The sequence below is a fragment of the Budorcas taxicolor genome, chromosome 5, assembly GCF_023091745.1.
Source record: "Budorcas taxicolor isolate Tak-1 chromosome 5, Takin1.1, whole genome shotgun sequence".
In the NCBI taxonomy this organism is placed as follows: Eukaryota; Metazoa; Chordata; class Mammalia; order Artiodactyla; family Bovidae; genus Budorcas; species Budorcas taxicolor.
This window is the reverse complement of record NC_068914.1, coordinates 88603853-88675941: the sequence shown is the minus strand read 5'-3', so window position 1 is coordinate 88675941 and position 72089 is coordinate 88603853. Positions and strand designations below refer to the sequence as shown.

At 39.5% G+C, this 72089-nt stretch overlaps 1 long non-coding RNA gene and 1 pseudogene across 1 annotated transcript; both read right to left on the bottom strand.

Moving 5' to 3' along the window:
* Nucleotides 1–22095: 22095 nt before the first annotated feature.
* On the bottom strand, nt 22096–29335 carry LOC128049043 (uncharacterized). The gene is made up of 3 exons (XR_008199424.1): nt 29236–29335; nt 26610–26666; nt 22096–22241 (listed from the first exon to the last, which is right to left on the bottom strand). It is a non-coding gene; the product is annotated as an uncharacterized LOC128049043 (long non-coding RNA).
* Nucleotides 29336–29357: 22 nt separating this feature from the next.
* LOC128048131 (E3 ubiquitin-protein ligase MARCHF6-like) lies at nt 29358–67275 on the bottom strand (annotated as a pseudogene).
* Nucleotides 67276–72089: the final 4814 nt, after the last annotated feature.

Sequence of the window (72089 nt, the reverse complement as noted above, 5' to 3'; positions counted from 1 at the left end):
CTTCCATCCTCCTGTTCTGATCTCTGACAGGCTGCTTTCTAGGCCTGTTGCTCAGCTGGCCACCTGGGACTTCTGGTAAATTCCTTCTCCTTTCCCCTGTGTACCATCTTCCTTTTCCTGCCTTCCACCTATCCCTGTTTACTGGTTTCTATCATTTGTTTTGGTGGAATACTTTCTCCAATAGCTTGCTGAAAAAGGGTTCCTGGAGGTAAATTTTCTGAGGTCTTATATATCTGAAATGTTTTTATTCTACCTTTATATACACTTGGCAGTCTGTGAAGAATTCTAGACTGGAAATTTACTTTGCTGACAATTTTGAAGTCACTCATTCATTATGTTCCAACTTCCAATATTGCTGTGAGAAGTCTAATGCCATTCTGTTTCTCCCTCCTGCACAATCTATTTTATTTCTCTACAGTATTTTAGGATTCCATATCAATTAATAGGTTAATGCAAAAGTAATTGTGGTTTTACATTCTTGAGATTTGCTGTTTGATATTGGGATACTTTCTTAAATGCAGTTTTGTTATACATCATTTTAATATACATTTCTTGCTTTATGTTTTTTGCTAATGACATTATTTGCTGTTATTTTATATTTATTTTAGACTAGGGAAGTGATGTTAGACAAAAAGCAAATTTGAGTGATTTTCTTATTTGAGTTCAAAACGGGTTGGAAAGCAGTGGAGACAACTTGCAACATCAATGACACATTTGGCCAGGAGCTGCTAAGGAACATACAGTGCAGCGGTAGTTGAAGAAGTTTTGCAGAGAAGATAAGAGCTTTGAAGATGAGAAGAAAAGTGGCTGGCCATCACAAGATGACAGTGACCAACTGAGAGGATCACTGAAGCTAATCCTCTTACAACTACATGAGAAGTTGCTGAACTCAGCGTTGACCATCCTAAGGTTGTTAGGCTGTTTGTAAGCCTCGGTCCTTGCTAGCTTTTGGCCAGAGACATCAGTTCCTTGTCATGTGGACTTCTCAGTAGTGATGCTCATGACCTCACAGCTAAAGATCCAAGAGAAAGTATGAGTGAGCCCCCAGGACAGAAACCACAGTCTTGGAGGTGCCAGCCCATCACTTCTATATTCTCTATTCATTAGAAATGAGTCACTACACAGTGTTATAATGATATAAGTAACTTAAGACCATGCTAAAATGAGCTTTGGTTGAAATCATCTATTTCAACTGTCCCTGTAACTCTCAAGGCAAAAAATGACAGAAGCGCAGCTCTATTTGGACAAATTTTGTTCAACTATTTTTTAATGTTCAGTTCCCTGGTAGCTCAGATGGTAAAGCTTCTACCCGCAATGCAGGAGACCCGGGTTTGATCCCTGGGTTGGGAAGATCCTCTGAAGAAGGAAATGGCAACCCACTCCTGGAAAATTCCATGGACAGAGGAGCCTGGTAGGCTACAGTCCATGGGGTCATGAAGAGTTGGACACGACTGAGTGACTTCACTTCACTTCAGCTGCTCAGTCATGTCCAACTCTTTGTGACCCCATGAACCGCAGCATGCCAGGCCTCCCTGTCCATCACCAACTCCCTGAGTTTACCCAAACTCATGTCCATTGAGTGCATGATGCCATCCAGCCATCTCATCCTCTGTCGGCCCCTTCTCTTCCTGCCCCCAACCCCTCCCAGCATCAGAGTCTTTTCCAATGGGTCAGCTTTTCACATCAGGTGGCCAAAGTACTGGAGTTTCAGCTTCAACATCAATCCTTCCAATGAACACCCAGGACTGATCTCCTTTAGGATGGACTAGTTGGATCTCCTTGCAGTCCAAGGGACTCTCAAGAGTCTTCTCCAACACCACAGTTCAAAAGCATCAATTCTTCTGTGCTCAGCTTTCTTTATAGTCCAACTCTTTCATCCATACATGACCATTGGAAAAACCATAGCCTTGACTAGATGGACCTTTGTTGACAAAGTAACGTCTCTGCTTTTTAATATGCTATCTAGGTTGGTTATAACTTTCCTTCCAAGGAGTGAGTGTCTTAATTTCATGGCTGCAATCACCATCTGCAGTGATTTTGGAGCCCCCCAAAAATAAAGTTAGCCACTGTCTCCAATGTTTCCCCATCTATCTCCCATGAAGTGATGGGACCAGATGCCATGATCTTAGTTTTCTGAATGTTGAACTTTAAGCCAACTTTTTCACTCTCCCTTTTCACTTTCATCAAGAGGCTTTTTAGTTCTTCCTCACTTTCTGCCATAAGGGTGGTGTCATCTTCATGTCTGAGTTTATTTATATTTCTCCTGGCAATCTTGATTCCAGCTTGTGCTTCATCCAGCCCAGCGTTTCTCATCAGTGTTTCTACATTTTTTAATGTAATGAGAAATAATCTAAACTATATGATATGCAAACAATAAAGGTTATCTTTGAAAGGAAAAAAAGAAACAGAAATGAGTCACTAAATCCAGCCCATACTCAACAGGACGATATTACACAGGACATGATTACCTGGAAGCAGAGATAATTGGGAGGCCACCTTAGAGTTGCCTACCATATCCATGCATCAGTACTTTCCTCTGGTTGGAAAATCACTTTTTTCAGTGTTTGCTTTTGACCTTTCTGAAGTAATACTCGTTTGTGGTACCACCCTAGATCGGATATACACTGTCTCTTCCTTGGAGATGGATAGAATCTAATTGGCAGTATTATAATAGAGACCATGTAGGAGAGAGTTAAAGTACAGTATTTGGAGTAAAAGAGACCTGAATCTGAGGAATGACATACCATCTGCCTACGGAATGACTCTATCATCTCTCTGCTGTGTGAATGAGTGGTATAACGCCTCTGAACTTCAGTTTTCTGTCCTAAAAAAATTAGGATCATAAGATGCTCTCATAGAGTTATTGTAAGGATTAAATGAAATGATGCATAGGAAGTATGGGGTTTTTTTGTTTTTGCTTTTTTTGGCTGCGCTGTGCAGCTTGCAGGATCTTAGTTCCCTGACTAGGGATGGAACGGGCAACCTCACCAGAGAAAGCTCTGAGTCCTAACTACTGGAACACCAGGGAACTCCCATAAAATAGTTAATACAATCTCTTTTTTGTAATAAACATATTTGCTTCCAGACACACTTTTCCAAGCTAATCTGCATTACTACTGCTGGTTTCTTTCTCCATAGCATTTTTGACCAAGTTATTTCTGTATCAAAACCTATTCACTGAGGTTAAAACTCCTTAGCACCCCTTTCAAATTCTTCCATTTACAATTTCAACCTTCCTTTTTACCCTTCTCTCCGTACTCTTCTGTACCTACCCCTCTGTCCTGTCTTTCAACCCACCCTTGCTCGATACCCTTTTCTGAACCTCCCTTGTGTTCTCTGCCATCATGTGCTCAATTGCTCAGTTGTATCTGATTCTTTGTGACCCCATGGACTGTAGCCAGGCTCCTCTGTCCATGGGATTTCCCAGATAATACTGGAGGGGGTTGCCATTTCCTACTCCATCTCTACCGTCATGAATTAGTATTATTCATGAGCTTTTCCCCATCTGTGCTTTCAGGAACCTTAGCCATTTTCTAAAATATATTTGAAATTCAACTTTCTCCTGGAAACCTCCCTATCTCATTCAGTCAGAAGCAATCTCTTTCTGGCCTAAGTTCCCAGGATACTTAGTAGATTACCTTATAATAACATTTTTTTAAATGAGCAAATGAATGTGGCACTTCATCATCAATAAGAATTATCTTGAAAACTAGATTCTTTGGTATTTCCTGATAATCCATTGGTTAGGACTCCTCATTTTCACTGCCAAGGGTGTGGGTCAGGGAACTAAGATCCTGCAAGACACGAGGTGTGGCCAGGAAAAAGAAAAAAACAAGTAGGATCTTGACGGAGAAGGCAATGGCACCCCACTCCAGTACTCTTGCCTGGAAAATCCCATGGACGGAGGAGCCTGGTGGGCTGCAGTCCATGGGGTCGCTAAGAATCAGACACGACCGAGCGACTTCACTTTCACTTTCATGCATTGGAAAAGGAAATGGCAATCCACTCCAGTGTTCTTGCCTGGAGAATCCCAGGGACAGGGGAGCCTGGTGGGCTTCCGTCTATGGGGTCGCACAGAGTCAGACATGACTGAAGCGACTTAGCAGCAGCAGCAGCAGCAGGGTCTTGCCTGGTCATCCAGTAGCTAAGACTCCATGCTCCTAATGCAGGAGGCCTGAGTTTGATCCCTGGTCAGAGAACTGGTTTCTATATGTTGCAATCAAGAGTTCATACACTACAACTAAAGATCCTTCATGCCACACCTAAGACCTGATGCAGCCTAATTAATTAATGATTTGAAAAAAAAAAAATAAACCCTAGATTCTAAACTCCTGGGGGACAGAGTTTACATCTGATACTTCCTTCCATTCTCTATAGCTAATACCTAATGTACTATCTGATAAATGAAGGAGTGACTGATGGTGGAGTGGTGAACAGAGGGGGATAAGAGTGAACAGGGAGAGATACAGTAGAATGACAAACTGGATAAACCAAAATGATTCCAGGAACTCATTCTGAATTGCCTGGAAATGGGCTGACTGAACTACATGCCCTTCTGTCTCACCAAGAAGAAGAGTTGCACTCAAACCCAACTTTGTACGGGTGCCTGTCAATTTCCTGTTTGCTTTCAGAACCATCTGCCACCCTTTCCCTACTCTGCTGTGTCACAGGGAACTGCATCAACCAAGGTCTCTTTCACTTTGACTTTCTGTTTGGTTATTTCAGATAGTTTTCATATTGTTGTCTGGCTCTAGTTCACTCATTTTCATTGTCGTAAAACATTCCATCGTATGAATGCACCAAATGTATATATTTATTCTACAATAAATGGACAACTGAGTTTCTAGTTTGGGGCTATTATTAATAATGCTGACATGAACATTCTCTTTCATGTCTCTTGTAAAAATATATGTTAGCACTTATTTCTTGGGTTTATATCCAGGACTGGGATTGTGGGGTGAAGGGCAAGTCTGTATCTAGTATTTACTAGATTATTTCAAATATCCAAAGTTGTTCCAGCAGTGTGTGAGATTTACTGTTGCTCTACTCCTTGCCAAGGGTTGGTAGACTTCAAAATTATTGCAAATCTGATGACTCTGAAAAGAGAGCTCTGGGACTTTCTTGGTGGGTCAGTGGTTAAGACTCTGTACTTCCAATGAGGGATGCAGAGGGCACAGGTTCAATCCCTGGTCTAGGAGCTAACTAAGATCCCACATGCTGCAAGGTACAGCCACAAAAAGAAAAAGAAAACGTTCATTCTGCTTAGTTCACTGATTACTAGTGAGGTAAAATCCTTTGCCAGGTTTATTGGTTATGTGTTTCTTCTGTGAAGTCATTATTCATATCCTTGACTAGTTTTTCAGGTATTTTTTGTATTTCTTTTGATGTGTAGTAGCACTTTACATATTCTGTATATTATGGTTTGTTATACTGATTCTCTCAACAAATATTTTTTGAGCACTTACTATTCTCAAAGGATACAACTGTGAACAATACAGATAAAAAAATTCCTCTTAGTTCATTCCTCTTAGTTTGCATTCCTGTATAAGGAGAAAAACAATAAGCATAATAAACAAAGCTGAAGATAGAATAAATTTATGTATTCCATGATAAATGCGATAGTGAGAAATAAAGCAGGGAAGGGGGTTAGGGAATTCTGAGTGAAGGCTGAAACTTAAAAGTGGTCAAGGGGATTCTCTGGTGGTTGTGGGACTTAGCATTTCCACTGCAGAGAAACTTAGATCCTGCAAGCTGCATGGTGCAGCCAATAAATAAAATCAAGTGATCAGGGAGACAACTTTTTTAAAAAATTTGTCTGTGTCAGGTTGGATCTTAGTTGCCCCAGGCCATGCTCTTCGTTTGCTGCTCACAGGGTCAGTAGTTGCAGCACCCAGGCTTAGCTGCCCCAAGGCATATGGATCTTGGTTCCCTGACCAGGAGTTTAACCGGCATCCCCTGCATTGGATGATGGATTCCTAACCACTGGACCACCAGGAAAGTCCCAGGAAGGCGACTGTTGAGTATAACTCAGAAGGAGGTCAGCAAACAAGCCACAGAGAAGTTTGGGGGAAGAGCATCTTAGAATAATAGAGGCAAAGTCCCTGCAGATGGAACATAAGTGGTATGTTCAAAGAACAGCAAAGGGTCCAGTGTGACTAAAGCTGAATGAGGAAACTGAGTCATGAGACATGAGACTTGGATTTTTGTTTTTAGATGGAATGTTATTGGTAAGAACACAGTTAAAAAAAATTTCTATTGGAGTATAGTTGACTTATAATATTGTGTTAGTTTCAGGTGTATAGCCAAGTGAATCAATTATACATATACATATATCCCCTCTTTATTTTTTTTTAATATTGATTTTTTTTGGCTGCACTGGGTCTTAGTTAAGGAATGCTGGATCTTTAGTTGCAGCATGTGGGAATCTAGTTTCCTGACCAGGGATCGAACCCCAGCACTCTGCACTGGGAACGTGGAGTCTCAGCCACTGGGCCACCAGGGAAGTCCCCACTCTTTTTTTTTTTTAAAGATTCTTTTCCCATATAGATCATTACAGAGTACTGGGAGGATAGGTTCTTATCAGTTATCTATTTTATATGTATAGTAATGTGGATATGTCAGTCCCAAACTGCCAGTTTATCCCTCCCCTCTTATCTCTTGGTAGCCATAAGTTTATTTTCTACATCTGTGACTCTACTTCTGTCTTGTAAATAAGTTCATCTTACATTTTAAAAATAAAAATTCCACTTATAGGCAATATTATATGATATTTCTCTTTCTGTGTCTGACTTACTTCACTCAGTATGGCAGTCTCTGGATTTATCCATGTTACTGCAAAATGGCACTATTTTGATCTTTTTTTCCAGTATTAACCAGGCCTGACTCTGCTTAGCTTCTGAAAGTAGATGAGATTCAACATGTCAGGGTGGTATGGCTGTAAACTATTTTGATCTTTTTAATGGCTAATATTCCATTGTATGTATATACTAATTCTTCTTTATCCTTTCCTCTGTCAATGGGCATTTAGGTTGCTTCCATGTTCTGGCTGTTGTAAATAGTGCTGCAATGAACACTGGGGTACACGTGTCTTTTTGAATTATGATTTTCTCCGGGAATATGCCCAGCAGTGGGATTGCTGGGTCATACAATAGTCCTATTTTTAGTTTTTTAAGGAACCCCCATACTGATCTTCTAGACATGAGATTTGACCAGTAAGATGGAGAAGGTATATGTGCAGAATGTAAAGGATGTTTGTAGACTGTTATAAGGACTTGACTTTTTTATTCTTGGTGAAGTGGGAAGCCATTTGAGAAAAGGAAAGATGTGAGCAAAAGAGAAACACAATCTGGCTTACTATTTTAAAAGGCCCATTCTGGGGACAAGGGCAGGAGTAAACTGAGTGACTTTCAGAATAATCCAGGTGAAACATAATGGTGAGAGATAACGGTGGCTTGTGCTAAGGTGATACTGAGGTGGTAAAAAAGTGATTAGAGAAAACTGACAGGTAATGAATGAGTAACTATGACCTAGTTGAGGTTGAATAGCATTTGTTAAGTATTGATTAATTTTTGTTTTCTTATGCTAGAAGAACTTTAATAATGCTTAGTAACTGAAACTTTGGATGGAGAAGGCAAAAATGACCAAGCCCGTGGTGGGGATTAGTATAGTTATAACAGTAAATTGGCAAAAATGATAATGGCTTGGGCTAAGGTGGTACTAGTAAAGTTTGCAGAATCTGAATTTAGTTGGAGTATAACTAAAAGGATTTGTTGATAAATTAGGCATGAAATATAAACAAAAGTGAGAAATTAGGAGTGACTTTAGGGGTTTTTTTTTTCGTCCTGAAGGTTAGAGTTTCCATAGTTGAAAGTGAAAAAACTTCAAGAAGACCAGATTTGGTAGAGAAGGTCAGGAGCTCATTTTTGGACTATTGAATTTGAGTTGCCTTTTAGATATTCTGGCAACTGGATGTGTGAGCTTGGCATTCAGGAGAATTTAAAAGGAGTTTTATTAGTCACCATTTTTGATGTAATAAAAAAACTCCAAAATCTAGTGGATTACAGCAACAAAACATTTATTTCTTGCTCTTGTTACATATGAGTAACAGGTTGATTACTTTTCTGCTTGAGGCTGTGGGCCAACTATGTGTTTTTTTCAAGTATATTCTAATTTGGGGCCTAAACTGAATAAACAGCCACTGTTCAGGACACGCCATACTCACGGCAAAGGCCATGAGAGGGGGCTCAGCAATGAAATCAAATTTGAAGCTTCTCTTTGCATGTGGCATCTATCACTTGATTCCATTCCATTCCATTCCCCAAAGAAAGTCGCATGGCCCAGCCCTGCATGGGGCAAAGACGTATATTGTGCACAGAAGAGGCATTTCAAGACAAATTCAAATGGTGCAGATATACAGTTCTCATAGAAAGCAAATAGTTGTAAACCATAATTCAATCTACCACAAAATGAGAACATTGAAGAAAAGAAATCCAAAGACTGAGATTTTTCAGTATTCAGCGGTTGGAAAGATAAGGAAAAACCAACAAAGGAGACTGAGAAGGAGCAAACAGTGAGGGAGGGAGAAAACCAGATTGGAAGTCAAGAAAAGAAATTGTCTCAAGAAGTTAGGAGGGATGAACTATGTCACATGTTGCTAATAGGTGAGCAAGGTGAGGACTGATATTGACCATTAGATTTAGCCATGTGGCAATCTTCAATCATCTTGACAAGAGAATTAATGACATGGTGGGGCAAAAACCTGACTGATGTGGATTCAAGAGAGTGGGAGGAGAGAGGTTAGAGATAAGAGATAATGGCTACAAGCAGACTACTGCCTATAGCCATTTCAAGGACTTTTGCTAAAAGGGGAAGGAAGGAAACAGAGGAGTAACTGAAGGGAAAAGTGAGGTCAACGGTAGTTTTTTTTTTAATTGTTTTAAGATGGGAGAAATAAAACCATGGTTTCATAATGATAGGAAGGATCCAGGAGGCCCAGGGGTTAGGACTGCACTTCCACTGCTGGGGTCTAGGTTCAATCCCTGGTGGGTTCAATCCCACAAGTTGTGTGGCACAGCCAAAAAAATAAAAGGAGGGACTTCCCTTGTAGTCCAGTGGCTAAGACTCCACATTGTCAATGCAGGGGGCCCAGATTCAATCCCTGGTCAGGGAACTACATCCAACATGCTTCAACTAAGAGTTCATATGCCGCAACTAAAGATGCCACACACCACAAATGCGTGCTGCAGGAAAGATCAAAGATGCTGAGTGCTTCAACTGGCATACCCAGATAGATAATTTCTTAAAAAAGGAAAGATCCAGTAAAGAGGGGAAAACTAACAATGCCAGAAAGAAAGCAGAGGATTATTGTACTGAGGCTCTTGCTAAAGGGGATGGGCTCTAGTGCACTGGTCTTAGAAGTATAGACAGTCCAGTGAGAGTAATAGGTGAGAAGGCAAGTCATACGGGCACAAGTGCAGCCCAGTGAGGAGATATGACTGTGGAAACATAGGAAAGTGCTCTTTTGATTGCTTCTATTTTTCCGCTAAGTAAGATACAAATCATCAGATGAGAGTGAGGATAGTAAGAAGTTATGAAAGGTTTGAAAGTGAGGAAAATGTAGGAGTCATCTAGTGGAATGGGAGATTGACTGCACTAGGAAATAATATTCCCTAGTAGTGGCATTAAAGGCCAATTTGAGGTTAGTGATGATTGTGTGTCTTTTTTATCCCATCACAATCAACTGCACAGGTGTGGGTTCAGAGTTAAATGGAGAATTGGATGTGTCCAGGTGATAAACAGGTGGAAATTTAGATTTAGTCAGAATTTGTTAAGGTGGAAAAAAAAAGCAAGAGAGACATGTGTTCAGTTCAGTTCAGTCGCTCAGTCGTGTCTGACTCTTTGCAACCCCATGAATCGCAGCACGCCAGGCCTCCCTGTCCATCACCATCTCCCGGAGTTTACTCAGACTCACGTCCATCGAGTCCGTGATGCCATCCAGCCATCTCATCCTCAGTCGTCCCTTTCTCCTCCTGCCCCCAATCCGTCCCAGCATCAGAGTCTTTTCCAATGAGTCAACTCTTCTCATGAGGTGGCCAAAGTACTGGAGTTTCAGCTTTAGCATCATTCCTTCCAAAGAAATGCTAGGGCCGATCTCCTTTAGAATGGACTGGTTGGATCTCCTTGCAGTCCAAGGGACTCTCAAGAGTCGTCTCCAACACCACAACACCACAGTTCAAAAGCATCAATTCTTCAGCACTCAGCCTTCTTCACAGTCCAACTCTCACATCCATACAGGACCACTGGAAAAACCATAGCCTTGACTAGACGGACCTTAGTAGGCAAAGTATTGTCTCTGCTTTTGAATATACTATCTAGGTTGGTCATAACTTTTCTTCCAAGGAGTAAGCGTCTTTTAACTTCATGGCTGCAATCACCATCTGCAGTGATTTTGGAGGCCCCCCCCCCAAAAAATAAAGTCTGACACTGTTTCCACAGTTTCCCCATCTATTTCCCATGAAGTGATGGGACCGGATGCCATGGTCTTCGTTTTCTGAATGTTGAGCTTTAAGCCAACTTTTTCACTCTCCTCTTTCACTTTCATCAAGAGGTTTTTTAGCTCCTCTTCACTTTCTGCCATAAGGGTGGTGTCATCTGCATATCTGAGGTTATTGATATTTCTACCAGCAATCTTGATTCCACCTTGTGTTTCTTCCAGCCCAGCGTTTCTCATGATGTACTCTGCATAGAAGTTAAATAAGCAGGGTGACAATATACAGCCTTGACGTACTCCTTTTCCTATTTGGAACCAGTCTGTTGTTCCATGTCCAGTTCTAACTGTTCCTTCCTGACCTGCATACAGATTTCTCAAGAGGCAGGTCAGGTGGTCTGGTATTCCCATCTCGTTCAGAATTTTCCACAGTTTCTTGTGATCCACACAGTCAAAGGCTTTGGCATAGTCAATAAAGCAGAAATAGATGTTTTCCTGGAACTCTCTTGCTTTTTCCATGATCCAGCGGATGTTGGCAATTTGATTTCTGGTTTCTCTGCCTTTTCTAAAACCAGCTTGAACATCAGGGAGTTCACGGTTCATGTATTGCTGAAGCCTGGCTTGGAGAATTTTGAGCATGACTTTACTAGCATGTGAGATGAGTATGCAGGGGAAATTTGATCACAATGGTTGATGATGTAAGTCAGATAATAATGGAAGTAGATTAGAGATAATAAAATGACAGAAGAATCGTGAATTACAAGTATAGGTATATTTGACAAAATTTTGGAGTCAGGAATAAGCTTGGTCAGAATATGATGCTTAATATCGACGTTATAGAGGAGTTGCAGCACAGGTAATGACAAGATCTAGGACAGCACTGTTTAATGCAGCTTCCTGTGATGATGGGCATGTTCCACATCCACTATCTAATATGCCATTTGTGGCTACTGGTCATTGGAAATGAGCTGACTAAGAAAATGAAATTTAAATTTTATTTAAGTTTAATAAAAGTCACTACAGATGGTGATGGCAGCCATGAAATTAAAAGACCCTTACTCCTTAGCAGGAAAGTTATGACCAGCCTAGATAGCATATTCAAAAGCAGAGACATTACTTTGCCAACAAAGGTCTGTCTAGTCAAGGCTATGGTTTTTCCAGTGCTCATGTATGGATGTGAGAGTTGGACTATGAAGAAGGCTGAGCGCCGAAGAATTGATGCTTTTGAACTGTGGTGTTGGAGAAGACTCTTGAGAGTCCCTTGGACTGCAAGGAGATCCAACCAGTCTATCCTGAAGGAGATCAGTCCTGGGTGTTCTTTGGAAGAACTGATGCTAAAGCTGAAACTCCAGTACTTTGGCCACCTCATGAGAAGAGTTGACTCATTGGAAAAGACTCTGATGCTGGGAGGTATTGGGGGCAGGAGGAGAAGGGGACAACAGAGGATGAGATGGCTGGATGGCATCACCGACTTGATGGACGTGAGTTTGAGTGAACTCCAGGAGTTGGTGATGGACAGGGAAAGTTATGTTTGCTTTCCATATGGCGTGCTGCAATTCATGGAGTTGCGAAGTCAGACACGACTAAGCGACTGAACTGAACTGAACTGAAGTTTAATAAATTTAAAATTAAAAGCAGCATGAAGCTAGTAGCTACCATATTAGACAGTGCAATTATAGATTTATGACCATGTTAGCGAGGGGCTAAGATGGAAGACAACATACCTAGAAAAGAGGAAGCCCCAAACTTCTAAGCCCAAAACTTAGAAGCTAAGCTATTTGAAAGGTCACATCAGTAAGTGGATATTGAAATCTCCAGAAACTACAACAAGAATAGTACTAAAGTGATGGTGAACCACCAGCTAGAATCTTCAAGGAAAGATAAGTATCTCAAGATGAGAGGATGAGTAAAGAGTAAAGTGAGTGGTAGAGTCAGATGCCATGTTAATCAAAACTGAGTGTTTTAGGGAGGAAGGAAGGAGTAAAGGTTAGGACCAGCAATGCAAGGAGAACCCCTACCCCTTACCTAGGTTTAATAGTATAATAATATGCTTTGAAACTTTTATTTTCCCACTGCAAAGAGAAGTTTGTGGATTATCTTACTACTTTACTTATGATGGCTTTTGTTGATTAAAAGTTTTTCTTCTTAAATTTGAAAAACTAGTCACCATTTTTATTATTCCCATTTTTATATCTTAATTAAGAAATTCTTTCCCAAAATCATAAATATATCATTTTATGTTTTCTTTTAAAAGTTATGTTTGCTTTCCATATTTGAAATTTTAATTCCTCTTAAGTTTATTTTTTATGTATGATATGCAATAGAAATGGAGAAGGAAATGTCAACCCACTCCAGTATTCTTGTCTGAAGAATCCCATGGATGGAGGAGCCTGGTGGGCTACAGTCCACGGGGTTGCAAAGAGTAGGACACAACTGAGCGACTTCACTTTCACTTATGCAATAGAAAACAAATTTTATTTATTTCTTTATTTGGCCCACTACTTGGCTTGTGGGATCTCAGTTGTCTGACTAGGAATTGAACCTGGGCTGGGACCAAATTCTAACTTCAAGAGTCCAGTTTGGTGGCCTTTGCTATCCAAAAGCCAAGTCCCCAGCCCCCACACCTGACAATCAGTGGACAAGAGCTTATATAGGCTGAGGGAGGGGGCTACATGCAGAAACAGCACAGTTGGCTCTGACAGTCATCTTGAAATTGGTCGTCAGAGATCTGACCGGCATCACCTTGATTGTTTTAGGTACAGTTACTCTTCAGTTCCAAAGTCAATGTGTTCCCATTTCTTGCAATTGTGGAAGCTTATGCCATGGCTATAGCCTGGTAATCATGTAGTTAACTTCTACACCTGGTGGGGGTTTCGGTTTATATAAGACAGCTCACAAGATATGGATCAGAATATTACCTATAGCCCTTGAAAAGGAACCAAAGATCCTTCAGTTCAGTTCAGTTCAGTCGCTCAGTCGTGTCCGATTCTTTGCGACCCCGTGAGTCACAGCACGCCAGGCCTCCCTGTCCATCACCAACTCCCAGAGTCCACTCAAACTCACATCCATCGAGTTAGTGATGCCATCCAGCCATCTCATCCTCTGTTGTCCCCTTCTCCTCCTGCCCCCAATCCCTCCCACCATCAGGGTCTTTTCCAATGAGTCAACTCTTCGCATGAGGTGGACAAAGTATTGGAGTTTCAGCCTCAGCATCAGTCCTTCCAATGAACACCCAGGACTGATCTCCTTCAGAATGGACTGGTTGGATCTCCTTGCAGTCCAAGGGACTCTCAAGAGTCTTCTCCAACACCACAGTTCAAAAGCATCAATTCTTCAGCACTCAGCTTTCTTCATAGTCCAACTCTCACATCCATACATGACCACAGGAAAAACCATAGCCCTGACTAGACAGACCTTTGCTGGCAAAGTAATGTCTCTGCTTTTGAATGTGCTATCTAGGTTGGTCATAACTTTCCTTCCAAGGAGTAAGCGTCTTTTAATTTCATGGCTGCAGTCACCATCTGCAGTGATTTTTGAGCCCAGAAAATAAAGTCTGACACTGTTTCCACAGTTTCCCCATCTATTTCCCATGAAGTGATGGGACCAGACGCCATGATCTTCGTTTTCTGAATGTTGAGCTTTAAGCCAACTTTTTCACTCTCCTCTCACTTTCATCAAGAGGCTCTTTAGTTCTTCTTCACTTTCCTCCATAAGGGTGGTGTCATCTGCATATCTGAGGTTATTGATATTTCTCCCGGCAATCTTGATGCCAGCTTGTGCTGCTTCCAGTAGGTCACTATCATCTTAGCTTCCTGACTCTTGGCTTTCAATCCCTGCCATATACTGCTGTCAGAATGACCTCTGTGTAACACAAAACCGCTCATGTTACTCCCTGCAGAAAACCTTCCAGTGACCATCTCATTCCCTTAAGGTGAAGTACAAACCATTATATCAGCATATTTCTGCAGTTTCATCTCGCACCATCCATCCTCCTCACCCCCATCTCTACTCTCCACCCTAAAGCATTTAGTTCCCTGAGTGTGTCATAGGGTACTTCATTTTCAGGCACATGCTGTTCTTTGCCTCTGCTCTACTATCTCTCTCATATCTCCCAGTATACTATATCTCCCACTCTATCTCCCATAACCAACCTTGTCTATACTGCAGGATTTGCTACCATGTCACATCTTCCGATAAGCCTTTGGTGATCTTCCTTGAGCCCAGATTAGGGGCTTCCCTCCATTATAATTTCCTTGTTTTAGTACTAATCATGCAGAATTGCAGTCTCTTATTTACCTTCCTATTGATCACTCTTCTAGATTATAAGCCATTTGAGGGAATTTTGTGTTCTTCTGAATCCCTAACACCTTAAATCCCTAACACCTGAAGTACGTTACTACGTGTATTTTTAAAATTCATCAGGTGCATGGTAGACAGTGGATACTGTACTAGGGTATGCAAATACAAAAAAAAACAAAAAACAGGAAAAACAAGTTACTCCCCTCACATAACTTATAGTCTAGTGAGAGAAACAGACAGTGAACCAAACAAATAAACAAAAATACTGCTGCTTGTGTTAGGAAGAAAATAAACAGTTGACAGCTGTGAGGAAGAATAGGCCAAGAAATTCTGGTTTGAGGAATTGACACTGAAGCTAAGAACTAAAGAATGAGAAGAGGCCAATCATGTGAAAACTGAAAGAAGGACATTGTAAGCAGAAAGAAGAGCAAATGCAAAATTCCTGAAATGGAGAAAAGCTTGGTGTGTTGCAGGAACTCTGGCTGCAGAGGACACTTGGACTGGAGAGTTCTGACTGGTGGGATAAGGTACATGGTACGGAGTTGGAGGCCTTAGGGAGGTGGCCAGATCATGCAGGGTCTTTTTGGCCATAGCCAGGCACTTGGATTTGTTCCAACAGGTTGGAAAATCATAGCCAGGTTTTAAGAAGGAGATAGGCATGCTCCAATTACATTTTAAGAGTTCACACTGGCTGTGTTGATAATGGAATGCAAGAAGATTACCAAGGAAGTTGAGGGACCAGTTAGAAAGCCACTGCAGTAATCCAGGAGAGGGAGAATAGTGGCTTACACTAGCATAGTCACAAGGGAAGATGGGGACAAGTGAACGACTTCAAGATATACTTTGGAGGTAGAACAATTTGGACTTGGTGGATTAGTGACTATGAAGGATAAGGGTAAGGGAGGAGATTAGGGTGACTCCTGGTTAGTTGAGTCCAGTGACTGAGTGAATATTTATATTTATATAAATACTTATAGAAATAGGGAAAATGGGGAGGAATGGCTTAGGGAGAACACAGGGAAATCAAGCATTCTATTTTGATTATTTTAAGTTTGAAATGGTTGTGAGGCAACAAAGTAGAGCTGTCAAATTAGCATCTTGAATATATTAATCTGGGGCTTAGACAAAAGGTTTGAATGCATGCTCAGTCACTAAGTCGTGTCTGACTCTTTGCAACCCCATGGACTGTAGCCCACTAGGTTCTTCCACCCATGGGATTTTCCAGGCAAGAATACTGGAGTGGGTTGCCATTTCCTTCTCCAGGGGATCTTCCTGAGCCAGGGATTGTCTCTTAGGTCTCCATCACTGGCAGACAGATTCTTTACTACTGAGCCACCTGAGATAAAAGGTTTAGTTTTGACATATTAATATTGTTTTTATCATGAAGCCTTAGGAAATGGACAAGCTCTCCAAAGACTAAAGTCTAGGTGGTGAAGAAGGTGTTATTTAGAAACCAAGATCTAGAATTCCCTGGCAATCCAGTGGTTAGGAATCAGTTGTCTCACCGCCAGGACCCAGGTTCAATCCCTGGTTGGGGAACTAAGATCCCACAAGCAGCACGGCCAAAAAATAGAAACTACGCACTAGATCAGTTACTAGGAGTGTCTTTTCTAGACCTTTTTACTGGACTGAGCTAGGAATATGCATATATTCACACATGCATTTACATCTGTGTTTATTTCTGTATCTGTGTGCGTGCGTGCTTAGTCACTTCAGTTGTGTCCGACTCTCTGCGACCTTGTGGACCATGGCCTTCCAGGCTCCTCTGTCCTTGGGATTCTCCAGGCAAGAACACTGGAGTGGGTTGCCATTTCCTTCTCCAATTTCTATATCTGCCTATATTGAAAACCATGAATTCATACTGACATGTTCCATTTCCATCCATACTACAGAGTTCATTCTGCAGCTTTCCTCCTTCCATGTTTATACCGGAAGGTATAAATTTTCTCACACAGTGAAAAACATTACTGTCATCATCCTCAATATTCTGCTAATCGGCTTGGTGACTCCATGTGTAGCCACTTTCCTGCCACATTTAGGCTGCCACCTTGCCAGAACACTCTTCTAGTGTAGGCCTGGCCCTCATGCGGCTCTTCTGGCCAGGAAGAAAGGGAAGTTCATTTCCTTTATTGAGGTTCTGCTTGTGTTTTATTATGTATATTCTTTGGTATTTCATTCGTTTTATGGCTATTTTTAAAAGGCACTTTTAAAAAATTGCATTTTCGGTTTATCGCTTATATTTGAAAAGGCTATGATACAGAGTTCCATTTTTTTATATTTGCCAATCTGAGGTAAGAACGTTTTTATTTCATAACTTTTATTGGTTACTCATAACAGTGAACATTTTTCAGATACTTATTAGTTAATTTATATTTCTGTGACTTGTATGCATCTTTTGTTTTTTTCTCTGAGAATTTTAATGTTTTTTTAAAAAGCAACTTTTTTGAGTTCTTTATAGATTCAGAATAACAGCCTGTTTACTGCAAGGATCTTCCCAGTTAATGGATTGCTTTAAATTTTCTTTTTTTCACATTTACAGAATTGAAAATTTTCGTATGGCCTAATATTTTTATCTTTTCTTAGTTATTTTTAACTTCCAGGGATCAGATATTCACCTACACTTTATTTTTGTTAAAGATTTTCAGAAGAAAAAAGAAAAAAACAAAAACAAAAAAAAAGAATTAAAAAAAAAGATTTTCAGAAACTTTACATTTTAAGAAATGTTACACATTTTTGTTAAACATTTTTAGAAATATGTTAAACATTTCCAAGTTCCGTTTGGAACTTACATTTTTATGTAATCTGTAGAAAATTCTAATATTAACAGTATTAATCCTTCCCCATCACAGTTGTCACCAGTATTTTCCCCAGCATTTTATTTGCCATTTAAATCTTATTTTGATCTTTGACCTGTAGAAATTTTTTTTGTAGTTAAATTTACTAATCTTTTTACTTTTCCTCTTTTTTCTAAGCTTAGAAAGAGACCTCCCCTATTTAATAAATAAAAATTTATATTTTCTTTTTTCTCTACCTCTCCTTCCTTCTTCTCTCCCTCCTCTTCTTTTCTTCTCCTTTTTTTTTAGGATTTGCCTCAAGGCAAGCTTTAAGTAAAACAAGTCACTAAACAAGCCTTAATCACTTTGGTCTCTTGGGGTAGACAGCACCTCCCAAAAACCTGTAGGATTGGAATGGATTTCTCTACAGCACAACTCCCTCCCTTCTCCTCCTACATGAAAAACAGCTCAGTGTCAAGCTTTCCAATAAGTGTATGTACATCTGACAATCCATAACTGCCAAAGTAAAAGGAGGCCTTTAGATATTCTGTATATAAATTTAGCCATTTATACAGAGAGAATGAAAAAAAAAATATGGCCTGATTCTGATCAGATGCTGCTTGTTTCTCCTTACACCATGGGTTTCTGTTCTATGTCATTTCCTTTGAAGTCAGTGGGAGCTCTGTGCAGGACTGCAACTCGAACACCGGCCTCTATACATGAAGGTGAGAACTGCCATTACGATAAACTACTCGGCAATGTGGTGGAGGGAACATTGGTTTAACACACTTGGTGGCTACCCTGCAGATCCCACTGTCTGTGAGAGCTTTGTTCCACCGGAGCAAACAAGAACGTTTTGAATCTTGACATACAAGGGCTCATTCAGCAGAGCATCCCCTGTTATGAGAGGAGGCACAGTGCTGGGCAGACATTGCAGTTTTTAGCCAGTACACTGAGGGCATTTCTCTCAGATTCTCTCCATCTGTAAAGAGACTGTTTTCAAGACCCCAAAATGGTTTTCTATAGATTGGAGAGATGTATAAATATTTTCACATGTTTGTATTCACAAATAATGGGGGGCAAACCACAGTCATATGAACGTAGCCAGACCTTTCCAGTATGGAAAGAAAAAAATTCTTTGCAGATTTTAGCTGAGTGTGTTATTTGGTGAAAAGCAGAATCCTCTTGCAATGCAGGAGACTCCAGAGACACGGGTTCAAATGGCAACCCACTCCAGTGTTCTTGTGGGAAATCCCAAGGGCAGAGAAGCCTGGCGGGCTACAGTCCATGGGGTCATAGAGAGTCGGACATGACTGAGCACACACATATTTAAGTATCATTAGTGCCAAGACTGAAGAAACCTGCTGTAGAGCTTGGAATAGGAACAATGAGAGAAACTTTGACATAGAAAAGGTATTGGAAATGAAGAAAAAAGCACATTTGCTTTCTGTCTCAGGAGCATTATTCTGATCATTAACCCACAGAAACTTTTTGCCTTTCACAATGAGCTATGTATCATTTTTTAGGACTCCAAATCAAATAATGGTTTCAGGTTGTTATTCAACAAACATTGAAATGAATAGAGGTCAAAGAGCAAACTGCCTAAATCGATGGGTGAATTTTCCTACAATCCCATGCCTTGACTTTGAAAAGTGATGCCCCCTTACTGATTCCTTCATCACATGCCTTCTGCTTCTGTCTCCAGGCCCTTGATTAAGCTGTTGCATCCACCGGTTTCAAGGCCCTTGACTTCTAAGGACCCCTCTCAGAGCAGAACACTAGCATTTTGTATTTGTAATTTCTCCAAGAGGATAGCATTGGAGTGGAGGAGCTATTTTTTGCTTAGAGTTTTGGATTCATTTTCATAAAACTTGTATCTACTTCTGTATATAGAATGCCCTTTCTTTCCACAGGTGATTAGCATGTAGACAATATTTAAATCTTTGGGACTGGATAAGATCATCAAGGGAAGAGATGGAAATGGAGGAGAAGAGAAAGGACGGAGTTCTGGAGCACTCCAAATCTAAGAAACTGTGAGAAGAGAAAATATATCTGGGAGTTCATCCTGAAATAATACACATGGAGCAACATCGTTCTTTGAAATAAGAGTTGTAATATGATAGTTATAAACGATTCTAGTTTGTGAACATGCCTTTTTTGAATAAGCAGTCCTCAACAAAACTTCCTGACTTACTGCTGCTCTCAATTCATCCTTCTTCCAATCTATTCAACATACTGCTTAGATTAACCTTGGATTAACTTTAGTTATTTGTACCTGGATGAAAATGAAAAATTGGGTAAGTATACTATATTTATATGATGAAATATAGTGTAGTTACAATTTTTAATAAGAAAATATTTGGAGGATAATGTTAATGAATTAAGCATACTCTCAGTTTACACACACACACACACACACACACACACACACACACAAATGTATATACCAGAAAAACTACTATTAGTTTATCCATCAAAAGTATAGTGTGTTTCTGAAAGGTTAGTTTTCAGGTGACTGATTTTTATGCTTTTCTGTGTTTTCCAAATTTCTTCTTGGCCACAAGGCATGCAGGATCTTCATTCCCCCACAGGGATGGAATCCTTGGCCTCTTCAGTGGAAGCGTGATTCTTAATCATTGGACTGCCAGGGAAGTTCTGGTTTGACATTTTTTTTTTAATTGAATATATTTGATGTGTGACATTGTGTAAGTTTAAGATGTACAGCATGTTACTTTGATCCATTTACATATTGTAATATGATTGCTGATGTAGTGGTATTTATCATATTACCTAATTATATTGCAATGTTATTGTCTGTATTCATTATCCTGTGTGTTAGATCTCAGTGGCTCATTCACTACTCATTGCAAATTTGCACCCTTAAACACCACGACTCTTATCCATCCCCCAAACCCCCTACCCCCGCTGCCCTGGCTCCTGGTATACATGATTTCAGTCTGTTTTTTTACAGGTTTAACTTTTTAAGATTCCATTTATAAGTGATACTGTACTTATCTCGCTTAACATAATGTGCTCAAGGTTTGTCCATGTTATTGCAAATAGAAGGATATACTCCTTTCTCTTGGCTGAATAATATCCTACTATGTATATGTACCTCATCTTTTTTTAACCCATTCATCCATTAATGGACATTTGTGAAATGAAAAATGAAGTATTAGTGGCTCAGTTGTGTCCAACTCTTTGTGACCCTATGAACTGTAGCCCACCAGGCTCCTCTGTCCATGGCATTCTCCAGGCAAGAATATTGGAGTGGGTTACCATCTCCCTTCACCAGTTCACCAGTTCACCAGGGGATCTTCCCGACCGAGGGATTGAACCCAGGTCTCTTGCATTGCAGGCAGATTCTTTACTGTCTGAGCCACCAAAGAAGCCAATAGGTGCTACATCATTTTTTTAAAAATCCATTCATACTTTTATGGGTATTTGGGTGAGTTTTCATGTCTTGGCTATTGTGAGTAATACTCTGATAAACATTTTTTCATTTTCTGTAGGTCTATTCTCAGAAGTGGAATTGCAGCTTTGATTCTTTACTACCTACAAAGATAATATTCAAATATCTTAATTTAGTAGTCAGACCCTTCAGACTAGAGGTCCAAGCTCCTTATCCAGCATCTTTGTTTCAGTTAAAAGGATCTGCTCAAGGTCTCTGGATGCGCTCTGTATTTTCCTACCTCCATGTGTTTCTGAAAGCTGAAATCCTTTTTATTTCTTTCCTTACCCTATAATTTCTACAAGTCCTTTAAGATACTATTCAAGTTCCACCTCTTACTTGGTCCCAAGAACATTAATGATGGAAGAGGTTTTAGAAATTAGGGCTCTATTATTTATTCAGCATTCACCACAGGATGCTTAGCATTATCGTGTCTCTAATTTATCTCCCCAACTGACATTTTGATTCTTACGTACAGGTTCTGGGACTTAGAGTTCTTGGTATTCCCTGACATCCTTGTGTCTTATTCACTGTAAATGTGTAATAAATATTTGCAAAAGGTTAGACCCAAGGTTATTTCAAATACATGCATACACATATACATTAATATGTATACAAATATATACATATACTGGAGAAGGAAATGGCAACCCACTCCAGTAGTTTTGCCTGGAGAATCCCATGGACAAAGGAGCCTTGATGGGCTACAGTCCATGGGGTCACAAAGAGTCAGACACAACTGAGCTACTAACACACACACACACACACAAACACACACACATATACATTTTAAAATTTGAAATAACTCTGGATCTTTTTACATCTGTGTTTGTATCTTCAAAATGCATTGAGTTTATTTCACAGTTAATTTACTCTAAAGGAAACATTTTAAATACATGTAGTTATAAACCATTGCTGAAGCATTCTTTCTTCCCTCACAGAAGGTCATTGGTCTTCTCTTCAGGGAATGTTCTCTTCTGTCTACTGAAATACAATGTAGCTTTACTTTTCTTCTTTATTTCCTGATCCCAAATATAATCTCCACACATGCACTATCTTTGTAGGTGAAATACTTCCTGCCTCAGTGAAATCCAGCTCCCAAATGAATTTCTGTTGGTTTAGAGAGCAACTTGAGGATTCTGCATTTGGCACCATTCAGTTTCCTTGGCATCTCTCCACAGTCACCATTTAGAAAACTCCAGGTCGGCAGGATTTCAATCCATCATACACTCTGTGGAGATTAAAAAAGGATTGCATTACATTGGCTTGAAAATGTGATGGAAAATGAAATTTGCTTTACCCAGAAAGGAAGCTTTTGAAACTCAAATTGTTCTAATAGGACCTTTATACAGAGATCTTTGAGTAAAATGGCATAGGTGGTGAAAGTTCCTTCTTATTTAGACTGTCACGATATAAGTATCACAATTTTAAAAATCACTCACATGAATAGAGAAAATAATATGATTATGTTTATGGTCTTAATTACAAAGCAAGCTTGGATTAAGATCTTAAGAAAAGTCCTAAGTACTGAAGAGATTATAATGCATATGAAATAATATCCTATTATTTACTTTAAGATTAAACCATCTTAAAGTTAAATAAGTGTGAGGAAGTCCCAACAAGGTGCAATTATTTTCTATCTATGCATTTGTAAAAATAGCAAATTCTTTACAAAAAATTTTTTTGGGTTCTGGTTTGCTGGTGCCTTAAATACATACTTCATCTGCCTCTTGGGTAATTCTGCTTATATAAATGTAAATGTATTAAAAAAGGTCTGGAAAGGAGTATGCCAAATCATTAACAGTGGTTACACCTGAGGAGTGGGCTAGGGAATGGGGAACACTTTATTTTTCCATTTTATTCTATTTTTCCCCCTAATCACCTATAGTCATTTTATTTCATGCACAGTCATTAAAAACTAACATGCCAGTAGAGTAAAATACCTCATCCTTTTTTTCTATCAAAATTTCATATTAAAGTGCTTATATTTGATACAAGTGAATGCAATATAGAGATGCAGTATATGTAATGTATAGAATGTAATATAGAAATCATCCTTCAAATTGCATTGATTTTTCTTTCTCTTTCATCCAATAACATGGTTAGACAGCTGCTCACTATTAGTTTTTTCCCCCTATATTTCTGCTAATAATCATCACCACTAACATCCATTGAGCTCTTTCAGTCTGCCAGGCACTGGTACAAGAGCTCTGCGTGTATTATTTTAAATATTTTAAAATTTTATTTGGATTCACTAAGTCTTATAGTTTGGCTTTCCTGATGGCTCAGCAGGTAAAGAATCCTCCTGCAATGCAGGAGACACAGAAGACTTGGGTTTGGTCCCTGGGTTGGGAAGATCCCCTGGAAGAGGACATGGCAACCAACTCCAGTATTCTTGCCTGGAGAAGCCCATGGACAGACTAGTCTGGAGGGCTACAATCCAAAGGGTTTCAAAGAGTTGGACAAGACTGAGTGACTAAGTACAGGGTCCTAGTCATGGCACACAGGATCTTCATGGGAGCACTGAGCTTTCTAGTTATGGCCCGTGGACTTAGTTGTCTGGGGCATGTTCCCTGACCAGGAATTGAACCTGGGTCTGCTGCATTGCAAGGCAAATTCTTAACCACTGGACTCCAGGGAAGTCACTCCATGTATTAATTTGTTGAACTCTCACAACAAACCCTGTGAAGTGGGTATTATTATTATTGTCATTTTACAGTTGAAGAGAAAAAGGCTGGGGAGGTTTAACTCAACGTTGTACAAGCAAGGCCACACAGCTAGCAAGTGATGGAACTGAACTATGTCTCGGGCCTTCTGACTTCAGATTCCATATAGGAAAGATGGAGGGAGAGGAACTAGTTTGTGGTTTAAAGTTTTTTCTTTATTTCATAGCTGGCATATACACTTTTGTCTAATTGGGAGGTGACTAAAGGCATCTGGGTCTGGTTGATGTGTTGGCTGAAAATTACTATGATTATGAGGATGATTATTATAGTATTTAGTAATTATGCAGTGCTTTATACTTCAAAGAGCTGTGCTTTATAATCATTTATTAGCTATGTCTCACATCTCTACAATATAAAGATGCACTTATCATGCATTTTTGTAGATGGAGAAACTGAGGCAGAGTAAGATGGGTTACATCCATCTTCATAAGGAAGTGTGAAGGCAGTATGCAACTTGCTGAGACTTGCTAAACTTGCTGAGACTTGCTAAACAGGACAATAGTTTAGTTTTTTACGCCTTTTAAAAGAAAATGTAAGTTCCAAATTTTTTCTCCATTTAAAATTACATATTAAATGTAAAATGCTGATGACATATTTGAATGTTGATGAGGAATGTTGATGACCATTCCTCTGTTTTTAAGCTTTTATTGTATTTGTGTCAATGTGACTTTTTTGCTCAAATTCAACCTTGCTATCTCCCATTTCTCTGCACAAGCATAATTTGACTACAGATAACTGGTTTCCAGTGTCAATATTATATCGCTTCAAATTGCTTCCATTGTCTTTAAAAGATGCCTATTTTTTACCACATGCATAGGACTCTTTAAGATAATTTGCAATAAAAACAAACAGTGTAAGAATTATATTGGAATTAAAGGAAATCTTGGACATCTGCAGTTTGTACACTTCAAAACTGAAGATTATAAACGTGTCAGTATGACTTGGGATAAAAGGGGGAGAGAGATGAGAAGGATCTGTGTGGGTTTAATATAGCACCCCATAAAAGGCCTGGAAGAGATACATGGATTCTTCTATAAATCTAGTAGTCTCTTTCGGTTGGGAGGCAGTCATGACCGTAGCACATGGGAAAGGCTCAATAAATATTAATTTAGTGGTTAAGACCATGTCTCTGGAGACAGACTGCCTGGGTTCTAATCATGGCTCCATTACTTGCGTGTTACCTGAACTAGCTCTGCTTTTGTTTCTTCATCCAGGAAAAATAAAATCACAACCCATAAAGTTAATCACGAAGTTTATTCAAGTATTTGTTATTATTTGTCATTTCTGTTTCCAAGGCACTTGACAAATAACATCAGCTACAATGCCTGTAAAATGTTGGTGGTAATCGTATTTATAATCTGATGCCTGCGCTTGCTTGGCTAGTTTAGAAATGGTACAACATGGTACCCCACAATTTTCTATCCCAGAAAAACAATTTAAAATTACCTCAAAATACATATTATATAAGGCAGAATTCTATTTTTGTTTCTCTAAGATTCCCATATGATTCCACACACCAGTGGCTCCAACCTCAGTGTGTGCCATGAAGATTTCATGTGTGAGTGAAGCCAACTCATTGTACTACTGAAAAAAGAGCTGCACAGGAGCTAAGGGCATTGACACTTTGTGGGATGCATGCCCAGTTTGGCATAGTGTCCAAATTTTCAAGAGACACCAGAAATTGGGATTGTTATTTTACATGACATTACTCAATTTAAGATTTTTGACTCAATTTACTTCTTGGTACAGAACTCTGTGGGTCAAACAACACAGTTGAGGCCATTTGTCAAATCTCTGCCAAATATACATAGATATGATAGATATGAGTACGCTGTGCTGTTATTCAAACCGGTTTTTAAAGCACTTGTGCAAAGACATGAATAAAAGGTAAAGAAGATGAAATATGACAAAGCCTTCATGAAACTCACAAGTCTAGTGGAGCGGTAGGCAATAATGTCGCAGAAGAGAGTGAAAAATGGCATAGCAGAATGTGGAGATTTAAGTATTTGATCAGGCCTACATTAAAACAAACAAACAAAAACCACAAAGAACCCCATTATTTCAAAAGTTGGCAAACTGGTGGACACCCAAGTAGATGGCTCTTTTGTTTAACAAAACACCTGAATGGATTTTTGGGGTGGGAGCTATGCATAGACAGGGCGACAGCCTTGCACAGTTCCAGGGGGACCATTCCTATTGTGCCCTGTGCAATCGGCACCCCCTTGAGCACCATTTAGGTTGTATTCTTTGTGAATGGTACCTCCTGGAATTGTGCAAGTTGGCAACTCTGTCAACAAAGATAGGCCTAGAGTCTGGTCTGAGAGGAGGATTGAGAGCTAAATCCTTCTACATAATAAAGTGGGAGGAATTTTAAGTCTTTGCTTAGCGGGTGGAGGCAGGAGGGTGGAGGGATGCTTGTAATGGGGAAAAGAAAAGGGTTTGGAGAAAAGATGTTTAGGATGAGGATGGGCCAGCAATGTAACAACAACCTGGAGCCTATGAACCTGGTGAGAGATTTCTTGTAATTTTTAAGAGAGATACGTATACTCCTTTGTTATCCTCTCTAACCTCCAGTAGATACTGATAAATGAAGTCAAATGCTTTTTCTGTGGCATCAGCTACAATCTTTGAACCTCTTATGTACGAATCGGGAGATAACCACGAAAGACTCAGTGCTCAGGCTCACGTAGCAACACTTGGCTAAACATATTAGCACTATAATAACTTGTCTTTTTATTGCTTTTCTTCAAAAAAGTTCAGAGTACTTATGCTTTTATTTCCTCATTTGTTCTAACATTCCAGTGTGGAAGGGGGAGATTTATGATAACATTATTTAGAGATGGAGAAATTGAAATAGAGATTAAATCACTTACTCAATGTTGCATAGTTGGGGTGGTGAAGCCCACAGCGGAATTTGGTTCCACAGGCTCCTGCCACGAAGTAGAGAGATCATGAGTTTTGGAATTAGAGGGATCTTTGTTTGAACAACCCTGATTTCTCCCCCTTAATAAGAATGTGGCCTTTAAGTCAATTACTTCATCTAAGCCTCAGTTTTTCTCTTCTGTACAATTAAGGCCATAAAACTTCATAGTAGGGTAGTGAAGATCAATTTAGAAAATGCAGGTTAAGCCCTTGCACAGAGTAGTTTGCAAATGAGATTAGTTCCACCTCCAACCCAGTAGTATCTGGTTAAATTTCAGTACAAACTGACAGTAATCAAAAAAGAATCCTATTAATTTTTTTTCTAGCCTCCTCTCCTACTGAAAGCAAAACATAAATAAATAAATCACTTAATTTACTGGGAAGAACTTTTGCTTCAGTAGAGTTATTTCTGTTGGGGATAATTAGAAAAAAAAGGGGGGGTGGGGATTTGTGGAAGACAAGATAGTGGAGTACAGAGGTTCTAAAGCTTGAGAATATATCAGAACCACTGAGAAGGCCTGTCAGAACACAGACAGCTGGGCCCCACACCAGTTACGAGGTCTGGAGTGAGGCCTAATAATTTGCATTTGTAACAAGTTCAAAGATGATGTTGATGATAGTAGTCCAGAGACTACACTTCAGAGAAGCACTAGCATGGTTAAGTGAAATTCTGGGGGTGAGGTCCAGCCCTCTGTGTTTTGACATGACCTTTCGGTGATTCTGATGCATTCACAAGACTGAGAACCTCTGGCATAGTGGTGAAAAAGCAGCTGAGGAGGAAGACTCACATTCAAATCCTGGCTGCACCAGTTACTAGTTAGATGACCAGATTCAATGACAAACCTGCAGCGCCACTGCATCCAGCAGGGAGCCTGACAATGTCTGCGATTCAGGGTTCTTCTCGCTATCCCTCTAAGCCCTCGGTGGAAAGCAGTGAGTCCTGCCAGCCCAGACTATGTTTTTTACTTCTTCACACTCCAAGGCACGAAAGGTTGATAAATTTGGCCACTAGAGAAGTATTTACAAACATTTCTGTGATCACAGGAAGAAAATAAGGCAGCACTGTTAAAAAAAAAAAAAGGCCAAAAGCAAAGGCATTGTTTGCATCTTTCAATTCGTAATAACAGGTTGTGAACTATTTTCATTTCCCCTGACTTTCTTAGTAGAAAATTTAAAAAATCTTCCTCTTCCTCCCCCACAGTTTTAAGAGATGCTTGTAAATTTGTTCGGCAGATAGTATGCATGCTAAGCGCTCCCTGCCAGCCCCTGACCCAGAATCTAGTCTCAAATACAGAAACTACCTCAGATGTTTGGTGCCTTTCTGATTTTGTGGCTGAGGAATCTTTCTTTTTTCCGCCTCCTTTTCATGCCTGTCCTCTGACTCTGGGTCCTCGAACTGTCTCAGCTCACAGTGTCACAAGTACCCAGGCTGGCCCCAGGACATTGTTTGGCTCACCTACCTTCATTTTTCCCATTGCAAAAACCTCTGTTGTTTAGTCCCTAAGTCACCACCGACTCTTCTGCGACCCTATGGACTGCAGCCTGCCAGGCTCCTCTGCCCATGGGATTTGCCAGGCAAGAATACTGAAGTGGGTTGCCATTTCCTTCTCCAGGGGATCTTCCTGACCCGGGGATTAAATCCATGTCTCTGGCATTGCAGGGGGATTCTTTACCACCGGTACTCTTGGGAAGCCCTGTACTCTTTTATTTCCTTATTTCCTTCACTAACCTTTTCAATCACCTATGAGTAATCTGTAGTTTTCCAAATTACCTCCTTCTAGAGTGATTCCACTGGAGGAAAAACTGTTCCTATTAGTGACAAGGTATGAGAATGGTTGATTTTTACCCAGACCAGGTGGTGCTAGTGGTAAAGAATCTGGCTGCCAATGCAGGAGACGCCAGTTCCATCCCTCGGTCGGCAATATCCCCTAGAAGAGGGCATGACAACCCACTCCAGTATTCTTGCCTGAAGAATGCCATGGACAGAGGAGTCTGTTGGGCTACCGTCCATAGCGTTGCAGAGTCGGACACAACTGAAGCAACTTCGCACACAGCATTTTTATTTTGAGTTCCTCTAACAATCCAGAGATGATTATATATGTGTGCGTGCGTGCACATGCAAACACACATACACAGCAACTATATTAAACATATCACAAAGGAGGAAAACGGTCCTAGAGAGGTAAAGTAACTTGCCCAGGGTGAAAAAATAAAAGTATAAAATAACAGGACCCAGGCAGTAAGCTTCCAGTTTCCCAGTTCTTGGCCTCAAGTGATGCAATAAAGGAATATAATTTGATTCCTGTCCTCAAAGAACTTAAAACTCGTGTTAGGGATGGGTGAAATTTATACACACAACATGAGTTAAAATAAAATCAAGAACTAATGTTTGCGGTATCGGGTTTGGTCTATTTAGACCGGTTTCCTCCTTTGCCAGAAGTAAAGGATAGCACCAACCTCAAGGGATTTGAGGACGATTAACTAAGCTAAGCGCCGAAAAGCTTAATACAGTGTCTACCACGCAAATAAATGTTTAGTAGTATTTTTAAAGGAGGCAAAGTGGGGTGGTAAGAATACTGGAGAAGGTCGGAAGGCGGGTGAAGGCGCTGGACCTTTGCACCTAAATCTTCTGAGCCTCAGTTTTCTCCTCTGTAAAATCAGGTGGCCTGAGTAGAACACGTCGAAGAGCTGTAAACGATTCACCCGGAGTTTGGGGAAAGGCGGAGCCGCGGGGCAGAAAGGGTTAGCAAGGAGCCCGGGGGCGGCTTTGCGGGCGCCGGCGGCAGAGGCCCCGCCCCGTCCCGCTTGGGAGGCCCTGGCAGCTCCAGCCCGCGAGCAGTTCCGGTGCCAAAACCCTTCCCTCCCCCGCTCCCCCGGAAGTGCTTTTCTAGGGTTCGGGCCGTAGAGAGGCCTTGTAGGCACAGCCGCTGAGGCTTGGTCGGCCTGAGGAGGGGCTCCTACCCGTGTGGGAGCCCAGGGTTTAGCGCCGGTCGACCCGCACCTTGGCCCCTCTCACCTCCCGGGCCGACGGTGAGTGGCCGGGGGAGTGAACTGGCGACGGCCGCGGGCCGCGTCGGGGCTGGCGCTCTCGGGCCCCCGCTACCCGCTCTGGGCTCCAGGCTGCGGGCCGGGCTGTCGGGGTTCGAGAAAGGGGGTTGTCGACCGCCGCGGTTTTCGCCGAGCCCGGGGGACTGGAAGGAGCGGGCGGTGGGGGCCGTGGGGTGGGCGGGGCGGAGCCAGGGAGTGGGTTCCCGGAGCTGTTGTTGCTGTTGGGAGAGTTAAGAATGGGCTGGGCCTCTGTCCATCCAGCCCCCTCATTTCTGCTCCCCTATAACCTCGCGCTGTCTCTGGGATTTGGTTTTTCTGTGTCCGACCCGGGGCTGGGAATCTGGACGTCAGACTCAATCGTGGGCTGTAGTTGACTTTGGCGATCTCTAGGTCTGTCGTCCGGGTCAGTAATTAGCTGGGGTCCCAGGAGTGTCGTCTCTTCGGTCCCAGGACGGGGCGATGCGTGTGTAGACACCAGAGATCTTCTGCAAGGCTTTCCGTCTAGACTGGTGTAGGGGTTGCTCAGGATCGGTTTGGACTGCGCTTGGGACCGGTGTTGGAGGCGTAGGGCAGTGTGGCACCAGCATGCCTCCCATGATCTTTACTCACTGGAAAGCTTACTCAAGCGCTTGTTGAAGTCACTTCTTAAAACAACAAACTTGCTTGAGGAAAATCAGGAGTTCAGGTAAGTTCCCTTATTTTCTCCACCGACGTTAGGAATGATGCTACTCTCTAATCTGCACTCCTAATTTCTGTGGCTATCTGAAGTCAAAGTGGTTTGGTGAGTTCAGTCTGCGGTTGTTGTAAGAATTGACTGCGTAGGGTTGGAGAATTATTATACCCTCCCTTTCTTAAAGTTTGTTTACCTTCATGTTTGGAATTGTCATTTTTCTTAACTTTTAAAGAAAAATTGTGCCCTGTAACTCCAAGGAGATTCCTTAGACTGTTACAGCTGTTACTGCAATGCAGAGGTTCACACAGGTGGCCAGAGGTGTTTTTGTTGTTGTTGTTTTTTGCTGCTGTTTTATAATATTAGATGTTTACTTCAGATAAATTGAGTCTTTCGTAGAGGACAAAGTGATGTAGGTCGTTGTTTTTAGCGAACAGGTTTTAGGTAATAAACAGCACCCGAAAGGTTTGTAGGAAATACGATTTCCCACATTTACTAGTGATTTTAAAATTATGATCATAAAGGAATACAGTTACTGTTGATTTTGACTGCCAGCAGATAACCATTACTTTTGCAGTGTAGAGCATACGCTCACCACCTTTGTGAAACCAGTGACACTTTCCTGTACTTCTCATCTTGTGCTTGTATTAGGACTTATGCTCTAGTTTTTTTGGGAGTACTTATCTCATTCTCCTTCCACCACCGGAAGGGAGTAATCTCATGAATTGGGGAAAATAGACTGAAGTGACTATTCAGGGAGCTGTCTTATGCACAAGAAAATTGATTTCACCATTGTTGATCTTCTACAGGTAAAGGGTGGATGATTTTTAAAGTCCCTGCAAAAGATTGTGGAGTGAAGACTAGCTGCCCAACTTTTAGACTTAGATAGAAACTGTAGATTCTCAGCTATTTGAAATGCTTGGGATTGAAATTGAGAGGATCTGGAAAAGGAGTCAGGTTAGATACAGTTATGAATTGGTACTGAAGGTGTGATAGTGTGTTTTGAAGGCAAAGATTTCAAGAATTGTAAGAATAGAAAAAGGAAAAATCAGCTGCCCAAAGTAAATTTAATTATGCTCACGTTAATTCAGCAGATACTGAACATTTGCATTGGAAATTATATTATTCAAGTCAGTTCAACAGATATTGCCGTGTTAGGCATCAAACTTTGTTAGGCAACCATGTAGGAGCAAGAAAAGATACAGCCATAACAACTAAGCTTCATGTTTTGGCAGTAATTTTCTAAGGTGTGTCAGAAGTCATGAAGAGCGTATTAAATATTTAGGCATATTAAATTTTTTTTTTCTAATTGGAGGTGAGTGCTTTGTGCTTCATGAAAACCACTGCTAGGCATTAGAGGATGCAAAGATTAAGTCTTGAGTCTTAAGGAATTTGAAATCTAGGAGATGTCATATATTTGTATAATTTACAGCATATAAAAATAAATACTTCCTATGTGAGTGGTTTGACCTAAGTTTGGAGTTGTACGAAAGGAAAATGGGTTCATTTTTATCTAGAGTAAAATGGAAGGTGGTAGCGGTATAGTAATGCTTTTAAAGTTAGCGCTGAAGCTATTATTTATTGAGCATTTCATGCACACCAGGCTCTGTGCTAGTTGCTTTACATACCTTTTCTAAGCTTCACAACAATATCTGAGCATATTTCTTAATAATGAGGTCACTGACACTTAAGTGACTTATCTGGACTCTGTAGTAGCAGGTAACTGAGCCCTCGTTTGAATACAAGTCTGTCTCAGGCCAAAACCTGTGTGTTTTTGCTACAACATGCTAATCCCAATAAACCAGCAGCCTGAGTTCAACATTACCGAGGGTAAGACTTTTCTAAGACAAAAATTTAGGGGCTGGAAGTAGGTGGATGAAGAAGGCTTTTTAAATAAAGGGAATGATGTGAGCACAAGTATGGAGGTGGGAAAGTTCATTATGTACTCAGAGGAAAGTATGTAGACCAGCTTACCTAGGATATAGGGTTCATTTTGGGGAATAAGAGATGAGGTTTGAAATATAAATTGGGGCTAGATTGTAGAACATGTTTAAATGCTGTATTTCAGAGTATTTGGGAGGTAATGAGAAACTACCAAGGTTTAATAGTGTAGCATGTAGAATGATTTGTTGTATAAAGCCAATTTTCAAGAGAATATAAATAATAGGAAAAGGCAGTGAGGGTATCATGATTTAGGTAGGTGGGCGGGAGTAGGGATTGTTGAGAAAGATTTGGAGGAATTGGAGGCTGAAGATTACACTCATTTTGATTGTAGGTGACGGCACTGGTGGTATTACTAAAAATATGGGCAAGGAGGTGCATAGTGAGATCAGTTTTTAGTATAGTGAGTTTTTTATATACTTAACAAACACTGAAAATAGTCAGAATTCTTTGAAAATATGGGTTTGGAGTTCATGAGAGAGGTCAGTGCCAGGCATATATTAAACATTGGTGTAGAGAATAATATAAATAGATGTATTTGTTGAATCTGTTTAAGAAGATGAAAGAGTCAAGGGAGAGTCTAGACCAAAAAAAAAAAAGAGCCCTTTATTTTAGATGGCATCTGTTTAAAACAGAAGGAAAAAACACTAGATAGATAGATAGATAGATAGATAGGTAGTTTTATTCAGTGAGTAAAAATTTTGGTAGTCTGTGTACGGCTCCCTCACATTGTAGACTCAAATGGCGTAGAAAGAATCTGATGATTGAAAATCTGATTGGGAAACAACTTTCTTGCTGTACTCCTAAGAATACTGTGCTATCATTACTCTGTCTCAGGGAGGAGGGCCTGTTTCAGACTCATTTGGTTCAATGTCAGTCTTTGGTTACTTTAGAGCTGTTTGGTCGTTTCTTTTGGACATTTGTTGGCAAGTGATATGTGAGGATTTGGAAAATTCTCTGTCATTGTATTCTCTTTATATGTATGACTTTCAATTTTGGTTTCAATATCATTAATTTCTGATTATTCAAAGACAGTTTTTGTCCCTCGGATTACTACTGGCTGCTAGCAGTGCCTTTCATAGAAAATGGTATTTAATTGCATATTTTTCTTCCAGCTCCCTTTTATAAGTACTTTTGATTAACATGAGTAGTTTTGTCTCTAATGTTTGGATTATTTTAGAGAGAATGATAAGACACTTACCATATAATGATACATATATTAAAAACTATACATTTTAATTTTGAAAGTATTTAAGAACTATATAGATGTATAAAATTTCATGTGGTTTCCTGCTTAAATATTTAAGGGAACCTGTATATCGGTGTATAAAAAAATGGTAGTTATTTGCAGAATGAGGCTTAGAGTTGTAACTTTTTGAGGGCAAGTTGATTATTTTTAGATTAAATTATTATGGAAGTGTTTATTTCCTTCTTGAGAATTAGTATATTCCTTTTGTTTTTTAGGAATATGTTTTTCACTCTTGTCACAGGCACTTGGGAACATCCTGAGTCCTGTGTCAGTGTTGTTGGAGGCAGTGGGGTTTGTGTGTGCTTTGTCTGGGCTGGTTAGCTTAGTTGCAGTGAGCCTGGTATTAATAAGGCAAAGGTCAGGAGTTCCATTTAGCTTCAGTCTGAGCGATGGCCAGGGAGTACACCTCTCACTCCTGCCAGCTGTCTGGGAAATTCCTCGGTTGTCGCTGGTCGCAAAGGTGACTGGATTAGGATGGATTTTTTTTTTTTAAACCACTGGAAGAATATTGGAGGAAATTTAGCATAGTGATTAGGAACTCGGACTCTGGAATAAGACAGACCTATGTCATGAGTTTGCATAAACTCCAGGAGTTGGTGATGGACAGGGAGGCCTGGCATGCTGCAGTCCATGGGGTCGCAAAGAGTCGGACACGACTGAGCGACTGAACTGAACTGAACTAATGTCAGAATTCTTGGTCTGTGATCTTGGGAGAGCCTCTAAACCCCCCCAATGAAGAAAGCCTCGATTTCCTCATTATTGAATAGGTTAATATTTGGTTTGGGCATGTCCTACCATTGCTTTCTTTCTCCAAGTGGAGGTTAACTGCTTAGACCTGTGGTTCCCAAGTGCTGGACCGTGGAGTGGTGTCAGTCCACGACAGAGTTGTCACTTGTCTGAAGTGAAATGAGAATGAATGAACTTCTCAGAAAGCTACATTTATTGAATTTAGAAGATAATATGTTTTTCTAAAATTACCTTTTACCATTTTTGGTATCAGCATATTAATTTTTTAAATGAAATAATGGTGATAGTAATTGGTAGTTATTTTCTTTTTAAATGTCTTTGGCAGAATAAAAGTAACCACCCCCACCCCATTCCACCCTTTTTTTTTTTTTAAGATTATGGCTCTGTGAAATCTAAAATCTTGGTTAAACAGAACCAGGAGATTAGGGAAGAGTACTCATTCAACATATTTATGCATATTCAAGGTTTGGCTTACATTCTACCCTTCGATTACCCTATAGGGGTTGTATTGTCATTCTCACCTCATTGAATTTGAATTTGTCAACTTTTACATGAATACCTACAGCATATTTCAAGGAGCAACTCAGATGGTTTTCAGTTGAGTTCAAACAACTTGCTCCAAATTATTTGTTTAAAGCTATGTTTCTCAACCAGAGTCCCAGGAGGAAACTGGTGAACTGTGGGGGCTGCCTGGGGGTGCTGCTGTCAGTCATTCCTCTGCTGATTAGCCAAGAAGATAAATAAGTCACTCGCCTTTGACATAGTGAAGTAGCAGAAACTGGCTTTCCTTTTCACCTCTTCTGTAGAATTGTTGAAGCTAGAGTTAGAAAAGCTTTATTTAATGTAGCAAGTAAACCTTGTATGCTTATCAGTATTCGAAATGCTTTCTAGAGAAAGAGAATAATTCAGTGCTTTGCATAATTGGTTATGTAAGTGGAGCCTCAGAAGTCCTCCTGGGGACACAAAACAATTATTAGCATAAGCGGTTATTGAAATTGCATTCAGTTGTTTAGATGAGGAGCTTATTGACCCCCTGGTTCACTTAGAGTTGAGGCGAAAACTTAAGTTGCAAACCTAGCTTGTTAAATTAAGGCTTAGCATTTGTTTCCGTTGAGTGTTTTTGGTTAGGTAATTTAAAAAATTGGGAGTGCTGTAGAAATACTTAATTTGTGTTAGAATGCCTAAAGCAAAATGTTCAGGTTAAGCTGAAATAGCTTAGGACCTCTGTACTTTAATTTTAAAGAAAATTGGATGTTTGCTGCTTTAGATATTAAGGATGCTATTGTTTTATAGTTTTGTTATATATCTTTGATTCTGGTAAATGAAAAAAAATCACGTATATTCATTTATTTAATAATGCTTGCAATTATCCTCTAAAGTGCTTCTAATGGCAGTAATGAATGGTATGCTCAGAAGTCTGGAGCTGTAGCCCAGAGTGCCCAGAGTGCACATTTCACGATGTCTGTAGCATTTAGTTTTAAAAATTCTTAGGAATTTTGCATTGCTGTTTTATATGTATGTAAACAGTGTTTTAAAGTGCTGCCAGCTAAAATTGGTGCCCCCAAGAAAGGTCATATGTTCATCCTGTGGATTTTTGTATTCATTTTGACATGGTTTGTATTACAATTTAGTAGCACTATGCTGAACTATTTAATTTTGGCTCATGAAAAAAAAATCTTGTGTTCTGATGGTTTTGGTGGAACATGGGAGATGGTGAAAAGGTCTTCACACTTTCTGTATTTTTCTCAACAAACAGCAAACTATTTTAAACTACTGCTGAGGAGCTGTAGTTTCATAGAAATAACATGACTTTGAAAGGAAATTGAATAATTATAAAAGTAAGAACATCTGAAAAATTGAACATTGCTCAGTTATCAGTGTATTTCTAGTGTTATAAAAAATATAGCAACATTGTCTAATAGAACTTACTGCAATGATGAAAGTGTTCTTTATCTGTACTATTTAATATAGTGGCCCTCATATGGGCCACTAAGCACTTAAAGTGTGTCTAGTGTTACAGATAAACTGATTTTTAAATTTTATTTAATTTTAATTAGTTTGAGTGTGAACAGCTACTTGTGGCTACCCTATTAGACAGTGCTGCTCTCTAGGGTTAGGAAGACAAGAGAAAGAAGAGAGGTTAGTAATCTTCATGCCACCTCTCAGCTCAGTTATAGGCACTCCACAAGTAGTTCTTAAAGAAGATAATGAATCTTTTTATTGTTTCAGTTTTGAATACCAAGCTCTGGGGCATATTCTAGATTTTTAGGGAATGATTGCTAGCCTTTTTTTTTTTTTCTTGTTGATTTTTAAAATTTACTTTTATTACAGAAGCATATAGGATAATAAATGTACAGCTTAAATAATTGGCTTAAACAGTAGAACCTGCCTCTTTGAAGCCCCTCTGTACTTATCACCACTTGTATTCTCTGACATGCTTCCTAAGTCACCATGATCTGAATTTTGTGTTAATCATTCCCTTGCTTTTCTTTTTAATTTTGGTTAATATATTTTTAAAAAATCCATTTTCCTCTTTCTTCATGTTTGGAAGTTTGTAGTTTCCCTTTATTTTAGTTCTTCCTGACTTCCAACAAATTATATATTCTTTTTGTCTTAAGCACTGTTGCTTTCATTTGCCTGTGTAATACACACATACACATACATACATACATACGTACATACGTACATACATACATACAAATGTCTTTGCTCATTTTCATTTGCGTCTTCAACTTCCTGTTGAGATCTGAGATCATTTTCTCTCTCCTTGAACATCCTTTAGAGGGTCTGTTATTTGAAAAACTTCTTATTTGTTTGAAAGTCTTATTCCCGAAGGTGACTTTCCTGTGTGTGCATTCAGTGCTAGCAATTATTATTATTTTTATTATAGATCTTGCTCCATTCTCTTCTAGCTTTTATTGTTTTTGAAAAATCAGTAATTGATGTGATTTGCCATTGCTTTAAAGATACAGTTGGCCCTACATATCTGCAGGTTTTGCCTTGTTGGATTTAACCACCCATGAACTGAAATATTTGAAAAATTATAGGAAGTTTAAAAAGCAGAACTTGAATTTGTTGCATGTTGGCAACTATTTATATAGCATTTCCGTTGTATTAGGTATTTTGAGTAATCTGGAGTATGCCTGAGGACATACATGCTGCTGCTGCTGCTAAGTCGCTTTAGTCGTGTCCGACTCTGTGTGACCCCATAGACGGAAGCCCACCAGGCTCCCCCGTCCCTGGGATTCTCCAGGCAAGAACACTGGAGTGGGTTGCCATTTCCTTCTCCAATGCAGGAAAGTGAAAAGTGAAAGTGAAGTCGCTCAGTCGTGTCCGACTCTTAGAGACCCCATGGACTGCAGCCCACCAGGCTCCTCCGTCCATGGGATTTTCCAGGCAAGAGTACTGGAGTGGGGTGCCATATGCAAATACTACACTGTCTTGTAGAAGGGACTTGAACTTTGGAGGGTATCCTCTGAGGTCTTGGAACCATTCATGCCCCTTTGGAAAACTGAGGGATGACTGTTTTTGTTGTTTCATGAGAGCTAGTTTTGACATGGCTTTTTTTTTTTTTTTCACCCTTGGTGTACCGCACTTTTGTTTTGATATGTCTGAAAGATGGTTTCTTCTGTTTATCATGTTTGGTATTCAGTAGGCTTTGGAATCTAAAGATTGATGTCAGTTCTGGAGAACTGTTGGCTATTTTCTCCTCAAATTTTATCTTCTTTATTTCATGTCTGAAACTTGTGTTTTGAAGTATGTTAGATCTTTTTACTCTACCCATTGGGCCTTTTAATTGGTCTTTTATATTTTCTATTTCTGTGTCTGTTTGTATTGTGTTCTCAATAACTAGTGCCTTTTCTTCCAGTTAGCTAATTCTCACCTCAGTTTTGTTCACCTGTTTCATTGAGTTTTTTTCACTTTATTTTATCAATTATATCTTTTTTAAAAATTGTGGTAAAATACACATAAATAGAATTTACCATTTTAGCCATTTTAAAGCATATGGGTCATGACATTGAGTATATTCCCCTTATTGTGTGACTATCACCACTGTCCATCTCCAGGACTTTGTTCATCATCATAAAATTTTGTACCCATTCAACAGTAAGCCCTTGTTCCCTCTTCACTGAGCCCCTGGCAACAGCTACTTTACTTCTGTGAATTTATTCTGTATGGTCATATAAGTGGATCATACAGTGTTTGTCATTTTGTCTAGTTTATTTCACTCAGCATAATGTCTTCATCTGTGTTGTACCATGTTTATTGAGTTTTTGAAAATTTCATTTACTCTATTTTTTGGTCATTTCTAGAAGTTGTATTCAGTTCCTTTTAAAGATTATCCTTTTTTAAAAAAATAGTTTTTCCTTTTTTAGTCATATTCTCAAGGTACTTTATTTCTCAAAAATCTATTTAATATGCTTTTTTTATTTGAGTGTGATAATTACAGTATTTGAAGTCTGCAGATGTGAGTCTGTTTTGCTTGCTCTTGCTCGTAGTGCTGTGCTTTCCTAAATCATTTTGTGTTCTGACTGTGAAGTTCCTTAGAACGTTCTCTGTATTAATTTTGCACAGTGAGTTTTAAAAAGTAGGATTAATATATAGCTTAGAGCTTATAAGTAAGCACCTGGAGATTAGTATCCTGTGTTCTTAAACTTTTTAATTTGAAATGATTTCTAACTTACAGTAAAATTGCAAGAATGATATAGTAGACTCATAGATCCTTTACCCATGTTTATCAATTTTTAAACATTTTGCCATATTTGATTTATGGCACAAACACACATTATTATTTGTTTTTGTGACCACTGAAGAGTTTGTTGCATACCTTTTTACTTCTTAATAGCTCAGGGTGTATTTCCTAAGAATAAGGATATTCTTTTAGGTAATCACAGTACCATTATCAAATTCCAAGAATTTAACATTGGTAAATACTTCAGTCTCCATATGCTTTAAATTCCAGTCCTGTAGATTTGATCATATCTTGTATTTAGTTGTCATTTCTTTTTAGTCTCCTGTGTGGATCACAATAAACTGGAAAATTCTGAAAGAGTTGGGAATACCAGACCACCTGACCTGCCTCTTGAGAAACCTATATGCAGGTCAGGAAGCAACAGTTAGAACTGGACATGGAACAACAGACTGTTTCCAAGTAGGAAAAGGAGTACGTCAAGGCTGTATATTGTCACCCTGCTTATTTAACTTATATGCAGAGTACAGCATGAGAAACGCTGGGCTGGAGGAAGAACAAGCTGGAATCGAGATTGCTGGGAGAAATATCAATAACCTCAGTTATGCAGATGACACCACCCTTATGGCAGAAAGAGAAGAGGAACTAAAACGCCTCTTGATGAAAGTGAAAGTGGAGAGTGAAAAAGTTGGCTTAAGGCTCAACATTCAGAAAACGAAGATCATGGCATCTGGTCCCATCACTTCATGGGAAATAGATGGGGAAACAGTGGAAACAGTGTCAGACTTTATTTTTGGGGGCTCCGAAATCACTGCAGATGGTGATGGCAGCCATGAAATTAAAAGACACTTACTCCTTCGAAGAAAAATTATGACCAACCTAGATAGCATATTGAAAAGCAGAGATATTACTTTGCCAACAAAGGTCCATCTAGTCAAGGCTATGGTTTTTCCTGTGGTCATGTATGGATGTGAATTGGAGTATAAAGAAAGCTGAGTGCTGGAAGAATTGATGCTTTTGAACTGTGGTGTTGGAGAAGACTCTTGAGAGTCCCTTGGATTGCAAGGAGATCCAACCAGTCCATTCTGAAGGAGATCAGCCCTGGGATTTCTTTGGAAGGAATGATGCTAAAGCTGAAACTCCAATACTTTGTCCATCTCATGTGAAGATTGACTCATTGGAAAAGACCCTGATGCTGGGAGGGATTGGGGGCAGGAGGAGAAGGGGCCGACAGAGGATGAGATGGCTGGATGGCATCACTGACTCGATGGACGTGAGCCTGAGTGAACTCCGGGAGTTGGTGATGGACAGGGAGGCCTGGCGTGCTGCGATTCATGGGGTCGCAAAGAGTCGGACACGACTGAGCGACTGAACTGAACTGAAAATGAGCTTGTCTTTGTCTTTTATGTAATTAAAGAATACAGATAAATTGTTTTATAGAAAAATGTTCAACTTCGATTTGTCTCATAGTTTCAGGTTAGTTATTTATCATCAGTCAGACTACTACAAAAGGTATGTGCCCCTCTCACAATATTACATCTGGATATACATTATGTCTGTTTGCCCCTCATTAGTGATTTTACTTTTGGTCAGAGTGTTGAGTGGTTTATTCACTGTATAGTTACTGGTTTTCTCCTTATATTTAATAAGCAATCTGCAGGGAGGTCCTAGTGTTTTGTTCTTCATGAAAAGATAAGTACGGTGGGACTTCCCTGGCAACCCTGTGCAATGCAGGGGGTGTGGGTTCGATCCCTGGTTAGGGAGCTAGGTCTCACATGCCTTGAGGCCAAAACACCAAAACATAAAATAGAAGCAATATTGTAACAAATTCAATAAAGATTTTAAAAATGGTCCTCATCAAAATAAAAAAAAGATAAGTACAGTAATAATATATATTTCATTTGTATGAAAGATTTCTAGTTTGCCAGGCATTTTTATACATACCTTGTTTTAGTGCTCTTTTAAAAAATTTGCTTTTATTGTACTTCGCTCTATTACATTTTTTACAAATCAAAGGTTTGTGGCAACCCTGTGTTGAGCAAGTCTGTTGGTGCTATTCTTCCCATAGCATTTGCTAGCTTCATGCCTTTTTTGTTACATTTTGGTAATTCTCACAATATTTCAAACTTTTTCATTCTTATTATTATATTTGTTATGGTGATGTGTAATCAGTGATCTCTGATGTTAACTGCTATGACTTGCTGAAGGCTCAGTTGATAGGATTTTTTAGCAATGAAGTTTTTAAGACAACTTTTTATTGAAATATAGTTGATTTAAAGTATTTTTAAGTTAAGGTATGCACATTTCTTTTAGATATGCTGTTGTACACTTAATAGACTACAGGATCACATAAACATAACTTTTATATGCACTGGGCAATGGGAAAAATTTGTGTGACTCGTTTTATTGTGATACTCACTTTATTGTTGTGGTCTGGAACTGAACTTGCAGTATCTCTTAGGTACGCCTGTATTTTATGACCTTATTTTAATCTTTATGACAGTAGTACATATTTTATAGTTCTGGAAACTAAGACTCAAAAACATAGCTAATAAGAGGCAGCATTGGAATTCAAACCCTTAAAGTTTTCTTAAGACTGTTTTTTAAACTAGCCACAGTTGCCCTCTAAGTTGGAAGATTGACTGTTAACTTAGGGCATGGTCTGTGTCTTGTCTCCTGTGTTGTCAGTGCCTGGGACGGTTGAGTGAATAAATAACGCACAGACAGGAGTTGCTATCTGACATGAGGGTCTTACATGTTAAGAGTTCTAATGTAATTATATTTGTTCACATTTTATACTTACATATATAAATGTAGGCATATGGATAATGTGTATGTATGTTGTTGCTCAGTCACTAAGCTGTGTCTGACTCTTCGTGACCCCATGGACTGCAGCACATCAGGGTCCTCTGTCTTCCACTGTTTCCCAGAGTTTGCTCAAATTCATGTCCATTGAGTCAGTGATGCTATTTAACCATCTATCCCCTGACACCCCTTCTCCTGTAAGTACATAATAATATATATGTAGTTGCTTTAAGTTTGTCTGGAAGGTTTTTCTGAAGCTTTGCATAACTCTAGGTAAGATTTTTTTTTTTTTAGATTAAAAAGTAAATGGATTTGCCTTTAATGAAGAAAATTTGGAGCTTTCTTTTTCTTGGCTGTGCCGCATGGCTTGTGGGATCTTAGTTCCCTGACTAGGGATTGAACACTGGCCTCAGCAATGAGAATGTGGAGTCCTAACCATTTGGACTGCTAGGAAATTCCCCCACATTTGGCTTTCTTGAAGGCATTAGGTGATAAAGATAAGTGAGGCAGATTTTCTGGTATCAGTTCAATTCTTTTTTTGTTAAGCAAATCTTTAAGATTGGGGTGATTGGAGGAATGTAGTATATTACTAGAATGTAATCTCTTGACCTGGTTAATTGGTGGATGCTGGGCCCTAACAAGATTCACCTTTTCTCCTGTTTTACCTCTGACTTTCCACCTTCCATTCTTGGTTGAAGCCGGAGGGACTTGGGCATAGGACACAAGTTCCCCCTTGGCTTCAATTATTGGGACCCTACTAGGTATCAAGAACCATGCTGGATATTGAGGTTAAAATGGTGAATCTAGATAGATGTAGTTGTTGTCATGGAGCACAAGTCAGAGGTGATGAACTATTATATCCCTTTGTTTGTGTTAGTCATTTATATATTTAAATCAAATATTTCTAAGAAAATCTTCTTTATGTCAGCTGAAATTTTCCTGGCCAGAGAAAAAATTCTTGAGACCCTTAATGGATTGTGTAAGTATAGAATTTGAGACTGAAAACTACTCAGTAAGTGTGTTCTGAAAACTGATAACTTTAATTTCAATTGAAGTCCTTTATTAAAGCCTAACCTAAGTAAATTACAGATGCTATAAAGACTGCTATTTGCCTCCTATGGGGTTTTATGAATAGTTACTAGAAGTAGTGTCTTGGAAGTTATATGTATTACATAGTTCTTTGATATTCCCTTGTCTCCCCCTCACTCAAAAAACTTTGTTACACAAGCAAATGCATGTATTTTTTTTAAAACTCTTATTTTGAGGTAGAGCCTTACAGAAAGTTGCAGAAATAGTAGGGCCCTGAATAGTACTTTTCACTCAGTTTCCCCAATATTGACATCTTAGATAATTGTCATACAATAGGAATATGAGGAAATTGATATTGAGACATTACTGTTAACTAGAGTTTCCCATATGTAATGTTAACCATATGTTAACACTACTGATAACAGAATTTCCCTGATGGCTCAGGAGGTAAAGAATCCACCTGTAATGCAAGGGACACAGAAGACATGGGTTTGATCCTTGTGCTGGGAATATCCCCTGAAGAAGGAAATGGCAACCACTCCAGTATTCTTAGCTGGAGAATCCCACAGACAGAGGAGCCTGGTGGGCTACAAACAGTCCAGTGGGTTGCAAAGAGTCAGATGTGACTGAGCGACTAAGCATAAGTACTGTTAACTAGAATACAGGCCATGTACTGATATTATCTGCGTTTCTTTGTGTGTGTGTCGTTCTGTACAGTTCTAGCCCATCTATATATTTAACCACTGCTGCAGGCACAATACGGAACTGTTCATCACCACAGAACTGCCTAGTGCTACCTCATTGTGTTCATAGCCCATCCCCTCATCCCTTGCTTTGTCATTTTGAGAATGTTGTATGAGTGAAAGTATAGTGTGTAACCTTTTGAGATGCATGCTTTAAAAATATAATTTGTTTTAATTCTCAATGTAAAATAAGCTTTTCTAAAAGGTGATTAGATGGTAGGAAAAACAGATTTTGAATCTACCACCCTAATACAGTCATCATTCTGCTTTTTTTAATATCCCATTTTATATAATGTTTTATATCATATTTATAGTGTATGCTCAATTTTGTTTGCTTTTTAAACATTTTTTGGCTGCGCTGTGTAGCATGTGGTATATTAGTTCCCAGGAATGAACCCATGCCCTGTGCAGTGGAAACGTGAAGTCTTAACCACTGGATTGCCAGAGAATTCCCTTGTATGATTTTTTTAAACTTAACATTATTTCTGTGCAATCATCATATATAATTTTTGCCATTACAAGGAATATTGCAGAGAACACTTAAAAGCATGTATTTTTCTTCATGTTTTTAGTTATTTTCTTAGAGCAGATTCCCAAATATGTGATATGGAGCCACAGGATATGAGGGTTTATTAATCCTGAGAATTTGGTCAAATTGCTTTTCAAAAGATGGAGGAGCCTGGTGGCCTGCAGTCCATGGGGTCGCTAAGAGTCAGACACGACTGAGCGACTTCACTTTTACTTTTCACTTTCCTGCATTGGAGAAGGAAATGGCAACCCACTCCAGTGTTCTTGCCTGGAGAATCCCAGGGATGGGGGAGCCTGGTGGGCTGCCGTCTATGGGGTCACACAGAGTCGGACACAACTGAAGTGACTTAGCAGCGCAGCTTTTCGAAAGGGTGGTATTACTAGTACTGTTTCACTGTATCTTTGTTAGATTGGATACTAGTGTTAACTTTTACCCCCTAACTTAAGGTGAAAAAGGAACTTCTTTGTTCTAATTTTAGAGTGCATTTCTTTATGTAACAGTTTTTCTATGAAGAGTACAATTGATTGTAACACCAAAATGCCTTGAACTTTTAAAAATGTGATTTCGGTTTTAAGTAATTTGGAAAAACTTTTTAGTATCTGTGCCAGTGTTCAGCAGTTCTGTGCAGGAGGTTGAGTCACCAGCTCCTTCTCTTTACTTTGCCTGTAACCTCTTCGGTTTATAGGTTTGTTACCTACAGAATGATTACCAGTTTCTGCTTTGCTTCCTCTGGCCTCTACCGTAATCTGGCTAGTCTCCTCAGTCTGGATCTTTGACCTTTCCCTCTGTCTGTTAACTCTTCACAGAGCACTACTCCCTCCACTGGCACCACACCAGCACCTCATTCACTTTACCTGCTTGCTTGTCAGCCTTAGGTGCTGGGTCACGCCGATACATTAATACATTCCTTGGATTACCATAATATTATCCTTACAGTGTAACCCTGGGAGCGTACAGTCTCAGGACTACTGGACATCTTCACTTTTTCAGTGGCCACCACAGAAGTTACGTGGTTAATCATGTGTGGAGTATGTAAAATATACCCAAATACAAAAAGAGCAGAATAATGAGGAAATTATGTACCTTTTACTTTTCTCTTTTGAAAGAAAGCATTGCTATATTCTTTGAGTAGTAGTCAGACTATCAAAATACTAAGAAAACCCTTAAAACAGAAGTTTTAAGTAGAATGTCATTAATGCCAACACTTTGCTTCATTTTAAAGCAGTATTCCTACAAATTTTTGAGGTAGCTACATGTGAAGATCTCATAAGAGTTGTTGAGTAGTAGATTGGACAAGTTGGTTAGCAGGGGATCATAAAAAATGATATATATTTTTAATTTTTAACTCGAATAGACATTCTTTCACCACTTTTTTCTGCATAGGGTCAGGGTTTTTCTTTACAGATGAATCTTTCATTCGAGTTCTGGATTGTCTTTTTAGAATAATCCATACCCATGAGGCATTTATCTATGAAGTATCCCTTTCTAATAAAACAGAATTTAAAGGCAGTTTTAATGTTTTACATAAAATCCTCTACAGTTTTATGCTTTTTCCACTATTCTTTTAAAGCTGTTTTTACATACATCTAAATCCATAATAACTCCAGAAAATAATTAGCCTTTGAATCTTTTTGAACTTTTCAACATAATTTTCAGAGAAACAACCCCTTTCACGCTCATAATCCATCGGTTTACATAATCTTAAATTACATAATTACAATAACAAGTACAGTTGGCTTACGTGAATTTGGGAACAAACAGCTGGCTCTTGTTAAGCATCCAGCTCATTTGGTGAGAATGGAAGGTTGAGGACACAGTGAGAAAGCGGTTGACTCAGAGGACTACCAGGTGCAAGTAGTCGGCCTGTGATGAACATCAGGAAGTGATTTATGGAGGAATTTAAGTTCTTTATTTCTCTAAGTTGATAAAGTAGAGGTCTGTTAAATGAGTTTCTACTGAATTATTATTCTGATTTCTGTTATTTTAAAATAATTTTTATTTATTTTTGGCTGTGCTGGGTCTTAATTGCTTTGTGTGGTCTTTCTCTAGTTGCGATGAGCAGAGGCTACTATTCATTGTGGTGCACAGGCTTCTCATTGTAGTGGCTTCTCTTGTTGTGGAGCACAGGCGCTAGGGCACAAAGGCTTCAGTAGTTGTGACACACAGACTCAATAGTTGTGGCGTACGGGCTTAGTTGTTCTGCAGTAAGTGGGATTTTCCTGGACCAGGGATTGAACCCGTGTCCCCAGCATTAACAGGCGGATTCTTAACCATTGTACCGCCAGGGAATTCCTTATTTCTGTTTTACAGAGGAAAGCGGTGAGGCTTCAGAAAGTTAAGTAAGATTCCCTAGATCAGGCAGGTAATAAATGATGGAGCCGTAGGACTAAGGAACAAATTGGAGTTACGAACACACTCTCAGAATGGAAGTCATTCATATGGAGGGGACTTACTGTACAGTAATAGGTTTATAACACTTTTTCACACAAATAATACATGAAAAATAAACATAGAAAATAAAGAAAACAGTTTAAATTTTACAGTATAGTACCTTGAAAAGTACAGTACAACAGCTGGCATCCAGGGGCCAGCATTGAGGGAACAGGCAAGGAGGTGCTACTGCACTCTGAACAGTATTATACAGGAAAGTACACAGAAGCACAACCGCTTGTAGCGCATGCACACACCTGACCATGTGTGCCAGACACACAAACTAACTTACATGATTGGACGTGTGAACACACATTTGCATCTGTGAAAGCTCACAACGCGAAGGTCTGTACCTAGGGTACTTACTACGTACTAGGTCTGCATGAAGCTCAAATGTAGCATGTCCTTTTACCTCCTGCGCAGGTGCTCAATGCTTTTTAGGTTGTCTTGTTTACCCAGTCATTAAATATCCTTGAGTGCTCTTTGGGTATGTTTGGGGTAGTGTTTTTACAGTTATTCCACATCTTGGGCCCTTCTTTCATTTTTCTTCTTAATGTTTCTTTTGTACTAACTAAAAAATGAAGGTGCATCCCTAGGTGAAAATTAGGCTTATAATTGTTTGTTTTTATCTTATATTGACTCTGTGTATGTGAGAACAAGACTAAAGTCTTGCAGTGTTGTAACTGCTGAGGTAACTGAAGTAAGAGAATGTAAAAGGGAAAAATGAAGTGGGAGCAGACATAAACTTTGCTCTTTCTTCTGTTAAATTTCATTCTTAGTTTGGAATCTAAACAATCATCTTTATTCCTATCATTATTTCATGGAGCATCAGTAGAGCCATTAGAATTTAAAGAAAAGGATATATGTACACATATACATATATAATTAGTGTAAAAAGTTATATTTCTGACAGTATGTCAGGCCCTTTAAATCTTAAAAATAGCATAAAAACCTTTCAGTTCTACCCTAGATGTTACTCAACTCAGGATTGAAAACCATTGATATGAATTTAAACGTTTATTTGTATAGTTGTTAACTTGTAACTTTCATATGATTTAACTAATATTATGATAAGTAGTACTGTTGAGTTGTTTATTAAGTGCCTTGGACACTCTTTAGCCATAGTAAATAGTTTACTAGTAAATACAAAGTAATACAGAACAAAAATGAAAATTGTCAGTTGATAACATTCTTTTCCACTTTCTTTGTAAATGTCAAGATATGTAAACTCCACATATTAATTCTAAGGCACTTTTCCCTCCTCCCTTCCTAAGTATAACTCTGCTTTGTGATTTTTTTTTAATCTTTTTTGGCATTAGCCTGAATGTTTGAATATGGCAAAGGAATATACTGAATTTTTTGATATGCCAGCTAGCATCTTTCACTTACTGAGATAATATATTTTAGAGTTGTAGAGGATAATTGGTTATGACAACAAACCTTTGGGCTACATTATGTGATTTAAAAATACATGTATTTATTGGTTGTGCGGGGTCTTTGTTGCTGCATGGGTTTTTCTCTGGTTGCGGTAAGCGGGAACTGCTCTCTAGTTGTAGTGTGCAGGCTTCTCTTCTGTTGCAGTGCACGGACTTTTCATTGTGGTGGCTTCTCTTGTGGAGCATAGGCTCTACGGTGCTTGGGCTTCAGTGGTTGCAGCTCAAGGGCTCAGTAGTTGCTGTGCCCAGTCTCTAGAGCACAGGCTCACTCGTGGTGGCACATGGGCTTAGTTGCTCTGCTGCATGTGGGATCCTCCCAGACCAGGGATCAATCCCGTGTCCCCTGCATTGACAGGTGGACTCTTCACCAATGAACCACCGGTGAAAGTGAAGTCGCTTGGTCGTGTCCAGCTCTCTGCGACCCCATAGATTGTAGCCTACCAGGCTTCTCCTTCCATAGGATTTTCCAGGCAAGAGTACTAGAGTGGGTTGCCATTTCCTTTTCCAGGGGATTTTTGCGACCCAGGGATCAAACCCAAGTCTCCCGCATTACAGGCAGATGCTTTACTGTCTAAGCCACCAGGGAAGCCCCGATTCTTTTTTTTTTTTTTTTTAAGACAAGTCGTTAAGACTATAAAATTTAAATTGTACATAGTGATATAGTTGTGTGAAGAGATGGTCAAGTCATAAATTCCATAGTGTTGTTAATAAGACACCCCCTAAATGATATTTTATTAACAAAAAATAAATAATCTTCTTCCTAAATGTTACTGTGTTATGTACTCCCTTTCAACGTTTTTTTCCCCTATTTTTCTGGTTTTATAATTGGAGGCTAAGATTGTAATAAAGTTGAATCAGAGGAACCAGATTAGTATTAGTGGCTGTTACATTAATTGTTCTCTTTATCTAGTGGCAAAACCAAAAATCCTATGAAATAACAACATTTTAAAAACAAGGTTGAAACAGAGTTTGAATTGTTTCTTTCAATTGCTTGAGTTTTAATTACTGACACAATGCTGTGTTCAATATTACTTGGAAATTTGAGGTAAAGAGAAAAATTCTGTTAGAAAAATGGTATCTTAAATGGTCTTTTGACATTTGAAACATTGGCCATGACTTTGTCTTCCCCTTCTATTTTTTTTTAACTCCTTTTTGGATTTTAATGATTTTGGCACTTCTTAGGTTTACAAAATATTTCTGGTGCATGTAGCCATTTGAGATCTAGACCCTAATCAGAAATTTCAACTAGATAGTTTTTTTCCCCCCTTTTGGCAAAGCAGTTTTAGAGTGCTGATGAATTACACTGCATCCAATTTTATTTCTGTAATAAAGGTTGCCTTGGGTAAGATAAATTCTTCACCTATTTCTTTACCTGTTATACTTTGTTTTGATTGATGCAGAGTTGCCATAGTTGTACCCATTCTTACTAAAGAGGAAATGAGCCCTCGACCCTTGTGTATTGACTATTGGTAGCCTCTAGTAGCTAGCCCTTGGGCTTCTCTTGTGGCTCAGCTGGTAAAGAATCTGCCTGTGACTCGGGAGACCTGGCTTCGATACCTGTGTTGGGAAGATCCCCTGGAGAAGGGAAAGGCTAGCCACTCCAGTATTCTGCCTGGAGATTTCCATGGGCTGTATAGTCCATGGGGTCACAAAGAGTTGGACACAACTGAGTGACTTTCACTTCACTAGCAACTAGCCCAGAGTCTCAGTCCTAATTAACATTGCCTACAGATGGTTCAAAATTGGCAAGGGAGTATGTCAAGGCTGTATATTGTATAGCTTATATAATAAGCTTATTTAACTTATAGGCAGAGTGCACCATGTGGAGTGCTGGGATGGATGACTCACAAGCTGGAATCAAGATTGCTGGGAGAAATATCAATAACCTCAGATATGCAGGTGATACCACTCTAATGGCAGAAAATGAAGAGGAACTAAAGAGTCTCCTGATGAGGGTGAAAGAGGAGAGTGGAAAATCTGACTTAAAATTCAGTATTCAAAAAACTAAAGTCAAGGCATCCAGTCCCATCCTTTCATGGCAAATAGATGGGGAAAAAAGTGGAAGCAGTGTCAGATTTTATTTTCTTGGGCTCCAAAATCACTGCAAATGTTGACTGCAGCCGTGAAATTAAAAAACACTTGCTCCTTGGAAGAAAAGCTATGACAAACCTAGACAGTGAATTAAAAAGCAAGAGACATCACTTTGCCAACAAAGGTTTGTTTAGTCAAAGCTTTGGTTTTTACAGTAATCTTTTATGGATATAAGAGTTGGGCCATAAGGAAGGCTGAGCACTGAAGAATTGATGCTTTTGAACTGTGGTGCTGGAGAAGACTCTTGAGAATCCCTTGAACAGTAAGGAGATCAAACCAGTCAATCCTAAAAGAAATCAACCCTGATTATTCATTGGAAGGACTGATGCTGAAACTGAAGCTCCAATACTTTGGCCACCTGATTCGAACAGCAGACTCATTGGAAAAGACCCTGATGCTGGAAAAGATTGAAGGCAGGAGGCACAGGGGGTGGCAGAGGATTAGATGGTTAGATAACATCTTTGATTAAACGGACATGAACTTGAGCAAATTCCGGGAGGTAGTGAAGGACAGGGGAAGCCTGGTGTGCTACAGTTCATGCGGTTGCAAAGAGTGGGACATGACTTAGCAACTGAACAAAAACAGCAGATGAGGAAAGTAAAACTGTTTATGCATCAGAGGATCAGAGAGAATTGTCTAAATTCTTTAATAAAATTTTAACTCATTTATTTATTTTATTTTTGGCTGTGCTGGGTCTTCGAGGTGCTACTTGCAAGTTGAAGTGTGAAGATTTCTCATCGTGTGGGCTTCTCGTTGCAGAGCACGGACTCTAGGCTCATGGGCGTAGTTGCAGCACATCGGCTTAGCTGCCTTGTGCTGTGGGATCTTCCTGGAGCAGGGAGTGAACCCGTGTCCCCTGAGTTGGCAGGTGGATTCTTAATCACTGAACCACCAGAAAGGCTCAACTTACTCATTTTTAATAAAAGGGTAATATATGTACATGATTTAAAACTTAAAGCCGCAGAAGGGTTTACTGTGAAAGCAGGCCTCATTTCCTACCTTCCTGTCTACTAGGTCCCCTCCCCTGAGGCAACAAACCTCCCCTGAGGTTTGTAGCAAGTTTCTTCCTACATTTATAGCCATATCTGCTCTTTTTATTGGTTGCATAGTATTCATTGTCTTGAATATACTGTACATTCCCTTTTTGGTTGACATGTAGCTTCTTTTGCTTTTATAAATAATTCAGCAGAGTATTGTATATATATATCACACCTGTGTAAATAAATCAGTATTTTAAATTTTAGAAGTAAAATTTGTCTGCCAAAAAATATCTGTGCATTATAACTTTGATCGGCATTGCCAAATTATTCTTCATGGTAAATTGATTTCTGAAGTTAGAATATTGGTATTATATGTTCTTTGCAAAAGTATGATCACTAGTTGTTGCTGTGCTCTTTATAACCAGATTTATTTTCTTTCTTTTTATTAATTATCTGGTTGTAAGCATAGTAAATAGCCATCATACTCAACAGAAGAGTCCGAGATGCAGTATTTGGATGCAATCTCAAAAATGACAGAATGCTCTCTGTTCATTTCCAAGGCAAACCATTCAGTGTCACAGTAATCCAAGTCTTCCCTACCCAGTAATGCTGAAGAAGCTGAAATTGAACAGTTCTATGAAGACCTATAAGACCTTCTAGAACTAACACCCAAAAACATGTCCTTTTCATTCTAGGGGACTGGAATGCAAAAGTAAAGAGTCAGGAAATACCTGGAGTAACAGGCAAATTTGGCGTTGGAGTACAGAATGAAGCAGGGCAAAGGCTAATAAACGTTTTGCCAAGAGAATGCATTGGTCATAGCAAACACCCTCTTCCAACAACATGAGAACACTCTACGCATGGACATCACCAGATGGTCAATACTAAAATCAGATTGATTATATTCTCTGCAGCCAAAGATAGAGAAGTTCTATATAGTCAGCAAAAACAAGACTGGGAACTCCTTGTTCCCAAATTCAGACTGAAATTGAAGAACGAGGGAACACTACTAGACCATTCAGGTATGACCTAAATCAAATCTCTTAAAATTGTACAGTGGAAGTGAGAAATAGATTCAAGGGATTAGATCTGATAGAGTGCCTGAAGAACTGTGGATGGAGGTTCATGACGTTTTACAGGAGGCAGGGATCAAGACTATCCCCAAGGAAAAGAAATGCAAAAAGGCAAAATGGTTGTCTGAGGAGGCCTTACAAATAGCTGTGAATAGAAGCGAAGCGAAAGGCAAAGGAGAAAAGGAAAGATATACCCATTTTAATGCAGAGTTCCAAAGAAGAGCAAGGAGAGGTAAGAAAGCCTTCCTTGGTGATCACTGCAAAGAAATAGAGGAAAACAATAGAATGGGAAAGACTAGAGATCTCTTCAAGAAAATTAGAGATACCAAGGGGGCATTTCATGCAAAGATGGGCTCAATAAAGGAAATGGTATGGACCTAACAGAAGCAGAAGATACTAAGAAGAGGTGGCAAGAATACACAGAAGAACTGTACAAAAAAGATCTACGAGACCCAGGTAACCACGATGGAGTGATCACTCACCTAGAGCCAGACATCCTGGAATGCAAAGTCAAGTGGGCCTTAGGAAGCATCACTACGAACAAAGCTAGTAGAGGTGATGGAATTCCAGTTGAGCTATTTCAAATCCTAAAAGATGATGCTGTGAAAGTGCTGCACTCAATATGCCAGCAAATTTGGACAACTCAGCAGTAGCCACAGGACTGGAAAAGGTCAGTATTTCGTTCGAATCCTAAAGAAACGCAATGCCAAAGAATGCTCAAACTACCGCACAATTGCACTCATCTCACACGCTAGTAGAGTAATGCTCAAAATTCTCCAAGCCAGACTTCAACAGTATGTGAACTGTGAACTTCACATGTTCAAGCTGGATTTAGAAAAGGCAGAGGAACCAGAGATCAAATTGCCAACATCCATTGGATCATCAAAAAAGCAAAAGAGTTCCAGGAAAATACCTACTTCTGCTTTATTGACTGTGCCAAAGACTTTGACTGTGTGGATCACAACAAACTGTGGAAAATTCTTCAAGAGATGGGAATACCAGACCACCTGACCTGCTTCTTGAGAAATCTGTATGCAGGTCAGGAAGCAACAGTTAAAACTGGACATGGAACAACCAACTGGTTCCAAATAGGGAAAGGAGTATGTCAAGGCTGTATGTTGTCACCCTGCTTATTTAACTTATATGCAGAGTACATCATGAGAAACGCAGGGCTGGGTGAAGCACATGCTGGAATCAAGATTGCCGGGAGAAATATCAATAACCACAGATATGCAGATGACTCCACCCTTATGGCTGAAAGCAAAGAAGAACTAAAGAGCCTCTTGATGAAAGTATAAGAGGAAAGTGAAAAAGTTGGCTTAAAGCTCAGCATTCAGAAAACTAAGATCATGGCCTTTGGTCCCATCACTTCATGGGAAATAGATGGGGAAACAGTGGAAACAGTGACAGACTTTATTTTTGGGGGGCTCCAAAATCACTGCAGATGGTGACTGCAGCCATGAAATTAAAGGATGCCTGCTCCTTGGAAGAAAAGTTTTGACCAACCTAGACAGCATATTAAAAAAGTAGAGACATTACTTTGGCAACAAAGGTTCGTCTAGTCAAGGCTATGGTTTTTCAAGTAGTCATGTATGGATGTGATAGTTGGACTATAAAGAAAGCTGAGCGCGGAAGAACTGAACTGTGCTTTGGAACTGTGGTGTTGGAGAAGACTGTTGAGAGTCCCTTGGTCTGCAAGGAGATTCAACCAGTCCATCGTAAAGGAAATCAGTCCTGAATATTCATTGGAAGGACTGATGCTGAAGCTGAGCCTCCAAAACTTTGGCCACATGGTGCGAAGAGTGACTCATTGGAAAAGACCCTGATGCTGGGAAAGATTGAGGGCGGCAGGAGAAGGGGATGATAGGATGAGATGGTTGGATGGCATCACCGACTCAATGGACATGAGTTTGAGTAAACTCTGGGAGTTGGCGATGGACAGGGAGGCCTGGCCTGCTGCCGTCCATGGGGTTGCAAAGAGTCGGACATGTCTGAGCAGCTAACTGAAGCATAGTATACTTATGTTTCACAAACTGCTAGCTTTCACTTGTTACCTTTGTGAAAAGTGTATTGGTGTAAATTATTAGCAATCACTGACTTTTATATAGGTAGCGTCTATCTTGTAAATGAATTGTTTAAAAAAGACTGGGCTAGAGGCTGGGGGTGGAGGAAATGCGGAGTTAAAAAAATAGGAAATTTGGGATGAGGAGCCTCCACATCACCCCCCCACACCCTCCCGTAAGTCATTAAAATGGGTGTTTAGCTTATTAGGTCTGGCAATAAAAATTGTCTGTAACCTGTTATATCACAATATACTGCAATCACCCTTTATAACACTGGAGATTCATTCATCCTGTTGCTATCCTCTCTTAGAGAACTAACTCTACCCAAAATCTAGGCCTTTGTGAGTTCCATGACCTGGGACAGGAGAGTAGGAATTAGATAGGGTGATGCTTGGGGAGGAATGAATGAGTTCGGGCTTAAAAAAAAAGAGAGATAGCAATAGAATGAGCTTAAGGTGCCGAAGAATTGATGCGTTTGAACTGTGGTGTTGGAGAAGACTATTGAGAGTCCCTTGGACTGCAAGGAGATTCCAGCCAGTCCATTCTGAAGGAGATCAGCCCTGGGATTTCTTTGGAAGGAATGATGCTAAAGCTGAAACTCCAGTACTTTGGCCACCTCATGCGAAGAGTTGACTCATTGGAAAAGACTCTGATGCTGGGAGAGATTGGGGGCAGGAGGAGAAGGGGCCGACAGAGGATGAGATGGCTGGATGGCATCACGGACTCGATGGACGTGAGTCTGAGTGAACTCCAAAAGTTGGTGATGGACAGGGAGGCCTGGCGTGCTGCGATTAATGGGGTCGCAAAGAGTCGAACGCAACTGAACTGAACTGAAGGTGCTTTTATTCCTTCCATATGTTTCTACTCTGCAGTCCTGGGACAGGGTAAGAGAGGGAGCCAGGAAATGGGATTTTTCTTTCCCTTCCTTTCAAGTACTTTCCTCTTTTACTAGTCCCTTTCACAGGATCTTGATGCCTGGGTTTCAGGTGCGTTGAGATGAATTACGACTTGAAGGAGATCACCAAGAGGGCTGAGTATGAAAATATCTGTAATTATTAGGAAAACTAGGGATATAAAATGGAAAAGAAGGTTTCCAGTGGTAAGACAGAGAACCATCTGTCAAGTTTTTATAGTTTGTTCTTTTTTGAGGGGGGAGTCAAGTCAACTGAGGGGGGCAGTGTTGAGGGCATTTTTAGCATTGTTTTTGGGGGAGATTCTGGTAACGTCTTGGCTCTATGTGTACTTTTTAAAAGAGTACTCTAACCATTCTTCTCTGAAGTGAAAACATACACTAAGGCTCTGATTTAAAGAGAGAATGTTCTGTGTATTGTATCTCAGCTGGTTTAAAGGTATCTGTGCTGGTCTCACTTGAAGTGGTAGCAATAATTCTCTTCCTATTTGATTCCATGGTGGAGCAAACCAAAGTTGACTATAGAGCCGTTGTCCTTCAGACATGTCTAAATTTCTCAGTCTATTTATGAGCATCAACAAACACTTTGTGCATACTCCTGCCATGGGTTGAATGGGTCTATTTTCCTTTAATTTAGTTTAAAACTAGTAACGGAATTCCTGAGGTTTTGAGAGGAATAGTGTTGGCAAACTTAGTTTTGAAACTAAAGGCAAATTAAGATACCAAGCAAAACAGAAGGAGACTATTACTTCAGAAAGGGAACTTAAAACTGCTGACATTTGCAAACTCAGTGTCTTATATTTGTATAAACTTTAGATAGGAACTACTGTTTTTCTAAAATTGTTGGTTTAAAAAAAATTGTTAAATTTGTGCATTTTAAAAATTGCTTCTAACACACTTTGGGTATGCTTGACCTCAGCTTTTCAGCAGCATATTCAGACAGTTGAGCATCATCCTTTTTGGTCTTATTCTGTCTCAGATCATTTAAAATAGTTAAAATGGATTGTGGATGTCAGGAATTTGGTAGACTTCCATTAAAATCTAATGTGTTTTTAAAAATTTCTTAAAGTGACCTTTGAACCTGTGAAAATATACTACCATCATCTGAATTATGAAATTTAGCTGAGTACTGCTAAGGTGACAAATGATATCACTTGTTGTTTTGACGTTTGTTCTTTTAAGTGTATTGTACCATTGCCCTTTGGAAGATACTAGCAGCAGGTACTCTGAAGGATTATACTAATTAAACACAGGCCTTTCCCTGATTAAATCTGTTTAATTCTAATTTTTCATGCATCTCACTAATACTCATTTGTGACTTCAGCTGTTCATGTGAATTTTACCCAGGTGCTTTTTTGAGTACCTATTGTTAAATCTCTCTACATATCTTGTTTTGTTGTTAGATATCTCTTACTATTTAAAAACTTCTTCATGACATGAGTTATTTTTTTTATATTCTTTGGTAATTTTCCACTGTGCAATGCAATGACTGCTTTATTATGTTGGGTAGATAACTTAGAGCTTATTTGCCCATTTGGTCATTTAACAGATGTTTACTCAGTGCTTACTTTGTTGTAGAGGCTGAGTATACCAGGTCCAATAAGATAAGAACTCTGGGGTCCACTGGCTTGCAGAGAGTTGGACACGACTAAGCGACTGAACTGAACTGAACTGCCTTCAAGTTGCTTAGACTTTGATTGGAGATTCAGAGAATAAATCAGTTACAGTACCATATGTCATTCATATTTTGAAGTAATCTTTGAGAGGTCCAGGGCTCTATCTCTGATAGAGAAGATTTTTGTACTCACTCTGAAGAATGGAAACTAAACATTTGTAAAGTGTCTAAAGGTTTCTATTTCAATTTATCCTCCTAAATCCTTCAACATGAGCGTGTTACCCATTTTATACATGAGGAAACTTAGAGAAGTTACATAATTTGCTAAAAGTCATTTAGGTGATAAATTATAAAGGTGGGATTCTAATTTAGCCTTCTTCCTTTTATACCAAGATTTCTTAACTTTAGCAGTATTAACATTTTGGGCCAGCTTAATCTTTGTTGTGGGAAACTCTGCTATGCACTGTAGGATGTTTAGCAGTATTCCTGGCTGAGCTCCAGGGCAGGAGTCTATGTAAAGAAAGGAGGCACCAGGAGCGCAAAATTTAAGGCATCACTTACTCTCAGGATCTTTTAAGTGCTAACCCAACTTTCAATCCTCACAACATCTGAGAAAGTTCTCCCACACCAGCCTGTTGATTTTAGGTCTTCATTCAATATTGCCTGGTAACAGTATGAGGACTAAATCCCCTAGGCATTTAGGTGTTCCTTGGGAGCTGAAGAGCAGTAATGAGCAGGGGCTTTTTGCCTAATTTGTCTCTCATCTCAGTATATAAACTCTTTGGCAAAAGTGACTATTAAGAAATGGCATTCATAAGTGTGAAGTAAATACCTTCCATGTGGTACAGAGCTTAGAATCTTTAGGTGATACCTTACAAAACAAGGATATCAGTTGCACTGAACTAGTGAAAACTTGAGAGCAGAAACGGTACATTGAATGTCCTCAGTCTTAATTTGTCCTGGTGGTCTAGCACTTAACTGCTGGTATTGATCAGCTGGGCTCTAGCTTGCATGCTAAACACAGTCTAGGTAGTTCTCTAGAATGGAGTCTTTAAAAAATGAAGTATGTGATACAAACTTGAATTTTAGGAGTACTGAGCAATAGTGCCTAACAATTATTAATAATATGCTAGGTTTGGAGTCTTAAGTAGTTAAACTTATATTTAACTTTCTGATAAAGCATTACTATTTGACCTGTGATAATATAATTTTTTTCTTTTCTTTTTGTATTGGTAGGATTGGGGCTAGGTTACAGAAGTCCCTAAAAAGCTGGTAGAGTAGGCAGCTCTTGTGATTATAGGCAGTAGAGATCCATTAAAAATTGTCTTTCATTTCTAGACCCAAATTTAAAGGGTTTATGTGGTTAGTTCAGGCTCACTTGGATAATTCCTCCTCATAAGTTAACTTTCTTGAAGTTAACCTAATCATGGGAGTGAAGTCCCATTATATTTGCAGCCCCAAGGATTATACAGGCCGGTACACTAGGGAGCAGGGATGTTGGGCCTTAGTTTTCTGCCTGTACAGGCAGTCCCCATTGTGTGGCTGACAATAAGTGAAGAAGTTGCCTCTGTTGTGTCGATCCTCCTCAGTACATTTATCAGTGGTCTACAAATCGTGAGCTTTTGCAGTAATGGTAATAGATTTCCCTTTGGGCTCCTAAGAGGAGTTTGGGCAGAAGTAGCTAGCAGGAAGTGGCCAAGTGGTGGAGCAGTGTCAGTATTTGCCTCTTCAGTGGTGGGAATGATATGGGTAATGGTGGTTCAGATGTGTTATATCAATGAGCAATGTATCCCTTAAGTTCTTATTTATATTTTAAAATACACAGATCTCTGTTACATCTAAACAAGAATACCACTTAAAAGACTTGTAGTGGAACATAAAAGTTCTTATTAGACATGGAACTATGTTTCTGCCAATAACTCGACATTTTGAGGACAGATAGCATCCCATTTCCAATTTGAGATTGGGTACAAAAATATCCCTAGGGCTGAGAATAGGCATAGTAAATTGCACCAACAAAAACCTTTTGTGGATTTATAGTGAAGGAAAAGTCTTCATTGAGTGTGCATGGAAAAATGTGATATAAGCTCTTCATGCTTTAGTACAGTGGATGGGACCTCATATTTATAGTACTTGCTCTATATGATTAATTTTCAATGCAGATTCCAAAAATGTTTTTGCACATGAGTTACTTATCTTTTTTTTTTTTCCTGTTATTTTCATCTTTGGTTAGTTAGAATCCTCTTCCCCCTTCTGTTCCAGTAGTGTTTCATCAGTTTTTTTCCTCTTATTTTTATCTTCATATTTACTTGGATTCGTGTTTTTACTTTAACCTTAAATTTTCTCCTAGTGCTTTAATAAAATTTTGAGATAGTAGAGTTATCTTCAGATGTCTTTTATTTTCACTTTAGCACTGTTTGAGTTGGCTTTTAAGACATACTTATTTTGCATAAATTTATCTTTAGGGAGAAGAGTCATTTCTGGCATTAACACTTCTAGGAATTGTTTCAGAATTTAGTTTATTGTCTTAGTGTTAATAAGAATTCCAGAAGTCTTATTTTTTTGTTCCGTATCTCCAAAGAATATGTTTGATTTTGTTGTTTTACTTGAGTTCTGTAACATTTGGTTTGATCCCAGATATTTCAAGATACTGTAATTAACTTTTAGTTTTCTTTCTGGTTTATCCAGTAATTTAGAATAACACTTCAATTACAATTATGCTGATCAATTGGGAAAGTACTGATATGTATTCTTCAGTGGAAATAACTTTAATAAGACATTAATACTGTCTATTAAATATATTTAAGGAGGAGTTGTTAATTTAGTCATTCAGTCATGTCTGACTCTTTGTGACCCCATGGACTGTAGCCTGCCAGACTCCTGTTCATGGGATTTCCCAGGCAGGAAAACTGGAGTAGATTTCTCCCCAGGATCTTCCTGACACAGGGATCAAACCTGCGTCTCCTCTGCATTGTAGGCAGATTCTTTTGCTTGGTAAAAGTTAGTACTGCTTTCAGCTCTTAGATGAAACTTTGTGGTGGAAGCAGTAAAACGCTGTATGTGCTGTGCTGTGCTTAGTGGCTCAGTCGCGTCCGACCCTTTGTGGCCCCGTGGGCTGTAGCCCACCAGGCTCCTCTGTCCATGGGGATTCTCCAGGCGAGAATACTGGAGTGGGTTGCCATGCCCTCCTCCAGGGCATCTCCCCAACCCAGGGATGGAACCCAGGTCTCCCACATTGCAGGCGGATTCTTTACCATCTGAGCCACCAGGGAAGCCCAGAATTTGTATAATTTAATTTTTGGTAAGTTATAGAAATTTGTATAGCCTTTTTTACAGTTACTAGTGAAATGTAACTAAAATTAAGTGGTGTCTAATCCTATTAGAATATATCATTTTGTTGGTCAAATATTTAATTAGCATGATCTGTAGTCATTGAAGTAGATTAGTAACAATACATAAAAGACCATGTTCTCTGTATGAACTGATAACATTTCCAGAGTATTAAAAATAATAAATTTATGAATGGCTAATGAGGTACTTTTAGTGAGTGTTATTATTCATTATTGATTTTCTGAATATTACTGATAAAACACTGATCCCAGTTTGTGTTTTGCTCTTGATATCCACGACAATTATTTCCTTGGTGATAGGTTCTTATATGAGCCTATTAGATGTTAATATAAGATATAATCAGTAAGATGTGTGCTAAAGATCATATAATATATCCAAAGTGAAAGTGAAAGTGAAGTCGCTCAGTCGTGTCCAACTCTTTGCGACCCCATGGACTGTAGCCCACCAGGCTCCTCTGTCCATGGGATTTTCCAGGCAGTAGTCCTGGAGTGGATTGCCATTTCCTTCTCCAGGGGATCTTCCCAACCCAGGGATGGAACCCGGGTCTCCCACATTGTAGACAGACGCTTTACCGTCTGAGCCACCCTATCCAAAGGTAAGTAGAAATAGTAATCCGTTGAACACATCCACAAATACATGGCTGTTTAGTGGAGGTGTTTGAGAGCATGGATATTATCAAAGAGTCTGTTAGGCTGGACATGGCAGGGTGAGTTGCTAAGCGAAAGAACTCACTCACTAAGAAATGTTAAGTGGCAGAGCTGGGCTTATATCCCTTCCACTTCAGGTATGTTGCTTTCGTATTGTGCCACAGCTGCCTTAGAGGGCTGAAGGTTGTTTGGCTCTTTTGTGCCTCCGTTTAGAACTCCTTTTCCCTACTCCTCTCAGTCACACATGAAAACACAGGTAAAAATATTGAAAGAAAACTTAGTCACACCCTTCTGTATCCTGAACAGATACTCAGTTAATTCAGTAGTGCATCCCCACGGAAGGGGGTGGGACCTGGTGTTGCTCAGGGTTTTTAGGTAGGAGTGTAATGGAAGAGTGTGAAGCTCTTTTGCCTTTAGATGTTGGAAAAGAGAAAGAAGTGAGAGAGAATGTAAGGGGTCATGATTCTCAGGTGCTTGACCAATGCGTGTTTTTCAGTTTGTGATGAATATTAATTCAGGTTTGGGTACATGGATAACCGTTTAAATTAATATGATATTATCAACTTAAGGAAAATTTTAGTTTAGGTGTGCGTGCTTACTCACTTCAGTCGTGTCCGACTCTCTGCGACCCCATGGACCATGGCCCGCCAGGCTCCTCTGTCCATGGGATTCTCCAGGCAAGAATACTGGAGTGGGTTGCCATTTCCTTCTCCATTGATAAAGTATGAAGTGAGTGAAGTGAATTCGCTCAGTCGTGTCCGACTCTTTGCGACCCCATGGACTATAGCCTACCAGGCTCCTCCGTCCATGGGATTCTCCAGGCAAGAGTGCTGGAGTGGGTTGCCATTTCCTTCTCCATAGTTAGGTGTAAAAAGTAATATTAACTATGATTCCTGCAAAACCTTGTAAGTTTGAAACTAATAACTGTATGGCATAGTAACTGGTACATTTCATGATTGTGTTTATTTTATAGTGTTTCATTTATATTTATTATTTTCTTTGATTTTCGGTCTCTAGGTAGCTGTCAGCATACAATCAAAATAATTTAGATAAACAATGAAGAAGTTCTGTTTATGGGACTGTGACTGCAGCTCTGAAGTTTGTTACTTGGGGAGCACCCTCTCCTTGTCTTCCCATTAGAGTGGCCTGTGGGCTAGAGGAATAGTAACATACCAATTTACTGGAAAGGCCACCATTCTGGTTGTTAAAGTTTTGTGGTCTTAACTGAGACCCATTTGGCTCTTGTGTATTACAGCATACTTACTTTAAGATGGGCTTCTTTTTTTTTTTTTCAGTAGCATCCTAATGTTTTTGGTTATAAGAAATTGAGGTTGGTGATGCAGTCAGTCCAGTGTAAAATACTTAACACATAAAATAGTGTGTAGTATTGTAATGGATACATATAGGGCTGGGAGTCAGAAAATCTCATATAGTTTTGTCATTTAAACTTGTTTTGTCAGTCTCTTCCTGTGGAAATGAGATTATAACAGTTTCATTTTCCCTCCAGTAATGCTGCCGCTCCTGCTGCTGCTAAGTCGCTTCAGTCGTGTCCGACTCTGTGCGACCCCATAGATGGCAGCCCACCAGGCTCCCCCGTCCCTGGGATTCTCCAGGCAAGAACACTGGAGTGGGTTGCCATTTCCTTCTCCAACTCCAATAATGGGTTGAGGCTAATCAAAATAATGTGAACATTTATTGATATATAACATGTATGGTTGTTAAGATTTTTCTTTTTTCTTTGTGGATAATTTTCCCTCTGTTTAATACTTCATTTATTTTCCCTCTTCTGGGCCAATTCTCTTTTAGATTACTTTTTTGATTTTTGCATACATTGCCTCTGGTATTTCATATGAAAAATTTTAAGTATATGGTAACATTGAGAGAGAGAGCAAGAGAGACAGAGACAGAGATGTTGATCTTTCTCAAAAAGTAATCTAAAAGAGAATTGGCCCATTTATTTTCCCTCTTCTGGGGCAATTCTCTTTTAGATTACTTTTTGATTTTTGCATACATTTGCCTCTGGTATTTCATATGAAAAATTTTAAGTATATGGTAACATTGAGAGAGAGAGCAAGAGAGACAGAGATGTTGACCTTTCTCGTTTATTTTTTCAAATGCTTCTCTACTTCTTTGAGACCAGTTCAGTGCCTACTTTTATTGTCAGGGCGACTGTTATCTTCCTTTTCTCTAATTTTACCCTTTTGTTTTGTAGTTTAGTACTCAGTCATTTAGTTTTTTGTCTTGTTCATGAGTCGTTTTCCTGTCTTGGTCTTGGCACCTCTGCCACACACACTTCTTACTCTCTTCTGCACTGCTGAATCCCAGATTCCTTGAGTGAAGGAGTCTTGTCTTATGGGCATTTCTGTCATGCTCTCTGACATGTGAGTATGATAATGCTTGAGGTTTTCTTTGGTTGCTCTTTTTATTTCTTGTTTGAATATATGGATGCACAGTATAAACAGTATAACACATATGATTTTAACGCTCTTAAACCTTTGTGATAGTTTTTTAATTATTTGTAAATCTGTCAGGTAGCTGACACATGAAGTTGAGCAACTATAGCTATAGATGAGCACAGTCCATTCAGTTCAGTTCAGTCGCTCATTCATGTCTGACTCTTTGTGACCGCACGGACTGCAGCACGCCAGGCCTCTGTCCATCACCAACTCTTGGAGCTTGCTCTAACTCATGTCCATCGAGTCGGTAGTGCCATCCAACCATCTCATTCTCTCTTGTCCCCTTCAGTTCAGTCATATGCGACTCTTTGCGACCCCTGAATCGCAGCACGCCAGGCCTCCCTGTCCATCACCATCTCCCAGAGTTCACTCAAACTCATGTCCATCGAGTTGGTGATGCCATCCAGCCATCTCATCCTCTGTCGTCCCCTTCTCCTCCTGCCCCCAATCCCTCCCAGCATCAGAGTCTTTTCCAGTGAGTCAACTCTTCACATGAGGTGACCAAAGTACTGGAGTTTCAGCTTCAGCATCATTCCTGCCAAAGAACACTCAGGACTGATCTCCTTTAGAATGGACTGGTTGGATCTCCTTGCAGTCCAAGGGACTCTCAAGAGTCTTCTCCAACACCACAGTTCAAAAGCATCAATTCTTCAGCACTCAGCTTTCTTCACAGTCCAACTCTCATATCCATACATGACCACAGGAAAAACCATAGCCTTGACTAAACGGACCTTTGTTGGCAGAGTAATGTCTCTGCTTTTTAATATGCTATCTAAGTTGGTCATAACTTTCCTTCATACTGCTGAAAAGAAAACCAGGTCTCATAGTTTTTATCTTTATATGAAAAGAACTTTACTAATTAAAAAAAAATTCAGTAGGTTCTGATGTAGTTGCTCATGGTTTTAATCTTGCGCTTTGAAGTATTTTCTTTTTCTGGAATGAAGTTCTTGTTTCAGCTGTGTAGAAGGAATATGTTAATTAGATTATATTTAGTTGGTGAATTTGTGCCCACAAGAATGTGACTTTTAAAAAGCTGCAAGTTGTACAGTTCTTGTAGATAAGATTGTTTCCTGTTTTCTTTTGCATATTTAGTACTGTTATATATTTTTCCATGAGTAGCCTTTCAGTTTGTCTATTTGTATCATTTGACACTTGGACTTTATTTAAATTCAGATCTACCATCACTGGTGCTTACAAATGTTAGTCATTCGAAATGTCAAGATTTGGATTTGATCCAAGAGTTACAAATAATATAAGCCTTTATATAAATATACCCAAATATATATTCTTCGGGGGAAATGAATAAATAAAATACTGTGTTTATAGAGTGGTTTTAAACAGTTAGGCTTTAGAATTGCTACATGCCCAGAGTATTTCTCCAGTGAATTGCATACTGTATCAGCTCATGACTTGTGCTATAAGAAAGGTGTTTTTTTAAAAAGTAACAAGCAGATTTAATAAATTAAATTATACATTTTGTTTAAAAATGTACAAGGCACATTTTGTTTAATCCGAGGTTTTAAAGTATCCAGGAAATTCTATTTACACATATATAGACCTCAGACAGCAGTGAGGTCAGAAGATGCAGGAAGGGCAGCAGAGCCTCCTACTGCTGCTCCCTGAATGCTGAGAACACAAGTCAGATACATTCAACTTAAAAACAGTGCTGAGAGGTCACTGGGAAAAATCTCTGAAGAGAAGAGTCCACAAAAAAGGGCACATAAACACAAGGGGAAGGTCAGGGTAGTTAATACAACCACTTTGTTCTTAGGACGACTGCGGAGGTGCCTTGTTTGCCAGATTTCCGTTCATAGTTCACAAGGTATTGGCCTACAAGGTACTTGTCATTTTAAATATGTTCATAAAGGCACATATGGGCTTCCCAGTGGGCTCAGTGGTAAAGAATCCGCCTGCCAGTAAAGGAGCTACAGGAGATGCGGGTTTGATCCCTGGGTTGGGAAGATTGCCTGGAGGAAGAAATGGCAACCCGCTCTGGTATTCTTGCCTGGAGAATCCCATGGACAGAGGAGCCTGGTGGGCTACAGTTCATAGGGTTTTAAAGAATTGGGCATAACGGAGCAACTGAGCATGCACATGCACAAAGGGACTTAAACTGGCAGATCTGGAAGGACAAGATTCCTATCAATGCCATGACCATCAGTAAAAATGGGTAAATTTGCCTGTAGACCAAGTTTTGCATTTCTGCAGTAACACCTAGTAAAGGAACAATGCCAGATACAAGGTACACATAGGGAAAGCAAGAACATAGAGATCACTGGCACTGACCGTTATAGTGAAGGTCAAAATTCTGGATGCCATTTGCCTAAGCCAGCTCAATTGCAATTTTCAAGTACCATTGAGGACCCATCAGTGTTATAGCTGCATTGATTTTGGTATGCAGGATTCCAAGTGCCTGGTCCTGTGGTGGGAAAAAACGAGGAGTTTGAGCCAAGGGAAGCCTTGGGTGAACAATAATAACCAGCTCAAACAGGAGCCCCAGAATTAGGACAACTCCAGCCAGCAGCACTGCAGCTATCAAAGTCCTCAGGACTCTACCCTTTACCCTTCTCAAGGTCACTGCATCAGTGTGGCATCTATGCTGCCAGCACCATCACAGCCCTTATGGTTAGCTAGGAAATGTAGAAATCATAAGCAGCTGTGCAGAGCTCATGGATTTGGCAGTCCCCGTCCAAAATGACATTAACTGATGCCTAGCAAATACTGGTAGAGTCAGGCAGATGAGGCTGGTGATCAGTAAGGTTATTGCATATGAATATAATCAACAAAAATATCCAAGTGGAAAAATTGAAGGCCTATGCAAGGCTGAAAGCCAGCAGACCCACCCTGCTGAAGTATGGCTAGGTGGGCTGCACGCACACCTTCCCCAACCACAGCGGTAGTGTTGCTACCTCAGACACGCTGGTTATTGTTCACTGGTTGGTTTGCACAGTTCTCATTTTCTTCCTGGTTCCAACAAATAGGAATGAAGATCCAGCAAGCTTCCCACAGTAAGAGTCTCTGCTGACACTGTCCCCTTCAGCCATAGCTGCATCCATCCCTGTTCAACTAATGCTGGTAAGGCGGCCTGAAGCAGAAGCAGCTCGTGGGACAGTACAGTCACTGAGCATCACTGTAGAGCATGACACTGTGTGGACAAAAAATCAGGCAATAGACTGAGTATAGTATATATAGTATATAGTATATCAGGCAATAGACTAAATAGGTAGCGAAAGCACCAGGCAGACATGGACCCAAAGGCAGTGACTGACAAAATAAATTTTGGAAGATATGTATATAGAGTCAAGTGAATCATTTCTTGTACTGGATTAAAATCTAGATCATTCAGATTCTTAAGAAACCAAAATACACCAGGTTGAAGTACCCATCTCAGCCACAGAATGAAGGAGGCAAGCCAGAAAACAGACACCTCTCCCACTAGTTAATGCAAAAACATGAGCTTTCAGAGTCGCATCAGACATTTCCAGGGAACAGATACCCAGTCCCCAGCCACAGATGATGAGAGGAACACTCTTTTCTGCCACCTTAACACCACCATAGCTAACTCCCAGCAAGCGAGGAGACCTATGAAATTTAACAAGTGTTGCCAGCCATGATAAAGTATCAGTTTTATTAATAAAAGTATATACCCAGTTATGGTTGTATCAGGCCTTCAAAATGAGATGCTTGGATGTGTTCTTCAAATCCCAAACTAACAATGGAGAAATGACCAGTGTGGTCAGGGCAAAATGCATAAACAGGACTGTACTGTGTATTTAAAGACACCACCCAGATGACATGTTCTAGAAACACTAATGATTCCTCTACTCTTAGCATTCTTTCCCATGTAAAAACTCTTTGTAGCTCAGTCCCGTTTTAAAGCATTTCAGTTCACGTGGCATCAGGTATGTCTTCCCCACCTATGTTGTCTTCCTCCTTGTTCTCCTCCTCTCTTCCGGCTGGTCATCCTGGCATCAGGATTTTCCCCCACCACTTTTTTCTTGCCTGATGGGTTAGCATGCTGGTCAGGGGCAGCATTTTCAGCACCATTTCCTTCTACTGGAGCCTTATTTTGGTGATGCCCAGCAGCGTTGAAAGGCAGAGCAGCAAGTAGCATGGCTGACCTCAAAATGACTGAAAATTCTAAGAATTATAGAAAGCTAACACAGTAGTTTGAAAAAAAAAAAGGTGTATAGACAGTATAGACCATTTTAGATCTTTTAATAACATCATTACAATTTTGTTTTGCCTCTCTAAACTTTTATTTTAAAATTAGAATGATATTTGTACATATATAGTTTTAAAAATTCAAGGCTTATAAAAATAGCAGGGCATCATCTCTCCTCATCTCACATCCAGTTCCTAGCCTTTAGGGGCAGTCGATTTCAGTTCTTTCAGCTATTCTGTTGTGCCTTTATTTTTCCAAGTCAGTTCTGCTTTTTGTTGGCTTTTTATTTTAGACAGTAACTACTCACTTCCTTCTAAGAAAAATGAGGGTTAGTCATCTTAATCTCTGCCGCCTGCAAATGTTTATACATATTTCTCCTTCTCTATTCTTCCTTTTATACGATATCAGGTTGGGGGGGGGTAAATTCTTTATTTAGTATTTAAATTTTTATGACTGCAAATTTTTTGCAGCTGTCACAAGATTCACTATGATTGTATTTCTTTTCTTATCCAACTTAATGTTTTCTCAAATAATTATGAGTTTGAAATTTTATATACTTTGTGCCTATTAATTCATTTGCAGTTCTCTAACAAATATAAACTATAATATGGTTGGATACATCAGATAATCAGATAATCTGTTATTTCCTTTTTCTTCTTGGAGACAACCTGCCTATGTAGAATGCAGACTTTCAAATAATTCTCCTGTTTTTCAGTAATTGTTTTGTCTAGCTTTCAGTTTTGGCCTATGTTCTGAAGATCAGAGTCTGTGGTCCACCCTCTCCAGCAGTGGTGAGAAGATCAGTTTTGGGGTGAGGCCACTGAAATGAACTTTCAATCAGTCATCTAGTTTTCGGCCGCACCCTGCATTTTTGTCTTCATCATGATTTCAATACCTGAATCTCTCCAGCATGAGTCATCTTGCTGCTGCTTTTTTTTAAAAAATTGTAGTAATATGGTAAAATATATATAACAAAATTTACCATTTAAGTGTATAGTTCTGTGGCATTAAGTGTATTCACCTTATTGTGTAGTCGTTACCACTGTCCCTCAATCTCTAGAGCTATTATATCATCCCTAACTGGAACTCAGTACCTGTTAACCCGGAAATGCTCATTACCGCCCGCCCCCCCCCCCCCCCCCCCCCCCGGCCCCTGGTGACCATTATTAAGCTTTTTGTGTTTATCAGCTTGATGACTTCTTCCTTTCAGGTTTAGGTTTCACCTTTTTTGGTCTAGTTAGTTTAGTTGCCTCTCCCCAACTGCCGCATTTCTAGCATCCAGAATATTGTTGACTTCTCTTATTTTATATTGTGTCCTTCCCCATTCTCATATCCTTATGGATTTTATATTTCTAAAATGTCCTTTAACTTTTTTAAGATGAGGTTTCAGGAAGGAGTCAAAGCCAGTCATGCTTAACTGAAGGTCTGCTCCCCCCACCGCAATTCCTTATTATTAGTTTTAAAATTTAGGTTTTTCTAAAATTAGGAATTTAAATACAAGTCTGTTAAAGGCAGTTTTGTAGCTATGTTGGCTGTAAAATTAAGCTTGATAGATAGGCTCCTCCTTATTGCTGGTTCCTGTAGTGTTGACAGGGGTTTGATCACTTGTACCTATTGCAACCCCATACTCTCCTCCAGCCAACATAAGATGGTTCTTTTGTGCTGAGACATGTTCTCTGCTACTGCAGCAGTTTTCATAGCAGTGAGAACCTGACCCTTCTGTGGGGAGTGATTTTGGGAGACAGACTATTACCTACAAATTCCCTTAGAAGTCTGTTACTCAAGGTGTAGTTGAGGTATTTCCTCCTCTCTACAACTTCTCTGAATGCCCTAGGCAGAACTAATTACTCCTGCTAGGCCCTGACACTTGTGAATAATTCTATTTTAATCTAACTAGGTTAGATCTGTCTAACTAGAAATCTACCTTACAGTGATCTTTCTCCAACTTTTTAGTCCTAGTGTTTCTCAAGGTTTGGAGGATGTTCCCACATTTTGATACAGTTTTTGATCTATAATAACTCTTTACCTAATGAATAAATAATTCATTTGGATTGGTTGAATTTCCTGTTTTCTGGAAAGCATACTACTATCATCGTGCCCTGTACCACCAGTGTTCACGGAAAGCTATTCAGTGATTTTTGCTTGACATTGAGAGTCAATTTTGTGTAGTGATTAGAAGTGTGGCCAGAATTTGTTGTTCAGTTGCTCAGTCGTGTCCGACTAGGTGACCCTATGTACTGCTGCATGCCAGGCTTCCCTGTCCTTGACTATCTTCTGGAGCTTGCTCAAACTCATGTCCATTGAGTCAGTGATGCCATTCAACCATCTCATCCTCTGTTGTCCCCTTCTCCTGCCTTCAGTCTCTCCCAGTATCAGGGTCTGATTTCTAATGAGTTGGCTCTTCACATCAGGTGGCCAAAGTATTGGAGCTTCAGCTTCAGCATCAGTCCTTTCAGTGAATATTCAGGACTGATTTCCTTTAGGATTGACTGGTGGATCTCCTTGCAGTCTAAGGGACTTTCAAGAGTTTTCTCCAATACCACAGTTCAAAAGCATCAATTCTTTGATGTTCAGCCGCCTTTCTGGTCCAACTCTTATGTCCATACTTGACTATAGGGAAAACCATAGCTTTGACTAATATGTACCTTTGTTGGCAAAGTAATGGCCACAATACCTATATTCAAAAAACAAGCAAGTTTCTTTTTTTTCGGCCGCTCTTGCATGGCATATGGGATCTTATATCCCAGCCAGGAAATAAGTGGAAGTAAGTGTGCCCCTGCGGTGGAAACATATAGAGTCTTAACCGCTGGACCAGAAGTCCCCAAACAAGCAACTTCAATCTTTCTCTGTTTGAGTTTGCCTATGAAATAGAGGTAATAGTAATAATAATATAATGTAATGTTGTAAAGTTTAAATTAATGCCTCTAAAGTGCTAGTTCAGTGCCTGCTGGCACATTGTTTTGTAGTCAGTCTTTTTCGTTTTTCTGGGGACATTGCCTGCTATAATATCATTAGAACTTGATGAAAATCGATGATGATTTTTGACAGAAAATCTAAGGTAAGAGAAATCTAGTCATTGTTAAAATATACAACTCTGAATTTTCTATATGTTCTGAAATGATTTTCATGGACAATAGCAGATTGAGACATATAGGTAAACTGGGAGAAACAGTGTCTTCAATATATGCTATATACCTACTAACATACTGTATTTTAAAAATATAAGATATCCAAAGTCTTTTAAACGCATGGATATATATTGAATGGCAGTGTTAATGTTCATGTTCTTTTCTCCCTAAAAAGAGTTTTATGCAGCCCACTAATGAATTTGATATTTGACACAATTGTTGTCTTCTAATTTGAGAGCCTGCTCTGTTTATTCCTCTCTGCAGAGATTGTGTACTAAGGGGAGAGAAACCTCTATTCAGCAGTCATGAGAACACTTGCTCATGTGCCTAGGCATTGCGGATAACGGGAAAATCAGGCATGGCTGTTTTTCTTAAGGAACCATAATCTCTTTGTCAGTTCAGCAGTATTAAAGTCAGATGTTCTGGCAGACTGTATTCCCACTATTTGACCCAGAATTCCATTTATAATGCTTTATAAATGTGGAATAAAACTGCGCAGAGATTTATGTACAAGGTGTTCATTAAAATACTAATTATAAAAGCAATAAAAAAAGATATGACTTTTGGTACATCCATTATATTTTCCAGACTTTCAATTAGAGGCATGCTGTTACTTATATAATTAAATTTTTATTAAAAAAAAATCTGGTGGATTTACATGGGAGGATGGATAGAGGGTTAGGTCAGTTGAATTGCTCAGTACATTAAAGGGAGCAATAAAGTGCTCAGGTCTACGTTAGAGCCCCAGTTCCACACTGATTGTATGTGTATGTGTGACTCTGGCAAGTTGGTTCTTTAAAATTCTGTAAACTTGCTTTTTTGTAATGCAGAAGATCTGAGTTCTATCCCTGGGTTGGGAAGATCCCCTGGAGAAGGGAATGGCAACCCACTCCAGTGTTCTTGCCTGGGAAATTCCATGGACAGAGGAGCCTGGTGGACCACAGCCCATGGGGTCACAGAGTTGGACACGACTGAGTGACTAACACATTCATGAGGACTAAACAAAACTGTGCATACGTGCTCAGTTGCTTCTGTCATGTCCAACTTTTTGTTACACTATGGACTGTAGCCCGCCATACTCCTCTGTCCGTGGGATTCTCCAAGCACGAATACTGGAGTGGGTTGCCATGCCCTCCTCCAAAGGATCTTCCTGACCCAGGGATCGAACCTCCATCTGCTGTGACTCTTGCATCGAAGGCAGATTCTTTACTGCTGAGCCACTGGGGAAGCCCAAATGAAACTGTATGTAACCTTAAAAATAAAATAAATACCTCAGTAAATCTTTGTGACTCTACCGTTGTTTTTCCCTCCTTAATAGTTTTTCTCTGTAACCTGCCTCCTGTCAATTTAAACTAGAAATGGCAATACTTTGCTTGGTCTCATAACTCCCATTGCTTTGTAATAGCCGTCTAAAAGTTTCTCTGGCTTTTGGCAACTTCTGCAGAGCTGTCACCTGTTACCTGTGTCAGCCAGTTTCGAAGAAGGAGAAATAGCAGTACATGTGCCTTAGGCTGCCATTTTGCTGTAAATCTTGTCTCTTTATACATATATACTCTCTTTGTTCTCTTTTGGGTATCAGGTATTTTTTGTTCTTGCCCCTTGTTTTGATGGGGAACATGTTAGCTTCGTGATTAG